General features: G+C 43.9%; 3 protein-coding genes across 4 annotated transcripts; 1 reads left to right on the plus strand and 2 right to left on the minus strand.

The window, feature by feature from the left end:
* Positions 1-2,644: 2,644 nt before the first annotated feature.
* pnx (posterior neuron-specific homeobox) lies at positions 2,645-4,359 on the minus strand. The gene is made up of 2 exons (XM_046318044.1): positions 3,962-4,359; positions 2,645-3,529 (listed from the first exon to the last, which is right to left on the minus strand). Exons 1-2 carry the CDS (start codon positions 4,104-4,106, stop codon positions 3,012-3,014), a joined length of 663 nt encoding a protein of 220 aa, XP_046174000.1. The 5' UTR covers positions 4,107-4,359; the 3' UTR covers positions 2,645-3,011.
* Positions 4,360-7,690: 3,331 nt separating this feature from the next.
* Positions 7,691-20,244, plus strand: ash2l (ash2 like, histone lysine methyltransferase complex subunit). 2 transcript variants are annotated; one of them, XM_046318143.1, is made up of 17 exons: positions 7,691-7,767; positions 9,186-9,252; positions 9,343-9,488; positions 9,677-9,765; positions 9,877-9,971; positions 11,966-12,061; positions 12,195-12,290; positions 12,367-12,442; positions 12,631-12,648; positions 13,250-13,349; positions 13,582-13,799; positions 16,365-16,532; positions 16,659-16,852; positions 17,011-17,103; positions 18,514-18,612; positions 19,699-19,758; positions 19,893-20,244. In XM_046318143.1, exons 1-17 carry the CDS (start codon positions 7,709-7,711, stop codon positions 19,998-20,000), a joined length of 1,782 nt encoding a protein of 593 aa, XP_046174099.1. In that variant the 5' UTR covers positions 7,691-7,708; the 3' UTR covers positions 20,001-20,244. The 2 variants fall into 2 exon arrangements, with proteins under 2 accessions (XP_046174099.1, XP_046174100.1); XM_046318144.1 differs by lacking the exon at positions 12,631-12,648.
* Positions 20,245-22,481: 2,237 nt separating this feature from the next.
* LOC124007058 (G protein-coupled receptor kinase 6-like) lies at positions 22,482-53,841 on the minus strand. Its single transcript, XM_046317335.1, has 15 exons — positions 53,430-53,841; positions 40,550-40,639; positions 37,274-37,386; positions 36,745-36,822; positions 36,559-36,656; positions 36,295-36,387; positions 36,123-36,186; positions 35,801-35,941; positions 35,456-35,646; positions 35,153-35,190; positions 33,019-33,108; positions 24,450-24,658; positions 23,732-23,869; positions 23,486-23,623; positions 22,482-23,327 (listed from the first exon to the last, which is right to left on the minus strand). Exons 1-14 carry the CDS (start codon positions 53,479-53,481, stop codon positions 23,495-23,497), a joined length of 1,524 nt encoding a protein of 507 aa, XP_046173291.1. The 5' UTR covers positions 53,482-53,841; the 3' UTR covers positions 22,482-23,327; positions 23,486-23,494.
* Positions 53,842-54,372: the final 531 nt, after the last annotated feature.

Raw genomic sequence — 54,372 nt, forward strand, 5'->3', positions numbered from 1 at the left:
ACACTGGTTCCCAAAGGTGGGTCGGGACATAGCGGTGAGTTGCAGTTCATTCCTTCAGAGTTCTCTGGGTTCCGACTAGAAACATTGAACAAGAAAGAACCTACAGCTTTGCGTTGGTCGACATACTCTCATAACAAAGAAATATGTTTGTTACTATTCATTCGTCATAGACTTGTACCGAAAGTGACCTACAGTTACAGTAATACATTTAGTATGACCCCAACTCATGCTCGGACTACTGAGTCTAGGGGCCACGGAGTTACAGAGAGTTATTTCTCCTGTGAGATTAATGGCAGTCAGATGTGCTGTGATGTCTAAGTGCTCAATTTCTAGGCCAGATGTGCCGGGATATCTACGTTCTCTATTTCTGGAGCAGTGAGTCAGACTGCAGAATGTCAGCAGGAGGACATTCCTTTTGTATTGCCATGCATCAAAGAACACATCTGATCTAATGTACAAAGAAACGATAGAAGTCTGCTATTCACAGATCACCAGAAGTCAGTGAACATGAATTCAAATGCTATGAACTCTGGGAGGTAAATCCAGCAGTGTATGTACTTAGCTCAGCATACCTGGTTATCATATGTTGTACATTTGATCATGCATAAAAGTTATAAATGAATGGGTCGTGAATTCCCGTACAGTTTATGACTTGGTAGATACGTCTATGTTGAAGCCTCAAGGACGGAAAAATACCTTCCTGATTATTACTGTAGCATGTAACCAGTCACCCAATCAGTCACACTGATGTCTGCATTCATTGTATCATCTGTATCTGTGTGTCTCATGGAAAATTGGCAGATTTATTTCCATAAGATCTCGTCTCTCTCTCTCTCTCTCTCTCTCTCTCTCTCTCTCTCTCTCTCTCTCTCTCTCTCTCTCTCTCCTGTTCAGTTACACACATTTGGCCTTGCTGTTAGTGACTGTGATAGGCCTACAAAGGGTGACCTGATATTATTAACCATGTGTCTGTGTGTGTGTGTGTGTGTGTGTGTGTGTGTGTGTGTGTGTGTGTGTGTGTGTGTGTGTGTGTGTGTGTGTGTGTGTGTGTGTGTGTGTGTGTGTGTGTGTGTGTGTGTGTGTGTGTGTGTGTGTGTGTGTGTGTGTGTGTGTGTGTGTGTGTGTGTGTGTGTGTGTGCTATTGGACTCAGTCTTATATTAGTCCCACAGTGACTGAGATCATTTCATGGAGAGAACCAGAGAACCCACCCTCCATTGTTAAAGACAGAGTCAGTGTTGACACTCTGCCCAACGGCTGTGTCCGATTATCAAAGCAAGGACAACGAGCTACGTTTAACCCAATGATGAGGACCATCCAATGACCCATATATTAGCCTGGGTACCAGTCTGTTTGTGCTATCATTCCACTCCTTGCCACTCATTGTCATGTGAAACATGAATGATAGCACAAACAGACTGGTACCAGCTACCACATACAGTATATCAACAGAACCAACAAAGTATATACCCACGGAAATCAACCCAGAGATCAAATATCCTATCACAACCCATGTGGATGTTGTTCTTTAATTCTGGGAGAAAAAAAAATAGTTTGTTTCTTAAATGTAACAGAAATTCAAGTCGCCGTTTTCTCTCCGTTTTGAGTGAACTATGTTCTCCCCATTGTGCATTCTTCTGCGGTGGATCCATCTGGTTGTAATAGTGGTGCTGGAGGGGGTGCCTGGTGGTCAAGGAGGAGTTCTGCTTCTCTTAAAGATCTCCAGAGCAAAACAATGTGCTTTAAGTTCAGATGGCTGTACAGTGCCGTTTAATGGACAGAGATTATTACATGGAAAGATTGTCCATATAAAAGAGCACAGGTTAATATTCTGTCAGAGAGAGACCTCTCTATCTCAGTGGAGTGGCACTGCTCTCACAGAGCAGTGCCAACGAGTTCCCTTACAACTTGAAGTGCTCTCTAACTTGCGTCTCGGACTGTCTGTCCCCCCCTTGGCGACATGACAAAGTACAAGGAAATCGCTGTGAAACAACCAAGCCAAAGAGCGATTTACAACCAATGGGTGTGTCTGTTATTTTACTGTTCCTCTTTGGTTTTTGAGTGACACTTGGAAGTCAGATTGCAGTGTTCGTCGGAATTGCCATATTAGGGCTACCCTAAACATTTACAGCTGCTTCTCTTTGAGGATCCATATCAAAGACAACCTAAGAAGCATAACGAGGGTTATTTACTAGCTGCGTCTCCTGAGTGATGATTCTGCTGGGGTTGGTGATTGTGAGGGGGGGGGGGGTCTAATAACCCTTTGCCATCGACGATGACACAAGAGCATGTGGTGGGTTGCACACTGATTGTATACCTTCCTCATCTGAGTGGTGCCGCCTCTTGGGGCGGCAGGGTAGCCTAGTGGTTAGGGTGTTGGACTAGTAACCGAAAGGTTGCAAGTTCGAATCCCCGAGCTGACAAGGTACAAATCTGTCGTTCTGCCCCTGAACAGGCACTTAACCCACTGTTCCTAGGCCGTCATTGAAAATAAGAATTTGTTCTTAACTGACTTGCCTAGTAAAATAAAGGTTAAAATTATTTTAAAAAGACCAGGAAACCACTAGAAGGACTGGCGGCTATTACGATCATTTCCGTTCCATCTGTGCGTGTGTCTTTCTTGCATAATAAAATGCAGGATTGATTGACTTGTTTTATTTGGAAGAACACTCGTGGTACAGTACAAAAATGTTTCATGCTCGTGGAAATGTATCAAAATAAGTTCAAACCTTTCAAACAGTAAGAAAGATAAGCCTATCAGTCAACATGTCACAGTAATAATCCTTGGCCACATTACAGGATCGCTTGGCATAGTTTTCCCACTGGCTTTCAAACAGCACATAAATAGTAACTCATTTATAAATACTTACATTCATTTACAGTGGACTATAGTAGATTGCACAAATACATTTAGGACAGGGCAGGTTACAGTATCTACACTGTGAACACCGACTTCAATCTCCTTACAAAACACCAACGTTAGCTCTTACAAACAGGCTACGTCCTTTCTCATTTAATACGGACGACGGTGGTATTGTGGAACGAGGAAGCACGGTGGCGTGAATAGTCGAGTCTGTGGTCCCTGGTGACAACGCATAGTGTTGTACAGTGGCAGGGTTGTAGGATAGACAGGAGGCGGTGAGGGGTATCCGACCCCACACTGACCCTGCTCTTCAAGCACCCCTTTCCCCTCACACTCTTTCTTCCACTTGGTGCGTCGGTTCTGGAACCAGATCTTCACCTGGGTCTCCGTGAGACAGAGTGTCGAAGCAACAGCGTAGCGCTCAAAGACAGACAGGTAGCGGCTGCTATGGAAACTATGTTCTAGAATGCGTAGTTGGTCCAGGGTGAACGCTGTCCGGACCCGCCGCAACTTGCCCTTTGACCTCTCCGGGCAATGGCACGCAGATGCAGGACGGGCCTCGCTCGCTACCGGCGACATTGCTGATTCCACTGTGGTGGAGCATTCACTGGCTGCTGGACCACTTGGGAACTCTACTCTGGATTGACGTTCAGTAATGGCTGCCCCACCTGAATAGAAAATAGTTAGTTTAAAGCAGGAACTCATCCATTCTTTGAAAAAATATATAATAATAACAATTTTTAAAAAAATCTGCAGTTATGATGATATTATTTGAATGCTGATGAAGAAATAACCTTTTCATGAAAGTTTGTCATTATGATACTAGTTTGTCATTATGATACTAGAGACTGGGCCAATAATAAATAAACCAACACTGACCTCTCCTGGGATGAAACTAATACTACCGCATCTAACGTAGGAGGACACTCTTATTAAACTAAACTTCTGCATAAAACCCATACCTCAGTCCAAGGGATCATATTTATAAAAAAGCAACAGCTCACGAGTAAGTAAATAGCTTCGAAGCCATTCATGTGTTTGTAAAGCTTTAAAGCCCGTTAAGCTTTCAAAATATATAGATCGAATAACAGAAATCTCACCTGTGGTCCCTCTCGCTGCGTCAATCTGAATTGAACCATGGTTTGGATGAGCAATGTTTGGTCTCCCGGTGAATTTAGACGGATCCAGGATGTCTGCCACAGAGAAAGAGGTTCTGCTGACCTGCAGCAACTTGTCTGGCTGCATTTCTATTTTTAGTTCTGTAAAATTGGACGAAAAGGCACGTTGTTCGCTGAAGACCGTGGCAGAGAACTCGAGTAGACGACCACTACGCACGTATCATATATCCACCTTGCTTCCCTATGATCTGATTCATGTGGCCCTTCCGCCACATCTATTTATACAGGTCAAGAACACGCCCATCACAAGCATAACATTTACATTTCCAAAACAGTAAAGGTCCACAATGACAAGTCACTGCGCAATGCAAGACAAAACACGCGCTCCTTCTTTCTGCGTGACTAATTTGGCGCGCGCCACACACACACACACACACACACACACACACACACACACACACACACACACACACACACACACACACACACACACACACACACACACACACACACACACACACACACACACACACACACACACACACACACACACACACGAAATCGACCTCGTGCGCAGAAGAAGGAACCCCCGCGCGGGTACTTTAAAATGCTAATGCCCGCTCTAAGCTAGCTGGGTTACTTATTGCAGGGCATCTGGTTAAAATGTGCCCCTTTCTTTACAACCGTGTTCCTGTTTTGTTGTTTGAGTTGTCGTTATTTGCAATTGTGTGATTTTACGCTGGTAGGACACGTAAACGCGGGTTGTAAATGCTAATTAATCGACTCTACTCAGAGGGATTTGTTGGCAAAATTCTGCTGCTTCACTTGTGCACGAATATCAATAGGGGCATTTGTTTTTTATTGAATGTGGTTAAACTGTATAGCTTTGTAGTCAGTCTAATCACACAAAGTACTTAGCTATAATTAGAGGGCCACACAATTAGAACTAACAAGATTATGAGTGCCCATCTGCCTGTTCAACAGGGGGAAACGAGACTCTGATTTTTATCATTGTGGAGCATGTTTTGCCCTTTTTGTAAATGTATTTCCGCTGTAGTCATGAAATGCTGCTGTCGTCTACTGTTAGAAAGTTAGATTAAAAATCCCTTGATATTGGTTCCCCAAATGCTCTTCATTGGTGTACAGTTTCTCCAACGTTTCCAAATACACCTGCTGGGGTCGAAGTGGGAACCTATTGCTATCTGACTGTGGACTGTTATAGGTTACAGTTCAAACCAGTCAACAAACGTCTATACAAAAATCTCTTGGTCTCTTTCATGTCAACCAAACCGAGATGAGAGCAACATCAGCCACAGAGCGTAATATGACCACAGAGAGATCCACCTGGAAGTTTGTACTGTATAATAATATTTTATTTCACCTTTATTTAACCAGGTAGGCTAGTTGAGAACAAGTTCTCATTTACAACTGCGACCTGGCCAAGATAAAGCATAGCAGTGTGAACAGACAACAGAGTTACACATGGAGTAAACAATAAGCAAGTCAATAACACAGTAGAAAAAAAAGAGAGTCTATATACATTGTGTGCAACAGGCATGAGGAGGTAGGCAAATAATTACAATTTTGCAGATTAACACAAGCCCACTGATAAGTGCACATTGGATAAGTGCAAACTTTTTTTTAGGTGGTGCAGTCCACTAGTCTTCCAAATAACTGTAGGGCCTACTATACATTCTTTGCAGCCTACATGTTGTATATCTGCATCCTCTATCAGGAATGGTCTATAATTGCACCAAGAGCTTTTAAGCCTTAGTAATAGTCCTGTCCTTAGCTATACAGTAGTAATATGACTTCTACTAATCTGTAGTCTCCAGAGAATGAGTAAAGGGAAAGGGGGGGGGGTGATCCGTAGGGGTATATGAGGGGGTTAAATGACCTGACCCCTTGGAGCAGGCCAGGTCGTAAAGGTGGGGTAGCAGGATGGCATCTGCCAGCGTCCTCCCAGCAGTGACCCCTACAGAGCGGCTGGTATTGAGGGGAGAAGAGAGGCCGGCCCACCGGGACAATTAGCAGATGTCACCAGTGGGCCTGACCCTCCCTGACCCATGTCTTTGTCCAACAGGACCAGAGGAGACCAGGGGGGGGGGGACCATTTATGAGATGTGTGGTGAAGAGCATCAAACTTATCAACCCACACCAAGCACTGGCTTACCCAGGGTCGAAGAAAGAGTCCTTACTATTCCATCAACTTTATTCTATATTCATGACATAGTCTTGACTTAAAAAGTGAGTGTATTTACCTTACATTTTACATGACCTTCCATTATGCTAAAAATCGAATAAAACTTGTATGTGATCTAAATCTGACGGAGAGGGGTGAGTAGGAGGTGAGGATAAGGGGGGGGGGGGCAAGAAGAGAACTGTGGAAGAGGCAGAGATTTTCTAGATTATACAGTATACTTTTTAAACTTTAACCAGGCCCAGGTCTATCCATTGTGTCTATCAGTAAAGCCTAAATAATGGTTGAACTTACCCATCAACATTGTGTCATGATAGACATCATGGATTGTGGGTAGATATCAATAGCTATACCGATGGTAGAGCCTACAGTGGGTGAAATAATGAACTAGTATCCATCCGTATCGCTCTCCTTTGGTGAAATGTATGTATCCTGACAGTCATGGTGTAATTGAGAATTGAATGGGCTTACAGGGGGTACCCCATTCATAACTACCCCTTACCCCTCTCCTCCTTTACCCCCCTTCGACCTGCCTCTCTCCACTCTACCTCACAGATGGGCTCCACTACAATAAGAGAGCGAAAAGGAGGAGAACCCACAAATATGTCATCTCCTTAACAACAGTTAAAAGCACTTCTAACCACACTCAGGGGTGCTCTTAGCATTCCAAAGCAGTAGGATTCCTTTATGGTCTATCTATCTGCCACACTTTTGGATACACGCCTATGGGGTATAATGGTGCCCTTCTGTCGTCATGGTAAAGCCAGAGGAAACTGCCAATAAATATCAGAATGGCATTACAGCATTGATGGTGGTAATAAATGTGTTTTAGACATGTTTAACCACACATTAGGAAGGGGTTTGTCTGTGGTCATAAATGTAAGCTTATGTGTTCAAACAAAAAAATGGCTATTTCATTTATAGGATGTGGGTTTTGCCTAAAAAACATGTTCTACAACAGGCGTGGGCAATTCCAGTCCCCGAGGGCCTGATTGGTGTTACATTTTTGCCCCAGCCACAGCTAACACCCGACTCCAATCATCACCTAATCATGATCTTCAGTTTAGAATGACATTTGATTAATCAGCTGTGTTTCTGTTCTACAATAATACTGCACTCAGAGTGTTGTTTTTTTATACGGACCATCCTAGCTGAGAAAAGTCTACGTGGGAACCTTGGGACGTTCACCTCTGACCCAATTTAAGTTGAAATGTAAAACGGGTTATGGTATGGTATGATTGATATAAAGGTTAAGGTTATGGTTAGGCAAGGGTTTGGGTTTAAGGTAGGGACTTCCCAAGGATTCCATTTAGCAACTACCATCCCGAGCAGTGCGACACAATTTCATGGCACACTCACAGAAGTTTCTACTTAATTGTCACTGATATAGGATCATATTTCCCCTACCCCAATGCATGTATAATGTTTACATGCGAAAAGCTGAAACTGACTCCAGATCAGCTCTTGGCGTCTAGCGTCAGTTTACACCAAAACGTCTCGCGAGATGTCATATTTCATAGATTTGAAACATGGCGTCGGAAGGAGAAGCGGGTAGTGCTTCTGTTGTTGAACCAGATACTGGAGACTGGTAAGTCTCCGTTAAAACAGGGAAAGGGCAGTCGTTTTGTTTGTTGTTTAAGTGTGATGCTAGATAACCAGATAAATATTGCTCAACAAGCTAGACCGCTGATGTTAGCAAACTAAACTGAAGCTAGCTGGCTAGCAAGCTAACAACCCTTAGACGCCTCATTCAAATGCCCAACTTGTAAGCTAACTTGCAACAAACTAACTAAAGCATGAAAGAACAGGTTCATTTCCTTGTCGAATATTTACTTCTAAATAAATATCTAGCATGAATCCTGCAGAACCTAGCTAACTAGCAAACCAAGTGAAAATAGCTAGCTCAGGTCCGGTGAGTTTACGTGCTGCTTGCGGATGCTTAGCCAAGGCTGAAGGTTCAGCAGCGGGGCTCTGCATCTTTCTGTATTATGCTTTCGTTATTCATAAATGTAAAGATGTTACTATAGTGCGGAATAACCGTTGTCTGTGTGCACAAGCTGTCATTTATCCAAAATACGAAATAAACGAGTTTTGAGCGCTTTATCCCAGCTGGCAGCATTGGTATTTTATTAGGAGCCCTAATACTACTTGTTGCGAAAGCCGCAGCTAGTCGTACTGTGGTCCACACAGAACACGCCACAATACAGAACATTAATAGACAAGAACAGTTCAAGGACTTAACTACATACATAGCCTACATATCAATACATACACAAAATATCTAGGGCAAATATGGGACAGGTCTTGTGCTGTGAGGTGTTGCTTTATCTGTTAAAAAAAAACAGGTTTGCTGTTTATTTGAGCAATATGAGATAGAAGTGCCATGCAATAATGGCACTATATAATACTGTACGCTTTCTTGCATTTGTTTTGGATTTGGGGACTATGAAAAGACCCCTGGTGGTATATGTGGTATGTGTGTGTGTCAGCTGTGCATAAGTTGACGCAAGTTGACGACACATCATTTTGAATTTTCACATGGTTTCTTATAAAAAGTGACGCAGTCAGTTTCTCACCTCTTAGCCAAGAGACTGTCATGTATAGTATTTATATTAGCCCTCTGATTACAATGATGCACTGCTCTGTTCTGGGCCAGCTGCAATTTAACTAGGTCTTAGTACCACTTGACCACATGGCTGGACAATAATCAAGAGAAGACAAAACTAGAGCCTGCAGGACTTGCTTTGTGGAGTGTGGTGTCAAAAAAGCAGAACATCTCTTTATTACAGACAGACCTCTCCCCATCTTTACAACCATTGAATCTATGTTTTGACTTTGACCGTTTACAATCTAAGGAAATGTCAAGTCATTTAGTCTCAACTTGTTCAACAGCCACACCATTCATTACCAGATTCAGCGAAGGTCTAGAGCTTAGGGAATTATTTGTATCAAATACATAGCTGAAGATAAGCTAATGTTCATGTTGATATGTTTGTTTACTTTCAGTGATGCTGGATTTGGGGACCTGACAGGCAACATGGACACTGAGTCATCAAATGGCAAAGAGGCCATGGTATTACACCTCTTATACAGTAGTTCTCTGGGCATCCCTGTTCTCAAACAGACAGACAGTAGCTAATCCTTTTCCCTGCGTTCTCCTCAGGACACGGGTGGTGAGGGTTTGGAGGCGGCGGACACCCAGACAGGTTCTGGGGACGAGGAAAGCGGCAGGCACCAGGGAGAGGTGGAGCTGCAGTGTGCTCTCTGTATGAAGTGGTTCACAGCCGACACCTTCAGCATCGACACCGCGTACGTCTGACTCGCTGAGTAACTCATACTCTCTCTTTTCATGGAGGCCTTTGGCCAACTGATTATAAGACTAAGCTTGTTAGACTTTTAAAAATTGCTCCCTGTAGCTCGACTAACCAGGTACTGGCTGAGATGAACATATAAGGATCAAGGTTTTTTCATGAGTCTTTCTCCCTCTCTCTCTCCAGGACTTGTTTGCCTTTCATGACCAACTATGTGTTCCATTGTAACGTGTGTCATCACAGCGGCAACACCTACTTCCTCAGGAAACAAGCCAGTAGGTGTTCTCAGTCAGCTGATACACTTCCGTGTGCATGTGTGAGCTTAGGGATTATTGATGGTCTGTTATCGATTGATTGTACTGATTGAGTGTCTCTGTGTGTTCCAGACCTGAAGGAGATGTGTCTGACTGCCCTGGCTAACCTCACATGGAGGTCCAGGACTCAGGAAGAGCACCCCAAGACGATGTTCTCCAAAGACAAGGTTAGTCCTCTCAACAGTCCCTACATAATCCACTTTGAAAGCCAATGTGATCTTTTGAAAATGCTTGATACTACATGTCACGCCAAGATACGACACAGTCTTTTGCGTATGTTTTTCCGTTCTCTACACCTGCTTAACCTCTCTGGGATATGTGGGACGGTAGCGTCCCACCTCGCCAACAGCCAGTGAAATTGCAGGGCGCCAAATTCAAAACAACAGAAATCCCATTACTAAAATTCCTCAAACATACAAGTATTTTACACCATTTTAAAGATAAACTTGTTGTAAATCCAGCCACAGTGTACGATTTCAAAAAGGCTTTACGACGAAAGCACACCAAACGATTGTTATGTCAGTATCTAGTCACAGAAAGCACAGCCATTTTCTCAGCCAAAGAGAGGAGTCACAAAAAGCAGAAATAGAGATTACATTTACATTTACATTTAAGTCATTTAGCAGACGCTCTTATCCAGAGCGACTTACAAATTGGTGCAATCACCTTATGACATCCAGTGGGACAGTCACTTAACAATAGTGCATCTAAAACTTAGGGGGGGGTGGGGTGAGAGGGATTACTTAACCTATCCTAGGTATTCCTTAAAGAGGTGGGGTTTCAGGTGTCTCCGGAAGGTGGTGATTGACTCCGCTGTCCTGGCGTCGTGAGGGAGTTTGTTCCACCATTGGGGGGGCCAGGGCAGCAAACAGTTTTGACTGGGCTGAGCGGGAGCTGTACTTCCTCAGTGGTAGGGAGGCGAGCAGGCCAGAGGTGGATGAACGCAGTGCCCTTGTTTGGGTGTAGGGCCTGATCAGAGCCTGGAGGTACTGAGGTGCCGTTCCCCTCACAGCTCCGTAGGCAAGCACCATGGTCTTGTAGCGGATGCGAGCTTCAACTGGAAGCCAGTGGAGAGAACGGAGGAGCGGGGTGACGTGAGAGAACTTGGGAAGGTTGAACACCAGACGGGCTGCGGCGTTCTGGATGAGTTGAAGGGGTTTAATGGCACAGGCAGGGAGCCCAGCCAACAGCGAGTTGCAGTAATCCAGACGGGAGATGACAAGTGCCTGGATTAGGACCTGCGCCGCTTCCTGTGTGAGGCAGGGTCGTACTCTGCGGATGTTGTAGAGCATGAACCTACAGGAACGGGCCACCGCCTTGATGTTAGTTGAGAACGACAGGGTGTTGTCCAGGATCACGCCAAGGTTCTTGGCGCTCTGGGAGGAGGACACAATGGAGTTGTCAACCGTGATGGCGAGATCATGGAACGGGCAGTCCTTCCCGGGAGGAAGAGCAGCTCCGTCTTGCCGAGGTTCAGCTTGAGGTGGTGATCCGTCATCCACACTGATATGTCTGCCAGACATGCAGAGATGCGATTCGCCACCTGGTCATCAGAAGGGGGAAAGGAGAAGATTAATTGTGTGTCGTCTGCATAGCAATGATAAGAGAGACCATGTGAGGTTATGACAGAGCCAAGTGACTTGGTGTATAGCGAGAATAGGAGAGGGCCAAGAACAGAGCCCTGGGGGACACCAGTGGTGAGAGCGCGTGGTGAGGAGACAGATTCTCGCCACGCCACCTGGTAGGAGCGACCTGTCAGGTAGGACGCAATCCAAGCGTGGGCCGCGCCGGAGATGCCCAACTCGGAGAGGGTGGAGAGGAGGATCTGATGGTTCACAGTATCGAGATAAAATTTATCACCAACCTTTGATGATCTCCATCAGATGACACTCATAGGACTTCATGTTACACAATACATGCATGTTTTGTTCGATAAAGCTCATATTTATATCCAAAAATCTCAGTTTAAATTGGCGCGTTTTGTTCAGTAGTTCCAAAACATCCAGTGATTTTTCAGAGCCACGTCAATTTACAGAAATACTCATAATAAACATTGATAAAAGATACAAGTGTTATGCATGGAATTTTAGATCCACTTCTCTGTAAAGACTCCGGATGTGTTTTGTTAGTGTTTTCCTGTATTCCCCTTCTCTCCTTGCAGGACATCATCCCGTTCATTGATAAATACTGGGAGTGTATGACCACCCGACAGAGACCTGGAAAGCTCACCTGGCCCAACAACATAGTCAAAGCCATGGTGATTCTATGAGCAACCACCGACTTACACAAGTGCACCAAACTGCACACGTCACACCAAATGATCACTGTTGAAAAAGTAGCCGTACTTTCTCTTTAGAATCATGTCTTTACTTGATTTTACTGTGTTTCAGAGTAAAGAGCGGGATGTGTTCCTGGTGAAGGAGCATCCAGACCCAGGCAGTAAGGACCCAGAGGAGGACTACCCTAAGTTTGGCCTGCTGGACCAGGTAGGAAAACACAATACACAGACACACACACACACGCATACAGTGAGGCTGACTGTTGGTTGGTTTTTCATCTCAGGATCTGGGCAACATTGGACCATCTTACGACAACCAGAAACAGACCACCGCTGCTCCCACTCCTGGAGGGCTCAACGGTAAGCTCAAAACATACCAACACACTTGCTAAACACATCAACACAAATTCGCACCAAACACACAATACATGTCACACACAGTTTTTCATGGAATTAGTTATCAAAGTGTCACAGATTATAATTCCACACTAAAGCCATAAGGGGTTCTCCTGTTATAAATGCTCTGTACATGCTGTGTTGCGTTCCAGGTGGACCTTGTTTCTCAGGTGAATATGATGTGGTGGTTTGGTATCTACCTCTGAACTCTGTGTTTTGTGCAACCACAACTTTCCGGTTAGAGGTTGCCATAGGCACAGATCTAGGATCAGCGTACCCCTCCCCCATTCCTTAGCAAAACAACGAAGGGGCAAAATGCAATCTGACCTTAGATCAGCGTCAATGGGCAACTTCACTCTGCTCCAATGGAAACCCCGTCCCTCACCTGCTCTGCGCTTATGCTTGGTGCCCTGAAGCTTTTACCGTTTTGATCTGGCTTTTGATTAGTGGACTGATTGAATGATTTAATTTCCTCTGGCTTTCTGCTCCTGAGTTCCCGGGCTTCATCCCAATGCTCTGGAAAAGCCTCGTCTTCCTTTCCGTACCCTGTGGTGAGTGGTAAAGGACAGACCAAAGGAGGCTATTACTGTTGGGATGCAGCCGCAAAGTGTTGTGAAATAATCCCCTGGCTTCCTCTGTGTGGCTGCTACTCTCCTTTCACCCTAATATGTGGTGTCCCTCCCTGCTCAATCCATGCTTGTGCCTCTTCGGTGACTTTTTGCTGAAAGTGTGTGCGTTCTATATTGTAACTTGTGTATTTGTCGTGTGAAGGTGGTCTGGCCCCCGGCCCAGGGAAGGGTAGAGGAGCCAAGCGTAAGCAGCAGCAGCAACAGGAGGGAGCCACAGCCGGAGCAGCCAAGAGAACACGCAGGTACAACAGAGACTGAAACATATGTAGGATGTATTATAATATGCAATCAATGCAACTCTCCTCTCTCTCTCTCTGTTATTCTCCTACTCTTTCCCTCCACCTCATTTCTCTTTCTATCCCAAATACACACAATCCTGCTCTCGCTCTCTCGCTCTACCTCATTTCTCTTTTTATCCCAAATACACACAATCCTGTTCTCTCTCATTCTTTCCTCTCTCCTTCCCCTCTTTAGTGACCCTCTGTTTTCGGCCCAGCGTCTACCCCCCCATGGTTACCCCCTGGAGCACCCCTTCAACAAAGATGGCTACCGCTACATCCTAGCAGAGCCGGACCCCCATGCCCCCGACCCAGAGAAACTAGAGCTGGACTGCTGGGCTGGGAAACCCATCCCCGGAGACCTCTACAGAGCCTGTCTCTACGAGAGAGTACTGCTAGCCCTGCATGACAGAGGTACACACACCCAGGAAATCCTACAGTAATGTAGTAGAGATGGGTTTCTTCTTATTATCCTTACCCAGTAATGTCTTTCACCTTCTCTGAGAATACTGTGTGTGTGGGCGTCTTTGTGCTTGTGTGTCTGTTATTTCAATTTTATGATACTGATACCGAGTGTGTGTGTATATACAGTTAAAGTCGGAAATTTACATACTTAGTTTGGAGTTATTAAAACTAGTTTTTCAACCACTCCACAAATTTCTTGTTAACAAACTATAGTTTTGGCAAGTCTACTTTGTGCATCACACACAATTTCTCCAACAATTGTTAACAGATTATTTAACTTATAATTCACTGAATCACAATTCCAGTGGGTCAGATGTTTACATACACTAAGTTCACTGTGCCTTTAAACAGCTTGGAAAATTCCAGAAAATTATGTCATGGCTTTAGAAGCTTCTGATAGGCTAATTGTAGGTGGATGTATTTCAAGGCCTACCTTCATACTCAGTGCCTCTTTGCTTGCCGTGATGTAAAAATCTAAAGAAATCAGCCAAGACCTCAGAAAAATATTGTAGACCTCCACAAGTCTGGTTCATCCTTGGGAGCAATTTCCAAACGCCTGAAGGTACCACGTTCATTTATACAAACAATAGTATGCAAGTATAAATACCATGGGACCACGCAGCCATCATACCGCTCAGGAAGGAGACGCGTTCTGTCTCCTAGAGATGAACGTACTTTGGTGCGAACAGTGCAAATCAATCCCAGAACAACAGCAAAGGACCTTGTGAAGATGCTGGAGGAAGGTACCTATATCCACAGTAAAACGAGCCCTATATCAACATAACCGGAAATGCCGCTCAGCAAGGAAGAAGCCACTGCTCCAAAACCGACATAAAAAAAGCCAGACTACGGTTTGCAACTACACATGGGGACAAAGATTGTACGTTTTGGTGAAATGTCCTCTTGTCTGATGAATCAAAAATGGCCATAATGACCACCGTTATGTCTGGAGGAAAAATGGGGAGGCTTGCAAGCTGAAGAACACCATCCCAACTGTGAAGCACGGGAGGAGGGACTGGTGGGACTGGGAGGGACTGGTGCACTTCACAAAATAGATGGCAACACGAGGAAGGACAATTATGTGGATATATTGAAGCAACATCTGAAGACATCAGTCAGGAAGTTAGTTTGGTCACAAATGGGTCTTCCAAATGGACAATGACCCCAAGCATACTACCAAAGTTATGGCAAAATGGTTTAAAGACAACAAAGTCAAGGTATTGGAGTGGCCATCATAAAGCCCTTACCTCAATCCTATAGAAAATGTGTGGGTTGAACTGAAAAAAGCATGTGCGAGCAAGGAGGCCTACAAACCTGACTTAGTTACACCAGCTCTGTCAGGAGTAATGGGCCAAAATTCACCCAACTTATTGTGGGAAGCTTGTGGAAGGCTACCCAAAATGTTTGACCGAAGTTTAACAATTTAAAGGCAATGCTACCAAATACCCACGGAGTGTATGTGAACTTCTGACCCACTGGGAATGTGATGAAAGAAAAATAAGCTGAAATAAATCATTCTCTCTACTAATTATTCAGACATTTCACATTCTTAAAATAAAGTGGTGAACCTAACTGACCTAAGGCAGGGAATTTTAACTGATTAAATGTCAGTAATTGTGAAAAACTGAGTTTAAATGTAATTGGCTAAGTTATATGTAAACTTCCGACTTCAACTGTACATGCATATGAAATATTGTTGATACAATAGATTTTCAGGACAAAACCTTAAAATGTATGATCAAGGAAAACAAAACCTGTATGTGAATATTCTAAGTTATTATATTTCAGTAATCACTTACATTTTGTTCAATATGGGAAAAATAATACATTTCCCAGAATGCATTCGTTTAACCCTCAAGTTGACCCTGAGGCCTTACATTTCTTTTCCAAACAAATGCAATGGTTGGTGGAAATATAATTGGCTATTAAGTTTTAAAGAATGTATTAACATTTTTTATAGAGAAAAGTTATATATTCTTTGCTATCTGGAAGTGTGACCTGTCAGATTCAAGGAATTTATTTGTATTTGGCTAATGTGTATGTAAACTTCTGGCTTCAACCGTGTGTATGTATATATACAGTGGGGCAAAAAAGTATTTAGTCAGCCACCAATTGTGCAAGTTCTCCCACTTAAAAAGATGAGAGGCCTGTAATTTTCATCATAGGTACACTTAAACTATGACTGACAAAATGAGGGGAAAAAATCCAGGAAATCACATTTTAGGATTTTTAATGAATTTATTTGCAAATTATGGTGGAAAATAAGTATTTGGTCAATAACAAAAGTTTATCTCAATACTTTGTTATATATACCCTTTGTTGGCAATGACAGAGGTCAAACATGATTCCATGTTTTTATTAAGAATCTATTCTGGATTTGACAGTTTTCCATTTCTTTACATTGAATACTGCGTCGAGGAAGAGCTTGCAAGTAAGCATTTCACTGTGCTTTTCACACACACCTGCTGTATTCTGTGCACATGATAAATGTTGATTTGAGTTGTCTGTATGCAGCCCCCCAGCTGAAAATCTCAGATGACCGTCTGACAGTGACAGGGGAGAAGGGTTACTCCATGGTCAGAGCGTCCCACGGTGTCAGGAAAGGATCCTGGTACTTTGAGGTCTCCATCGATGAGATGCCCCCGGACACTGCAGCCAGACTGGGCTGGTCTCAGCCCCTAGGTAGATACTACAGAGACACACACTCACACACACTGAGAGAGCGGTACAAACACCGCAGCTACATCTAGTTGATACCACACGTTAAAACATGTCCTGTCTCCCTGTGTGTGTGTGTGTGTGTTGTAGGTAACCTGCAGGCCCCTCTGGGATATGATAAGTTCAGCTACTCGTGGCGCAGTAAGAAAGGGACACGCTTCCACCAGTCTGTGGGGAAACACTACTCCTCAGGCTACGGACAAGGAGACACTCTGGGCTTCTTCGTAGAACTTCCGGACGGCACTGAGACAGCCAAGGCACTGCCTGACACGTACAAAGACAAGGTACTTAAAAATATATATATATTTTTCAAATACTATAGTTGATAAATGAGTAACTGAGAATCAATAAAATATCCGAATTATGATTAGCAAATAGCAGACATCCACTCTCTGTTTTTTGAGACTTGACTGCTCATCCCTTTGTGTTTGTGTTCACTCAGGCGCTGATTAAGTTTAAGAGCTACCTGTACTTTGAGGAGAAGGACTATGTGGACAAGGCAGAGAAGAGCCTGAAGACTGTTACCCCCAGCAGGGTGAGGCTCCAGCATAGAACTCCAACCAATAGCTCAGACATTCAAATCAATGGAACACATAGCTAGAACCAGTAGATCATTCAAAGCAGTGGAATGCCTAACTAGAACCAGTCGATCATTCAGAGCAGTGGAACGGATAACTAGAACCAGTAGATCATTCAGAACAGTGGAATGCATAACTAGAACCAGTCGATCATTCAGAGCAGTGGAACGCATAACTAGAACCAGAGGATCATTCAGAGCAGTGGCATAACTAGAACCAGTAGATCATTCAGAACATAACAGAGGATCATTCAGAGAACCAGTAGATCATTCAGAACAGTGGAATGCATAACTAGAACCAGTAGATCATTCAGAGCAGTGGAACAGAGGATCATTCAGAACAGTAGAACCAGTCGATCATTTAGAGCATCATTCAGAGAACAGTGGAACGCATAACTAGAACCAGTAGATCATTCAGAACAGTGATCATTCAGAATGCATAACTAGAACCAGTAGATCATTCAGAGCAGTGGGAACTAGAACCATAACTAGAACCAGAGTAGATCATTCAGAACAGTGGAACGCATAACTAGAACCAGTCGATCATTTAGAGCAGTGGAACGCATAACTAGAACCAGAGGATCATTCAGAACAGTGGAACGCATAACTAGAACCAGTAGATCATTCAGAGCAGTGGAATGCATAACTAGAACCAGTAGATCATTCAGAACAGTGGAATGCATAACTAGAACCAGTAGATCATTCAGAGCAGTGGAATGCATAACTAGAACCAGTAGATCATTCAGAGCAGTGGAATGCATAACTAGAACCAGTAGATCATTCAGAACAGTGGAATGCATAACTAGAACCAGTAGATCATCAGTGGAATTCAGAACCAGTGGAACAGTGGAATGCATAATAACCAGTAGAACCAGTGGAAGATCAGTAGATTCAGAACAGTGGAATGCATAACTAGAACCAGTAGATCATTCAGAGCAGTGGAATGCATAACTAGAACCAGTCGATCATTCAGAGCAGTGGAATGCATAACTAGAACCAGTCGATCATTCAGAGCAGTGGAATGCATAACTAGAACCAGTAGATCATTCAGAGCAGTGGAATGCATAACTAGAACCAGTAGATCATTCAGAGCAGTGGAATGCATAACTAGAACCAGTAGATCATTCAGAGCAGTGGAACGCATAACTAGAACCAGTAGATCATTCAGAGCAGTGGAACGCATAACTAGAACCAGTAGATCATTCAGAGCAGTGGCAACCAGAGGCCATATTGGATGTACCATTTGAAGTGTTGATGAATTTGGATAATCTCAATCTATTTTTATTGTCAATATCATACGTTTGTTGACAGTAGATATAGTAATTGGCTTTTCCATTTGTTGAAATCTCTGTTCTTCCCTCTTTCTAGATGCTGTTCTATAAGAATGGGGTGAATCAGGGTCAGGCCTATGAGAACCTGTTTGAGGGGCTTTACTTTCCTGCCATCTCTCTCTACAGGGGCTGCACGGTTAGTGCTGTGTGTGTGTCTGTTTGAAGGGTTCTATTTTCTCTCTCTCTCCATCTGCAGCAGCCTTTGCAGCAGCCTGGCAACGTGCATTTGCTCTCTTCGTTCAGTGCGCTCTCTGCTTAGCAGCAGCCTCTGCTCAGTTTGGCAGCTGCGGAAGTGTGAGAGGGAGATGCCCGTGTGCTTCGCGGTTTACCAGATCTTTTTTTCTGCAGTTTTCTTTAAGATTACTCGCCGATCCCACACGATGCAGCGCTGTCGTTCAAGTCACTGACTTGTTATTCCCACTCGCCATCACTCACCGCTATCATCAAATGGACTCATGCTAGCCACAATTTCTGACTGAGCTCAATTCATACAAACTTAACGCGGAGCGCCCACAATGTGTTTTGTGAGGAATTGTTGTAATTTTATAACAGATGATAATAAGCAGAAATAAGGGCATACTAACTGTCATAGTAGTAGATGTGAGTTTCTCTTTCAAACTATCCCCTGTCCTTGTACACAGGATAGCTAACATTCGCCAAAGCTACTGATAGTGCAACCCTAGTAACAGTACAGATGAAAAATGATCAGGCCCTATGTACATCCTACTGTAGAAATGATTGTTGAAAACTAGTCTAGGCTGGAACTGTGTGTTTTCTGGTCTACATCTGTGTGATGTGATCAATCTGTTTATTCCAGTTCAGAATGTAAATGATTTATTGTATTTTAACAGCAACAGTTCCAACCAAGACACATATGAGTGTTTTTGTACGAGTGTTTTTTTTTATGGGGGAGAATAACCATGAATATATATTTATATGGATATTCAATTTCATTATTTGTTTTTGTCTCCATTGCATTTGTTTTAAGCATAAGGGCAATGAAATGTACCGACATGTATGTACAGTTCCATATTGTCCTAAGCTTGGGTCCCAGGAAAAATGTCTCATTTGTGTTCCTGGCTGAAAAAGTTTAAGAACCCCTGCCCTACAGCACTGTAAATAATTCAATGCCCCAAAGTTTTGTGCTCTGATATAGCCAAGTATCTACTTCAGGGATTCCCATTTTAATCACATTCTGTTGATTGTCCCTGCTTTCTCTCAGGTGTCCGTTAACTTTGGACCACATTTCAAACACCCTCCAAAGGACATCAAGTACCAGCCAGTGAGTACACAGACGTGCATGCTTTAATTTATTTTTGATTAGACGAGCAATAGAGGTACAGTACTTGGGAGTTTTGACGTCACTTGAGGTTGTAGATGGGATTAATTGGTGTACGTTTGTGTGTCCCCTCCCAGATGAGTGACATGGGCTGGGGAGCAGTGATCGAACACACGTTGGCTGACATGCTGTACCACGTAGAGACGGACGTGGACGGACGACGTAGCCCGCCCTGGGAAGGATAAACGCACGCGCACACCAGAGCTCAACACACAGACGGCCAGTTGAGTGTTCGGACAAAGGCACGGAGGAGTCCATTCCAGCAGATATAGGTGGGCTGATGTCGACCTGAACACTGACACACTGTACTCTCTTTGTACTCTCTCACTGTACTCTCTTTGTACTCTCTCACTGTACTCTCTTTGTACTCTCTCACTGTACTCTCTTTGTACTCTCTCACTGTACTCTCTTTGTACTCTCTCACTGTACTCTCTTTGTACTCTCTCACTGTACTCTCTTTGTACTCTCTTTGTACTCTCTTTGTACTCTCTCACTGTACTCTCTTTGTACTCTCTCACTGTACTCTCTTTGTACTCTCTCACTGTACTCTCTTTGTACTCTCTCACTGTACTCTCTTTGTACTCTCTCACTGTACTCTCTTTGTACTCTCTCACTGTACTCTCTTTGTACTCTCTCACTGTACTCTCTTTGTACTCTCTCACTGTACTCTCTAAACATTACCTTCATTGGTAACTTAGAAAAAATCCTAATGGACAAGATGTGTGTGTGATCTAAAAAAGGGAGACTTTGATGTCAGTTGACTGATTTTTACGTGTGTCTGAACATAACACTCTTAGCTTATGAAGCACGTCCAGATGTTTCAGCATTGTAAATTCATGTACTAGTATGCATAAACAGTTAAAGGAAAGTGTAAAATAATAATAATTCTACTTCATATTCATCTCCAGCATCACCCCAACGTCAACATATGTGAAAATGGCACGTTTCTGTTTTGTAGTAAAAAAGATGGAGAACCTTAAGTGTTTCTAATGACATCATCGGTGTGCATCATGTGATTTTTAACCAATTATGAGTAGGCATTGCCTACTAATTGGAAACACTTATTTTCCTCTTTTACTACAAAACATAACACGCCATTTTCACAAATGTTGATGTTGGCGTGGAGATGATGAATATGAAGTTAAAATTGTGAAATTTCCCTCAAAAGGAAGGAACAAATCTATACATTTTTTTGACCCAACTAAGTTTCAATTTAATATATCTAACATTTGTCAGCACCCCAGGTAGACTTATTGACAGACGTTCTATCTTCAAATTAACAGATTCAGTTGCCTGTGTTCTGTTATTTGTCGTAATATACTATATATACACAAAAGTATGTGGACACCCCTTCAAACTAGTGGATTTGGCTGTTTAAGCCACACCTGTTGATGACAGGTGTATAAAATTGAGCGCACAGCCATGCAATCTCCATAGACAAACATTGGCAGTAGAATGACCTTACTGAAGAGCTCAGTGACTTTCAACGTGGCACCGTCATAGGATGCCACCTCCAACAAGTCAGTTTGCCAAATTTCTGCCCTGCTAGAGCTGCCCCGGTCAACTGTAAGGGCTGTTATTGGGAAGTGGAAATGTCTAGGAGCGTTGAGCAATAACGAAGTATGAGGCTCAGCTGCGAAGTGGTAGGCCACACAAGCTCACAGAATGGGACCACAAGGGCTGAAGGGTGTAGTGTGTTATCTGTCATTGGTTGCAACACTCACTAGCGCATTCCAAACTGCCTCTGGAAGCAACGTCAGCACAAGAACTGTTTGTCGGGAGCGTCATGAAATGGGTTTCCATGGCCGAGCAGCCACATACAAGCCTAAGATCGCAATCCGCAATGCCAAGCATCGACTGGAGTGGTGTAAAGCTCGCCGCCATTGGACTCTGGAGCAGTGTAAACTCGTTTTCTGGAGGGATGAATCACGCTTCAGTATTTGGCAGTCCGACGGACGATTCTGGGTTTGGCAAATGCCAGGAGAACGCTACCTGCCGCAATGTGTAGTGCCAACTATAACAATTGGTGGAGATGGAATAATGGTATGGAGATGCTTTTCGTGGTTGGGACTAGGCACCTTAGTTCCAGTGAAGGGAAACCTTAACGCTACAGCATACAATGACATTCTAGATGATTCTGTGCTTCCTCCTTTGTGGCAACAGTTTGGGGAAGGCCCTTTCCTGTTTAAGCATGACAATGCTCCCATGCACAAGGTGAGGTCCATACAGAAATGGTTTGTTGAGATCGGTGTGGAAGAACTTGACTGGCCTGCACAGAGCCCTGACTTCAATCCCATCGAACACCTTAGGGATTAATAGGAACGCCGACTGCGAGCCAGGCCTAATCGCCCAACATCAGTGCCTGACCTCACGAATGCTCTTGTGGCTGAATGGAAGCAAGTTTCCAACATCTAGTGGAAAGCCTTCACAGAAGAGTGGCGGCTGTTATAGCAGCAACTGGGGGGACCAACTCCATATTAATGTCCATGATTTTGGAATGAGATGTTTGATGGGCAGGTGTCCACATACTTTTGGCCATGTAGTGTAGCTGCTAGCTGGTCTCGTAGATCTTTTTAGTAGGTAGGTCTTTTTGTGGTCTTTTTTTTACGATGTTATTTTGTTTTACATTCATACTGGTTTTAATAAAGTGAAGATTTTTGTAAAGATTTGTTTTCAGGCTCTTTATTCTGAGGTTACATACAAAACACAGGTAGGTACAAAATCAAAACACTGTCTTTGCTGAGCTTTGATCATTCTAAATGACTGTTTTACAGAAATAAGACCGCCTCTCCTCAGTATGGTAGTTTGGGGATGGTACCTTTGCCTGTGCTGGTGAATGATAGACTGTATGGCCCGAGTGTGTGACAGAGACATTAAATACATCTCTTAAATAAAGCCCTGTCTTATCCCTTCATCTTTAAAGTGTGCGCTCTTTCAGTGCTGGAGAGAAAGCGAGAACATCTGGCCACAGATTTGTGTTCTTCTTTGGCTGTGTTTGGGTTGTTGATTTGCAGAAGGCGGCAGGGTAGCCTAGTGGTTAGAGCTTTGGACTAGTAACCGAAAGGTTGCAAGTTCAAATCCCAGAGCTGACAAGGTACAAATCTGTCGTTCTGCCCCTGAACAAGTTAACCCACTGTTCCGAGGCTGTCATTGAAAATAATAATTTGTTCTTCACTGACTTGCTTAGTTAAATAAAGGTAACATACATAATAAAGTACTAACTGGTTGATCTGTGTATTGATCAGTGAGTGATCATCAACACCAACAAATCATTTTACTCTACACCGGGTAAGCTGATTGAGGGAATGTTCTCATTTACAACTAATGTTGCAGTGGTGAGAGGGTTTGAGGAAGCCCGTCGATCAACAGGTGTGTGTCTTGTGGAAGATGCGGTCCAGCAGTCTACGTTTAGGTTTCTCTGGGGCAGGATTCTGGCCCCAGTCCAGGTCAGGGGGTCTAGAACCCTGAGGGCCAAACACATTCAGCTCCTTGAAACAACCCATCTCTATCATCTATAGAGAGAGACGGGGGGAGAAAGGCGAGTGATCTCTATTAGCCTATGACGTAACCATACCTAACCTTATGTTCAAATTGCTACCAAGAGGATAAATTGCATTGAATTGAACAAAACGTAACCAAATCAAAGGTAATCTGCTACAGTTGACTTTACCTCTGTCTGTCAGGGTATGGCCACGCAGCCTGTGTTAAACTTGGTGTAGAAGTCATCATCTGTCCTCTCCAAAATGACTCCTTTTACTGTGGAGAACTCATCAATGTCCTGCACATCCTTGCAGTACACTGCCCTGGGCTGGACAGAGGGAGGGAAGGATGGGGATGATGACATGCCTTCATTAGGGTTAATACTATAGTTGGGGGTTAACAAGTAGAGGTTAGTGGGTACAGATAGGGTATGTACATTCGGTTTGAAGGGTGGCTCAATGACTCCGGCGTCCAGCCTCCTGAAGTTGATGGTGCTGAAGAAGGGATGGGACTTGACCCCTTCCACCCCACACCTTCGACACCCCAACCTCTGTCTCGGGTCTTTGGTCAACAGCTGAGAGAGCGGTGGGGGGTGAAAGAGAAGGATTATAGTGAGAGCGAGAGAGCGAAAAGCATTGATGCAGTTCTAATATAGAACTATAGGTAACTGCTAAAATAAAGGAAACACTTGAGTATATTGAAAGCAGGTGCTTCCACACGTGGTCCCTAACCCATGCTTTGGGTCATGTATATAAATGCCCAGTTGTCCATTTATAAGAGATCTTAGTGACTTTCAAAAAGGGGTGTCAAAGGAGCATTAAAGGTTTCTCTGTCTCCAGATCTTAACCCAATAACACCTATGGGAGATTCTGGAGTGGTGCCTGAGACAGTGTTTTCCACCACCCACCATCAACAAAATACCAAATTATGGAATTTCTCAGGGGGGAAATGGTGTTGCATCCTTCCATCAGAGTTTCAGATACTTGTAGAATCTATGCCAAGGTGCATTGAATTTGTTCTGACGGCTGGTGGTGGCCCAACGCCCTATTAAGACACATTGTTGGTGTTTCCTTTATGTTGACAGTTACATTTACATTTGAACTACATTTAGTTGACAAGCTTCAGGTCAAAGCTGAGCAAAAGTCTAGTCTCACAGAGCGGCAGAAGTCTTCTGTCTCGCTGCTAAATGTCTTCCTGTACACCTCCTCCGTCTCCTGTATCATTCTCTCCATCTCTTTTTCCGTCAATTGCTCCCCTTGTCTCTTGAATGGGGATCGTCCGGCCGTCATCTCGTACACAAGGCAGCCCAGCCCCCACCAATCAGGGCTTATCCCGTAGTACTCATGGCCAATCACCTCTGGAGCTGAGGGAAAGAGGGACGGGTTTGGAAATGTCCGCTCCCTGTTTGTTGTTGCTCCTAAATTAGATCTTTAATGAGACTTGGTGATAATAAAACATCTGGAAGGAAAAGGTGAATGTAAAAAAAAATATATATATTCATTTTGACCACTGTGGGCATCTAAACAGTGTGCAAGTCTTGTAATGATATTTCATATACCTTGCACTTTTTGAAGTCCGCAAGATATGAATACACAACCTGTGTTGGAGCCAAATTCCGAGAGAAGGGGTCCGAGTCAAGACCGAGACCAGAAATATGCGAGTTCAATTACCATGATTTTAATTTTGTCAAATTGCCACCACAAAAGTTAAAAATGTCCACTATTTAAATTGTATTAGGGAAAAATGTTGAAGTGGAATCATATTTTGACTTAATGGATGGGACCATTATTACAATAATTTAGGTAAACTTACTGCGCAATAGCGAGCAGTAGTTTTCCCATGGGTGGGCTAGCTAGCTTGTCGTCGGCTAGTTTTCCGCAGACGCAGCATTTGTTATCAAAGAGGATGAATGTTGCTAATTTGTTAGCTTCTCCCTTTTCAGGAATCACTTTCAACAAGAAATTAAGTTTCAAATGATCACCATCTGGTGAGTGGAACTGTTTTATATATATATTTTTTATTGCGGCTCGTTTGCTGTTAGCCATCTCTTTGAAAATTACTTGTTTGTGTGAAACATTGTTGCATTTAAAGTGGAACTGATAGCATTTTAGCAACATGAAATACGATTAAAATCACTTATTATAAACCCCCAGGAATGACACTTAAAAAAACATTTTCTGACAAGCGACCACTTAAATATGGTAATTTTCATGTTTTTATAAATTCTTAGAACGTCTGGGAATTATGTATACTAAGGCATTTGTGAAAAGCGGCCGTGCATTTGTACAATTAATACACTGCAGTAAATAAAACCGAATAAATACATCTGTGTTGTCCAGGACCGGTCTGGTGCAATATAGCCAATCAGAGCTACAGTAGGCCTTTATACAAACAAGCCATTTGTGTCGGAAATACTTCTTTAAAATATTTCTTAGACACCGGAGCTTGTGAATTCAATGTTGACTTTATTACACAGTAACAAGCCGAGCTGGTCCATGGAGCAACTGCCGGTCCCAGACTGAGATCACTTTCTATACAGTTTCAGTTTGACACAACATGTCCAAGGACACCCAAAGGACGAGACAACGGCCTCCCTCAAGCCCAGTCACACACAAACACACACACAATGGCCTCCCCCCAAGCCCACACTGATTGTGCTCACCACTCCAAGGCGCACTACACATGCACCGGAAAATCCTCTGTATTTGCTACAAGGGCCTGTCATCATTCACTTTTATATTATCTGTTTTTACAGGCAGTTGGAACAGCGTGACTTTAGATCATTACAACACATTCACCAAAATACACCTGAAAATATGGAAACACCACAGGAGTCCTACATTACAGTCATAACATGGCTAATAGGCTAGCATATCTATTTATGTAGCAAGATGAAAACACAGAACCTAACATTAGCTAGCTGCTAGGAAGAGTGGGTGAGTGACTGACTTTTCCCCTCATATTGTTTTTTCGGTGGCTACACACAGCTAGAGATACAGATGTAATTTGGTTAGCTAGCAAGAACTTGAACAACTGTTATCCAGTTAGCATATCTCTTTCTCTCTGACGCCCGCTGAATATGACCGGTGTCAGTAAACGTAGGCAAAAAAAAGTAATAGTCAAGAATGCCCTAGATAACTTGTATACAGCCTAACCAGCCCTGATACAGAGAGTAAAATGGTCATAGTGAGGTGTTCTCTCATTTGTGTCTGGAAGAAGCTAGCTAGCAAACTTTAGCCAGTTAGCTCGGGTGCTTGGTTGGGACAAGCAAGAATACATTTTTTTATTTTACCTTTATTTAACTAGGCAAGTACGTTAAGAACAAAATCTTAGTTTCAATGACGGCCTAGGAACAGTGGGTTAACTGCCTGTTCAGGTGGCAGAACGACAGATTTGTACCTTGTCAGCTCGGGGGTTTGAACTTGCAACCTTCCGGTTACTAGTCCAACGTTCTGACCACTAGGCTACCCTATAATAATATAATAATAATATATGCCATTTAGCGGACGCTTTTATCCAAAGCGACTTACAGTCATGTGTGCATACATTCTACGTATGGGTGGTCCCGGGAATCGAACCCACTACCCTGGCGTTACAAGCGCCATGCTCTACCAACTGAGCTACAGAAGGACCCTGCCGCCCCATATCAGTTTGGCATCCAACTGATAGCAATATTTTCTGGACTACCAAGAAATGTACTGGTGAATGAATCATGCATTGAACTGCATCCATTTATACTGCCAACAATGCCTTAGTGTGTGTCATGGAACGTTGAGTTAAATATACCCTATTTTTAAAACCTCCTTATAAAGTTGGTTTTGTAGCATTAACTGGGAATTTTATATTTTTGACTGATATGATTGTCTGTTTCATATTAAAATTCTGACAGTTCCACTTTAAACTTTGTCACGGGTTACTTTGTGTGCTAAATGTGATGTTTCTTTGGGAAGTAATAGTAGTACATTTAGATTTGGGAAATGCTTAATGGTTGTGTTTTTGTATTCTTATGATTGGGACCTCTACAGGCTTCTGTCTGAGTGAATGGACTGCTTATCCTTAATGTCATGGGAGCTCCCGTGTGCCGCAGCAGTCTAAGGCACTACATCTCAGTGCTAGAGGCGTCACTACAGACCCTGGTTCGATTCCTAGTTAAATAAAGGAACAAAAAAAAGTCTTATTCGATCTGTCCACAAATTCATATATAGTTGGTTCTGGGTTTGTTTTGATATTTCAACCTGCGTGTCCTGATCGCGTCTGGTGTGGATGGACAAAATCAATATGCTCGCAATGACGTGTTCTCGAGCCTGGTCTAGTCAGCATGTAAGCCGTACACCCACTTTCTTTTCAGTGGGCATTACGTATACTCACTTCTTATTCCCTACTGATGCGTATCGAAGTAGTGTAGCGGAGGTATATGACTTACTATGATGTAGTACAATAGAGAAATGATGCAAAAAGTTGCCTACACAATCGCAAAGTACATTAAATATATTCACATATGCGCCGCACACACAGCTTACTTTCAACGGAATATCATCTGCAGGCAGCAAGTGTGCAGCTCAACTGGTCTTGGCATGGAGCAGCTCACCGAAGAATGACATCAGTAGCCGGTAGGGTAAGAAATGCTAAGGCAACAATGGGTATGCAAACCAGGAATTGAAAAAGTTTAGTCCGAAGTGTTGGTTAGTAGGTTATTGGTGATGTGCAATTGTCTTCATGTGCTATTTGCATCAGGGGCGTAGACATGGATGGGGCCTAGGTGGACAGAGGCCCACCCACTGGTGAGCCCTGACTGGCCCACCCAATCAGATTTGATGTGGTTTAAGCATCATTGTGACGATCAAATTGTTAAAAATAAAACTACTGACAGTGAAAATCAGAAAAATCTATAGGAAAACAAACAAAACAGGATATTTCACACAGGGTACATTTCCTTCGCTTCGCTGGGCGGGCTGTGGGAACTTTTTGGCAAAATTTGAGTATACCCACTCCTCCACTGCATAGTGCCGATGGAAAGACAGCAGCCACAGAGAGCATATGTTTAAAATTTTATTTAACCTTTTAACTAGGCAAGTCAGTTAAGAACACATTCTTATTTACAATGACGGCCAAAACCGGACGATGCTGGGCCAATTGTGCGCTGCCCAATGGGACTCCCAATCACGGCCGGTTGTGATACAGCCTGGATTAGCATTAAACGTTCATGGCGATTTAGCTAGCTAATTTGTCCTGGGATATAAACATTGGGTTGTTATTTTACCTGAAATGCACAAGGTCTTCTACTCCGACAATTAATCCACAGATAAAAGAGTAAACTGAGTTAGTTTCTTGTAATCTCTCGTTCAGTCTCTTTCTTCTTTGGACTTTATATGGTGGTTGGCAACCAACTTTAAGGTGCATTACCACCACCAACTGGCCTGGAGTGTTGATTTCAGTTTATCTTCAATCGCCCACTTGTGTATATGCTCCTATAAACCAATGAGGGGATGGGAGAGGCAGGACTTGCATCGTGTCAAGCGTCACAAATAGAACCAAGTTATATTTTAGTGCCTAGCTACGCAGATGCTCGTGGGCAGTTTGGATGCAATGATTGAATAACGTGTACATTTATTTTGCAACGCTCGCTCACGTAACGCGAGCGGTATGGTTGGCATATGGTCAGCAAACGGTATGGTTAGCATATGGTTAGCAAACGGTATGGTTGGCATATGGTCAGCAAACGGTATGGTTGGTATATGGTCAGCAAACGATATGGTTAGCAAACGGTATGGTTAGCATATGGTTAGCAAACAGTATGGTTAGCAAACACCCTTTGTGTTTGAAGAAAAGTACACTCTCCCACATTAGTATGCTGGTATTAAATTTCTGTCCTTTCAGAATCACAAAACTGTCACACACTGAAAGACTATAGGTTCACCCCTGCGCAAACATGGCTATAAAATATATAAAGGCTGTTAAGATACCTTATTAATGTTTCAAGAAAGGAGTGTATGTATCTGGTGAAGTGGATTTATGCGCTGACTTAATAGATGCTGATGATTGAGTTTTTTACTCGGCTGATCTCAGGCAGAAATTACTAGTCCTCACTGTCTGAGTCCGAGTCAAGGCCGAGTACCCGATCAATATGTGGTCTCGAGACCGGTCTCGGGTACTACAACACTGACTGAAGCTAGTGTAGCTCTGACTGATTTTTATTTTCGCTTCGTGCTACTCACTGTGGCGAAGGGTAATGAAGTGTGGTTACTCTTTCTATTGCTCAATCTGCTCGAAGTGTTGGATGAATTTGGGAACTTTTGAGATTGTGGAACTTTAGCTGTGTGTGCCTTCTGTTGGATTCGCGCTCTGAGTTGAGAGCTCTCTTTGCAGCGGAGAGAATAGCGGACGTTTGCTGGTTGTCTTATGTGTTGGGCTCATGCATTATGCTGTGCCTTGCTAAACTGTATTCCTGCGGTGCTGGTGGTTGCAAATCACTGGGATTTATGTTCAGTGTTACATGCCTTTTAAAATGGAAACTGCAAAAATTCAAAGGATCTAAAAGTGCTAAGTTCGGCGCACTTTACTTACAAGAGATGAGATCACACAGCTCATGGTGAAAATGTTCAATTGGTTGTCAAAGATGTGCACTGATTTGTCAAAGTTGGTTGAGTTGCATGATGCAATGAGTCCATGAAGGCTTTGTTTCCTGCCGAGGGGGCAGAAAAGGATCCGGTTGAATGGTCTGGCCCAAACGCCAGTCTGAAAAGACAGCCTTTTACTGGTTAAAGTTGAAGCATTGAAAAGGAAACGAGCATTTGCAACACTGGTAAAGCAGCAAAGGTTGTCCTCATCACCTCTTAGTGTTCCAGTGTTTAAGGGTGACCCACTAGACTACAGGTTCTTTGAACATGCTATTGAAGACAGTACCGAGAACACCAAAGACAGGGTGTAGTTTTTGGAGCAATGCACCATGGGCCAACCCAGACATCTAGTCTGCAGTCGCCGACACGTGGAGGCTGACAGATTATGCAGATGCCAAAAGGCTTCTGAACCCCCCCCCCCCACTGGAGATGAGTATAGAATCGCCACAGCTTACATTGAGAAGCTGGTAGCCAATCAGGGTTGAAGATTCCGACATTTTTCTCACCGGAGGACTCAACACTATGGATAATGTTCAATAAAATAATAGATTGCCATTTAGCAGACGCTTTTTCTCACTTACAGTCATGTGTGCATACATTCAACACTATGGATAATGTTCAACCAACTGAGCTACAGGAGGGAGTAAATGGACAGCCCAACAAATGAGAGCTGTGGTCTCAAAGCTGCCATATAAGTTTAAAGGTGGGTCGGCTACCTACAAGAGAAATGGAAGAAGAGCCAGGTTTGCTGATCTGGTTTACTTTTGTTGATTGCCAAGCCAGGATAGCATAACATCCTGTGTTTGGAAACCTAAGGGAAACCCTCCCCCCACCTCAGCAGTTAGGGGAGGTTCAGTACCTGTAAATAGGTCAAGTGTTTTGAAAGAGAGAGAAAATGGTTTTTGCCATCAGTGTCACACCAGCTGTGAAAACAGTGAAAGAGTTGGGTTGGCAATCCCTCTGGTGCGGCACTCCGGCAGTGTCCGTTCTGTCAAAAGAGAACACAGTCCAGGCACATGCACCGAACTGAACAAAAAGCCACATCGAGAGAGGTTGGACTTGTTGAAGATCCAAAGGAGCCTGCTTCGGGTTGTCTGACCCCTGGAAACACGAGCAAAGGATGCACACAGACTTACCCGTGAAGTTTGTCCGAGCAAATAATCCGACCATGTTGCACATCACCCACAAAAAGGTAAACCACTGCAAAATAAATGAAAACGGAGAGCATTTGTTCATTTGGATGGAGATGCTGGGGACAGGAATCCTGATTGCATCCTAGTCATCGTGCAGGGTTAATAAAATCAACAAAATAAAGGGGGAAAAAGTAAGAACTTAACTTTGATTGGAAATTGGACTAGTGGATCATTGCGTGCAGAATGTCCGGTTATTGGAATCGCTCATGCTATGCCTGTGACAACGAGCAAGGGTTGTGGCAAGCATTTCCCGGCGAAACGAGAAGAATTCGTTGAGCCAAATCTTCCGCGCCGTTGCTCATCAAAGGACATTGGTACGTGTGCCGAAACTCTTGTGTTGCGCGATGCAAGTTGAACATTTTGCTTTGGAAATTGGAAGCGTTGTGGAATAGGAATTGGAGTCAAATGTTTCATAGGGAAATACTATCCAATATGTTGATGCTTCATTTATGAACACGAGAACAGAGTATTGGGCTCTGTATTTTCGCATTGGTGAACAGGCAAAGAGTGGCGTCATGCCATTGAATAATCAAACCTTCTGGTGAGTGGGCTTCATGAGGTCGAAGATGGATTGTAAAGGAAGAAGCGGAGAACCACTGCTCTGATAACATGTAAGAAATTGACAGATAAAAACTACAATATGGTGGATTGGCAGCGATGCTCCACAGGCCATCAACCCTGCTGGTGACGACCATGTTGGAGATGGATCCGATTGGTGTGGGTCTCTGGCGGCCCCTTAGGAGGAGGTGGTGGCAACCCAGGACAGATTGGCTGCCCTGCTGTTACTGCCCACCACATCTACACATAGGAGCGGCACACTGGGGTCAAGCTACTTTAAAAAATGTAACTAGGGAAGTCCGTTAAGAACAAATGATTATTTACAATGACGGCCTACCCCGGCCAAACCCGGACGATGCTGGGCCAATTGTGCGCCACCCTATGGGACTCCCAATCACAGCCAGATGTGATTAAAAAAATATATATTTCACCTTTATTTAACCAGGTAGGCTAGTTGAGAACAAGTTCTCATTTGCAACTTGGACCTGGCCAAGATAGAGCAAAGCAGTTCGACACATACAACAACACAGAGTTACACATGGAATAAACAAACACACAATCAATAATACAGTACAAAAATCTATATACAGTGTGTGCAAATGAGGTAGGATAAGAGAGGTAAGGCAATAAATAGGCCATGGTGGCGAAGTAATTACAATATAGCATTAAACACTGGAATGGTAGAATGTGCAGAAGATGAATGTGCAAGTAGAGATACTGGGGTGCAAAGGAGCAAGATAAATAAATACAGTATGGGGATGAGGTAGATTGGATGGGGTATTTACAGATGAGCTATGTGCAGGTGCAGTGATCTGTGAGCTGCTCTGACGCAGGGGCAAAGTGCTAGTAACCTCTGGTCCTGAAGATCATCCCTTCCTGAAGACTAATCCACACACATACATTTGTGTAATTTGTGTAATTGTTTCTTCCCTAAATCAGAGAACAATTAGGGGCCGGTGTTTAGGAGCCATTTTGGCCTATTTATGTGTTGTGTGTATGTTGTCTGTCAGGGGCTATTTTAACTTGTTTTGTACACTATATGATGGGGTCACTGGTCGTGTGTGTGTAGGTAGCACAGGTGACCAGGAAGGTTAAGCACAGTTGAGAGGAGAGCGTATACAGTTCTTAACCATATCACAGACACAGCTTATAAAATGTTTCTCTCTGCACCTTTTTGTATAGGAATATGTGTATTGGAGCTATTTATATTTTAAATGCGCAATAAATGGGAACTTCAGCCGACGACTAACATTTGGAAAGTTGATTCTAGTGGACGGCTCTCTCCTGTGCCAGCGGCTTTTCATAGGGAATCACCACTACAACATGTAAGTGTACAGAAGGTTAGAGCCACGTACCCATGTAAGCCAGGGTCCCCACCCTGCCTCGTACCAGATTCCCCCCGGATAGCTTCACCGCCAGGCCCAGGTCTGAGATACGGATGTGCCCTAAGAGAGGAGGTGAGGGGAGGGTTTAAGTGGAGCATTAGTTCATATAGTATGGTAGCCACAATCGAACACAAAGTACAGTGCTTTCGGAAAGTGTTTAGACCCCTTCACTTTTCCCACATTTTGTTACGTTACAGCCTTATTCTAAAATTGATTAAATAAAAATGTTCCTCAATCTACGCACAATAACCCATAATGAGAAAGCGAAAACAGGTTTTTGGAGTTTTTTCAAATTTATTGAAAATAAAAAACAGATGCCTACGTAAGTATTCAGACCTTTTGCTATGAGACTCAGTTGAGCTCAGTTGCATCCTGTTTCCATTGATCATCCTTGAGATGTTTCTGCAACGTGATTGGAGTCCACCTGTGGTAATTTCAGTTGATTGTACAGGATTTGGAAAGGCACACACCTGTCTATATAAGGTCCCACAGTTGACGGTGTATGTTGGAGCAAATACCAAACCATGCGGTCGAAGGAACTGTTCGCAGAGCTACGAGACAGGATTGTGTCGAGTCACAGATCTGGGGAAGGATACCAAAACAATTATGCAGCATTGAAGGTCCCTAAGAACACAGTGGCCTCCATCATTCTTAAAATGGAAGAAGTTTGGAACCACCAAGACACTTCCTAGAGCTGACCACCTGGCCAAACTGAGCAATCGGGGGAGAAGGGCCTTGGTCCGGGAGGTGAACAAGAACCCAATGGTCACTCTGACAGAGCTCCAGAGTTCCTCTGTAGAGAAGGACAACCATCTCTGCAAGACTCCATTAATCAGCCTTTTATGGTAGTGGCCAGATGGAAGCCACTCCTCAGTAAAAGACACATGACAGCCCTCTTGGAGTTTGCCAAAAGACACCCAAAGGACTCTGACTATGAGAAACAAGATTCTCTGGTCTGATGAAACCAATATTGAAGTCTTTGGCCTGAATGCCAAGCGTCACATATGTGGAGATGTTTTCAGTGGCAGGAACTGGGAGACTAGTCGGGATCGAGGGAAAGACGAACGGAGCAAAGTACAGAGAGATCCTTGATGAAAATCTTCTCCAGATCGCTCAGGACCTCAGACTGGGGCGAAGGTTCACCTTCCAACAGGACAACAACCCTAAGCACACAGCCAAGACAACGCAGGAGTGGCTTCGGGACAAGTCTCTGAATGTCCTTGAGTGGCCCAGCCAGAGCCCAGACTTGAACCCCGATTGCTCTCTGGAGAGACCTGAAAATAGCTGTGCAGCGACGATCCCCATCCAACCTGACAGAGCTTGAGAGGATCTGCAGAGAAGAATGGGTGAAACTCCCAAAATACAGGTGTGCCAAGCTTGTAGCGTCATACACAAGAAGACTCAATGCTGTTAGCACTGCCAAAGGTGCTTCAACAAAGTACTAAGTAAAGGGTCTGAATACAGAATGATTTCTGTTTTTATTTTTAAGAAATTGCAAAAATTACTAAACCAGTTTTTGCCTTGTCATTGTGGGGTATTGGGTGTAGATTTTTTCCCCCTATTCAATGTAATCCAATGTTGAATAAGGCTGTAACAAAATGTGGTAAGGGGTGAAGTGAAGGGGTCTGAATACTTTCCGAATGCACTGTAGATGAGGGAAGAAGTAGGATGTTTTTGGCAGGTGACATTTGCAGAGTGTGTGTATCCTGTGAGGTAGTTACTAATTACAGTGGTATGGTTGATATCATCTACAGGTGCCTCCAACACACTGCCAAGTTTGGAACAGGTGCAAATAAGTTGATCTAAATATATACTAGACCTGCTTATCACACACTGTTAACTTACTGATAGACCAACCGTTTTTGTGAAAAGAAAATCTGAAATGACGTCACCAGGATATCCTGCTTGGGGAAACTTTACTCTGCATCGATGGAAGCGTGATCTGATCTGGGCGTGAAGCACAGATAAGGTTGCGACGGAGGTGCAACTTTCAACTTTTGGTTGGTGTGTTTATCTGACTGGATAATAATAATTATGCCCCCCACCACCACTTCTCAAACCAAAGTTGCGCTCCTGGATTGCGATATCATTCAAGTGTGCCTACCATTGTCATCCAGAAGTATGTTCTCCGGTTTTAGATCCCTGAAACAAAGAAAAACAGTCAGTACAGTGCCTTTTCAATGTCACAATCTGTTTTAATCTGGTTGTGTTCCAGTTCTCCACCCTTTTCCAGAAGTGTGCAAGAGGTGGGCAAACAATTTCTCGCACAGATTTACAATGGGGGGGGGGGACTCCTTCCAGTCAATACTTACACCAATCCTATGCTTTTAAATCCATGAAGGGGAGTGTGCGAGGCCACACTTCTGGAAAAGAGTGTAGAATCAGGACAGAGCCCGTGTCTACTGACCTGTAGACAATGTTCATCTGGTGGAGGTGGTGGAGACCACAGCAGACCTCAGCAGCATAGAACCGAACCCTGGCCGGCTCCAGGCCTGGAGGACCAATGTTATAGATGTGGAACCGCAGGTCTCCTCCGTTCATTATGCTTAGCACCAAACAAAGAGATTGTTTGGTCTCATACGCATACGCCAGACTCACCTAGAGATAGAGTTATGGGAGGATGGAGGTGAAGAGAGGACATAGATAGACAAAAAGAAAAGAGGGGATGAGGGAAAAAGGATGGAAAGAAAGAGAAGAGGATGGAGAGAGAGAGAGAGAGAGAGAGAGAGTCCGATTGTGTGAAGAACCCTACCACAAATCTGCTGTTGAGATTTTCCAGTATCTGTTTCTCGTTGAGGGCCATGGCCTCTCCTCTCCTCTTCTTCATGTGAGTCTTCTCCAGCTTCTTACACGCATACATCTTCCCAGAGGCTCGCACCTGGCATGCCCACACCTGGGGGAGAGGGGAGGAAGCGAGAAAAGGATGGGGAGGCGGAGATTGTATGAGCTGAATCCTCACGATCAAAATTGTAGTTAATAATTTGGATCTCAAGTTGGATTTGGGCTCTATCTTTTCAGAGTTTTGATTTCTCTCCAAAACTTTGTGAAAAGAAGTGTAGTGAAAGAAGCCTAACCTCTCCGAAGCCTCCCTTGCCCAGCATCCTGTACTGTCTGAAGGTGTGTTTGGTAACGGGCTTTCTGGTGGGAGAGAAATACACAGTTAGTGGCTGGGTGTCAAGCACGTGGGGACATATCTCACTTAGTTTGATTACTCAGTCAAACACACACCCATCCATATGCACTGACCTCTCTACCATCTTCCATTGCAGAAAACGCTCAAAGTACATGCTCTGCAGGTACTGAAGGAAGGGGGCACCACTCAGGAACTCATGGAGGTCACTGTGATCACACAGTGAAAGAAGGGTGAATTACTTCGCAGCACACACATTCACATTCACTCATGTGTGGGGTAAGATAGTGGAGGGAAGGGTGAGAGCAACATGGGGAAGGTTGGAGTAAGAGGGAGGTCAGGGTTTAGAGATCTGTGGTTAGGATAAGGGTCAGACTCACTCTGTGCAGTCAATGAAGATGTCTCTACCGTGCCACACCTCCAGACTCTCTCTGCACTTCTTACCATAGCTCTCCACATCCTGTACACACTCAGACGACTGGCAGGAGAACATACACAGTTATTTAGCACAAATCTAATGTCAGAAATCAACCTTTAGTGTGTGTGTGTGTGTGTAAAGACGGTACCTGTCTACTGAGGAACCTGTTAATGATTTGCATGCCAAAACTCTTCCTATCTTCATCTGATTGCACCTCATACTCCCCCTGTAAAAATTCAAAGACATCTGCACTTGTGATTCCTGTTTTGTCAACATGAATTTTGAAGATCCCCGTCTAGTATCTGTCACTGATTGCTTGATCGTTCTTCATGAACGACCCAGGTCACTAAATCTCAGCATGCCATTGAATCCAGGCCAATAAGGAAATACAGAGAGATCTGAATAACACAGTTATTTATAACCCAGTAGACATAAGACGTCTTCTGCATACCGTAACATACTTTACATTTCGAACAAAGTTATCATATTAGAACTCTTTGCTGGCCGTGCGCCCAAAACACACACCCTTCGGAAATATGGCATCACCTTGCTATGACACAGGTCTTTCAGCAGAGTGTACTTTAACATCAGCTCGCAGCATTCAGTCGGATCATCTCCCCCAAAATGGACCATACCACCTCCTTTATAGTGAATAAGGCCTATATAGTGGATCGTACCATTTTGTCCAGTAGGGAGTTGCAGTGCCGTAGCTCAGGTTTGCTCTGACAGAAGAGACAGAATAGTTGTCTGCCAATAGGCTGCTTCACACACAGACTGGAGTAGTCTCTCGCTGAAACAAACAAATTGCAAACATACAGTATTACACATACAAAACTTGCACTCACACACACACACATAGACACACATACACACCAGGGTTGTGCTCAATTCATAATTGCATAATTCCTGTAGGTTCATGCTCTACAACATCCGCAGAGTACGACCCTGCCTCACACAGGAAGCGGCGCAGGTCCTAATCCAGGCACTTGTCATCTCCCGTCTGGATTACTGCAACTCGCTGTTGGCTGGGCTACCTGCCTGTGCCATTAAACTCATCCAGAACGCCGCAGCCCGTCTGGTGTTCAACCTTCCCAAGTTCTCTCACGTCACCCCGCTCCTCCGTTCTCTCCACTGGCTTCCAGTTGAAGCTCGCATCCGCTACAAGACCATGGTGCTTGCCTACGGAGCTGTGAGGGGAACGGCACCTCAGTACCTCCAGGCTCTGATCAGGCCCTACACCCAAACAAGGGCACTGCGTTCATCCACCTCTGGCCTGCTCGCCTCCCTACCACTGAGGAAGTACAGCTCCCGCTCAGCCCAGTCAAAACTGTTCGCTGCTCTGACCCCCCCAATGGTGGAACAAACTCTCTCACGACGCCAGGACAGCGGAGTCAATCACCACCTTCCAGAGACACCTGAAACCCCACCTCTTTAAGGAATACCTAGGATAGGATAAGTAATCCCTCTCACCCCCCCCCCTTTAAGATTTAGATGCACTATTGTAAAGTGACTGTTCCACTGGATGTCATAAGGTGAATGCACCAATTTGTAAGTCGCTCTGGATAAGAGCGTCTGCTAAATGACTTAAATGTAATGTAATGTAATGCATTGAGAATGCGTCATAAGTCATTTTGAATTGAAGTAGTAAACATGATACAGAATTTCAAATGAAGGCAATAGAACTGAATTCAGTGAAATTAATTGAAATTCAAATGCCTCTTCTATTGTATATTAGGTGAAGTCTATACAAATATACATATTGTACATAAAACATCAAACATGTCATTATATACAGTTGAAGTCAGAAGTTTACATACACTTAGGTTGGAGTCATTAAAACTTGTTTTTCAAACACTCCACAAATTTCTAAAACTATAGTTTTGGCAAGTCGGTTAGGACATCTACTTTGTACATGACACAAGTAATTTTTCCAACAATTGTTTACAGACACATTATTTCACTTATAATTCACTGTATCACAATTCCGGTGGGTCAGAAGTTTACATACAATAAGTTGACTGTGCCTTTTAACAGCTTGGAAAATTCCAGAAAATTATGTTACGGCTTTAGAAGCTTCTGATAGGCTAATTGACATAATTTGAGTCAATTAGAGGTGTACTTGTGGATGTATTCCAAGGCCTACCTTCAAACTCAGTGCCTCTTTGCTTGAAATCATGGGAAAATCAATAGAAATCAGCCAAGACCTCAGAAAAAATATTGTAGACTTCCACAAGTCTGGTTCATTCTTGGGAGCAATTTCCAAACACCCTGAAGGTACCACGCTCATCTGTACAAACAATAGTACGCAAGTATAAACAACATGGGACCACGGAGCCGTCATACCGCTCAGGAAGGAGACGTGTTCTGTCTCCTAGAGATGAACGTACTTTGGTGTAAAAAGTGCAAATCAATCCCAGAACAACAGCAATGGACCTTGTGAAGATGCTGGAGAAAACAGGTACAAAAGTATCTATATCCACAGTAAAACGAGTCCTATATCGACATAACCGGAAAGCCTGCTCAGCAAGGAAGAAGCCACTGCTCCAAAACTGCCATAAAAAAAGCCAGACTACGGTTTGCAACTGCACATGGGGACAAATATCATACTTTTTGGAGAAATTCACTCTGGTCTTATGAAACAAAAATAGAACTGTTTGGCCATAATGACCATCGTTATGTTTGGAGGAAAAAGGGGTAGGCTTGCAAGCCGAAGAACAACATCCCACCGTGAAGCACGGGGGTGACAGCATCATGTTGTGGGGGTGCTTTGCTGCAGGAGGGACTGGTGCACTTCACAAAATAGATGACATCATGAGGAATTAAAATGATGTGGATATATTGAAGCAACATCTCAAGACATCAGTCAGGAAGTTAAAGCTTGGTTGCAAATGGGTCTTCCAAATGGACAATGACCCCATTGTGGCAAAATGGCTTAAGGACAACAGAGTCAATGTATTGGAGTGGCCATCACAAAGCCTTGACCTCAATCCCATAGAGCATTTGTGGGCTGAACTGACAAAGCGTGTGCGAGCAAGGAGGCCTACAAACCTGACTCAGTTACACCAGCTCTGTCAGGAGGACTGGGCCAAAATTCACTCAACTTATTGTGGGAAGCTTGTGGAAGGCTACCTGAAACGTTTGACCCAAGCTAAACAATTTAAAGGCAATGCTACAAAATACTAATTGAGTTTAAGTACACTTCTGACTCACTGAGAAAGTGATGAAAGAAATAAAAGCTGAAAGAAATATACTATTCTCTCTACTATTATTCTGACATTACACATTCTTAAAATAAAGTGGTGATCCTAACTGGCCTAAGACAGGGAATTTTTGAATAGGATTAAATGTCAGTAATTGTGAAAAACAGAGTTTAAATGTAGTTGGATAAGGTGCATGTGAACTTCCGACTTCAAATGTACATGCATATGAAATATTGTTGAACGAATAGATTTTCAGGACAAAACCTTAATGTATGATCAAGGAAAACAAAACCTGTATGTGAATATTCTAAGTTATTATATTTCAGTAATCACTTACATTTTGTTCAATATGGGAAAAATGATACATTTCCCAGAATGCATTCGTTTAACCCTCAAGTTGACCCTGATGCCTTACATTTATTTTTCAAACAAATGAAATGGTTGGTGGAAATATAATTGGCTATTAAGTTTCAAAGAGCATATGACATTTCTTTTATAGAGAAATGTTATATATTCTTTGTTATCTGGAAGTGTGACCTGTCGGATTCAATGAAACTCTCATGTTCAACAATTCAGTGGAATTTCTTTGAATTCTTTGAACCAAATGAAATTCTACTTCCTGACATTCAAATTCTACATCCTGTTGGGTGTGGTCAATTCAAATTTCAACTCATGAGTCAATTCCAAAATTATGAACGGAGCACAGCCCTGATATATATATATATATACACACACAAACAAACACACACTGACCGATGGTGTTGCCCAGCTCCATACACTGGCTTATGTGAGGGAAGCGTAGCATCCTTCTCCATTTCCAACTCCTGCCTTGTCCTTGTCCACCTGGAGAGAGATGCAATAGGGTAGGGAAGAATGAGAAGACATTTGATTTTACAGCTGAGCTGTCGTAGTATACTATTTTTCTTACCCAAAAGCATGCAAGTTTATTCAACCCTTTGGTTTATGCATTGTGTGTGATATGTTAACAGGGGGCTTCAGAAATAAAGTAAATAGATAAACAATATCAGCAGTAAGACCAAAACATCTCACATTTGATAACTGGACAGATTCAGGCTTCTAGTTGAGCAGTTACAACCTTAACCTGAAGGTCTTTGCTCTGTTTACCTTTTCGTTCACCTCAACACACTGGAAATAGATTACTATCAGTCTGTCAACAACAGCCTTTGTTCCAGTGTGTGTGTGTGTGTGTGTGTGTGTGTGTGTGTGTGTGTGTGTGTGTGTGTGTGTGTGTGTGTGTGTGTGTGTGTGTGTGTAGTTTCCTTGTCAATCAGGTTCCAGCCCTGGCATCCATCCATTCCAAAAGAGAGATCTATAAATAGGTCTAGGAGCAGGAACAAAGCCTATGGGTCCACATACAGTAGCACTGCATCAAAATGTAGCACTGACCAGCAAAATGTCCCCACTTGTCTGAAAATTCTAGTCCCCACAAGGATAGTAAAACAAAAAAAACACACACTCACAGTGCAAAAAATAGCTGTGTCCTGCTTACAGTCCAACCTGTTTTGTGACCTCACGCAAAATCCCAACATTAATGTCTCACAGAATGGAAAAACAAAATATAAAGTCATCTTTTGATGTGTGTCACCTTAATTGGGGAGGACAGGCTCGTGGTAATGAGCCATCCTCCCCTCAGCAGCCTCCACTGGTGTCTACAGTATCCCTCGGGGAGGGTATATACCCCAAAAAAGCGGATGTTGGAGAAAAAGCAAATAAGAAGCGTTATGTATGTTATATGAAATAGACACACTTTTTTTGGGCAGACTGAACTAATTAGCAACAGTCTGAGTTCGTAGACCTTAGGTCAAAACATGCAAGGTCAGTTGGAAGGAAAGGCTTGGTTGAACACAAAAACAATAATTAAAAGAAACGTGTCATTTCCATTAGTACTTTAACAGAGGAAAAACAACCGTTGTGGATGTTACAGAGTCTGAAATAGACATTTGAATCTTAAACATTTCTTGATAAAACTCTATCACAACACATTTGTTGTCATTTGGAATGTTTTTAAAAAGTCCTGTCGAAGGCATAGTATATTAGGATTGCATACTTAACATGTACCCTGGATAATAGACTGCCAGGCACCACACCCTAATAGGTCCTTTTTTTCTCTTGATGTATTTAAAAATGTACCTTTACCAGTTAAATAAAACATTTAAAAAATATTAAAATGTTTCTGAAATATTGTAACAAAGCATGCAAATAAGACCATCGACGTGCCTATACCGCTAATCCACTTCTCAGGACACTGGATGATGTCAGAATATTTTGCTTGCATTTGAAAAGGACACTATCTAAAAAAACAGTACTGCCATATATGACAAATATATTTCAGCATATATTTTCCAAGAGAATCTTAGCTGGAACCCATCGTTTTCAAGATATCAACAATTTGCTTCAGTAAAAGTCTGAAGAACATGGTGCATTCGGAAAGTATTCAGACCCCTTGACTTTTTCCACGTTTTGTTATGATGTTGGAGTGGGGGACTGTCCTGTCCCAGTATTCTGCCCTGGACCTCAAGTTACATCCCTTCGCCGCCTTCCCCCATCGCCTCTATGCCATGGAGAGGAACTACGATGTGGGGAATCGTGAGCTCCTCACGGTGAAGATGGCGTTGGAGGAGTGGAGGCACTGGCTGGAACAGGGTGGAACATCCGTTCATTGTTTGGACCGACTACAAGAACCTGGATTATCTCCTCCCCGCCAAGCGTCTCAATTACAGGCAAGCTAGTAGCGCCCTGCTTTTCTCCCGGTTAAACTTCTCCCTCTCATACCCACTGGGATCCAAGAATGCCAAGCTGGATGCTCTGTCACGCCGCTATAGCCCCACGGCTACAACCCCGGAACTCGAGACCATCCTTCCCACCTCGTGCCTGCCGATTGCGTTCAGCTGGGGAATAGGGAAGCAGGTTCGTGAGGCTCAGCATTCCCAGCAGAACCCTGGGGGGAGGCCCAGATAACCGGATGTTTGTTCCTGACGTGGTCCGCTCCTCGGTCCTGGAGTGGGCCCACTCCTCTGTCCTGGAGTGGGCCCACTCCTCGGTCCTGACGTGGTCCGCTCCTCGGTCCTGGAATGGGTCCACTCCTCCTGGAGTGGGCCCACTCCGCGGTCCTGACGTGGTCCGCTCCTCGGTCCTGACGTGGTCCGCTCCTCGGTCCTGGAGTGGGCCCACTCCTCGGTCCTGGAGTGGGCCCACTCCTCCAGGCTTGCCTGCCACCCAGGCTCCCGCTAAACCTGGCCTTCACTGCCTGGTGACATCATTGTAAATAAGAATATGTTCTTAACCTTGCTCTGTGGCGCAGATATCCTCCGGGTTCCACCTCGACTTGGAGACGACTCTTCACTGCCTGGTCTCCGCCAACCCCACCATCTGGAGCCAGCAACTAGTGTGGGTCGAATACGCCTGTAACACCTTTCCTTGCTCTGCCACGGGTCTCTTGCCCTTTGAGTGTTCCCTGGGTTATCAAACCCCACTCTTCCCTGAGCAAGAGCGGGTGGAGTCCTGCAAGCTTTCCCCTCGGGTTTATCAGTCCTTTCCCCATCTCCAAGGTCATTAGCCCCTCTGCTGTTCATCTTCTGTTGCCCTGTACCCTCCTTATACATCCAACTTTTCATGTGTCTTGAATCCCCCGCTAGGGACATCCTGGACCCAGGCCTCATCACTGATTTCCAACGCCGGCACCCCGGTCAACCACTCATGTGCCCAGGTAGAACGCCAGGTGGCGCTCCTAGAGGGAGGTTACTGTCACACCCTGATCTGTTACACCTGTCTTTGTGCTTGTCTCCACCCCCCCTCCAGGTGTTCGCCCATCTTCCCCATTATCTCCAGTGTATTTACACCTGTGTTCTCTGTTTGTCTGTTGCCAGTTTGTTTTGTTCGTCTAGCCTACCAGCATGTTTACCCTTGCTCTTGTCTATTTCTAGTTCCTGTTTTCCCGGTTTCACCATTCTGCCTGCCCTGACCATGAGCCTTTTGATCATGCCGTTCTGTACCTTGTCACACCACACTGGATTATTGACCTCTGCCTGCCCTGACTCTGAGACTGCCTGCCGTTCTGTACCTTTTGGACTCTGATCGGGATTACTGACCTCAGCCTGCCCTTGACCTGTTGTTTTGCCTGCCACCTGTTCTAGTAATAAACTTTTGTTACTTCGACACTGTCTGCATCTGGATCTTCCCTAAAACATGATATGTTTAACAATTATTTTGGTTACTACATGACTCCATATGTGTTATTTCATAGTTTTGATGTCTTCACTATTATTCTACAATGTAGATAATAGTACAAATAAAGAAAAACCCTTGAATAAGTAGCTGTGTCCAAGCGTTTGCACTGCAATCTCCCACAAAGCAGGGCATGGCCTGTAGCCGGTGGCGACATATTATTCAGGGTCATGTTTAACTAAAAACTAAAAACGAATAATATATAGATTTTTTTGCATGTAATTTTGGTATTAATACGTGTCACATATCAGTTTACAAAAGCTGCATACAAACATTTGTATCTTTTAGCTTTCTTGAGTAAGTCAGCTCCAAAATACAGGTGTTTCAGCCTAACTCAGTGCTTCTGTGGTGGGGTAGCCAACGGAAAATATGGTGTGTAGAGGTTGGTAATGTTCTCTAGTTGCGCCGTGATTGGCTCAGTGTTCTGTCACTCATGGGGACACGTCGCCGCAAAATGTAGACCTAGAAAATTCAATCCCCTTGGGTGCTGCCATAGACCTACATTAGAAGTGCCCATCCAAGAAGACTCAAGGTCATTGGCCACAGATAAAATTATGTCAAATCACGTTATATCTACCGTGGCTTTGATTGGACTGACCATGTCATCACACTTTCAAAATCTTTGCGAGCAAGCTAGACAAGCAGTCATGCATCAAGTAGGCAATCTACTGGCAAATCTTTTTCAACCCTATAACCCTATCAATTATAGATAAAACATATCGGTGCCTATTGGCCATTGGACATAAACATTACACAACAACTTGGAAATCGCAAATTCAACAATGAGTGCTGAGGTGCCACCGCAGCCCCGGGTTTAATCCCAGGTTGTGTCTCAGCCGGCTGTGACCCGGAGACCCATGAGGCGGCGCACAATTGGCCCAGCGTTGTCCGGGTTAGGAGAGGGTTTGGTTGGCCGGGATTTCTCATGCTCTAGCGACTGCTTGTGGCGGGCCAGTGGCCTGCAAGCTGACTTTGGTCATTAGTTCGACAGTGTTTCTTCCAACACATTGGTGCTGCTGGCTTCCGGGTTAAGTGAGCAGTGTGTCAAGAAGAAATCCGTAGGGGAGTTGCAGCGATAAGACAAGTTCATAACTACCACTTGGATATAAAAAAGGGGGGTAATGCCATGGGCCAGAAAAGTTTTAATACATTGGCCATGCTGTTAATCCAGCATGACTTCTGCCACGTTCAAAACAACTGGAAACTCGCAACTGGGAAATCTCAGACTTCAGTGAGTTCAAGACAACTGGGAACTCGGATAAAACTAGCTCAGACTGGGAAAATACGGGAAATAATTTTGAACAGTCATCCATCTCGGAATTACAAGTCAGGATTTCGGGCCTCTGTCTAGAGCCCACAATAATCATAATCACAAGTTAACTACACATGGTTGATGATATTACTAGTTTATCTAGCGTGTCCTGCGTTGTATATAATCGATGCGATGCGTATTCGCGAAAAAGGACTGTCTTGCTCCAACGTGTACCTAACCATAAACATCAATGCCTTAAAATCAATACACAAGTATATATTTTTAATCCTGCATATTTAGTTAATATTGCCTGCTAACCTGGCTCGTTGCGAACTCTGTGAAGACTATTTCTTCCTAACAAAGACAGCCAATTTTGACAAACACGGGATGATTTAACAAAAGCGCAATCGTTGCACCAATGTGTACTTAACCATGAACATCAATGTCTTTCTTAAAATCAATACACAAGTATATATGTTTAAACCTGCATATTTAGCTAAAAGAAATCCAGCTTAGCAGGCAATATTAACCAGGTGAAATTGTGTCACTTCTCTTGAGTTCATTGCACGCAGAGTCAGGGTATATGCAACAGTTTGGGCCGCCTAATTTTGCGTAATTATGACATAACATTGAAGGTTGTGCAATGTAACAGGAATATTTAGACTTATGGATGCCACCCGTTAGATAAAATACAGAACGCTTCCGTATTTCACTGAAAGAATAAATGTCTTGTTTTTGAGATGATAGTTTCCGGATTCGACCATATTAATGACATAAGGCTCGTATTTCTGTGTGTTATTATGTTATAATTAAGTCTTTTGAGGCTAGGTTTTAGAGAAATGTAATCATTGAATATTGTAAGAGCTTTCATTGTCTGCTTATATGCCCCCAAGCCACAAGACTGCTGAAAAATTAATCAAATGACCACCTGGAGTATTTACATTGACCCCCCCCATTTGTTTTTACACCACTGCTACTCGCTGTTTATTATCTATGCTTGGTGGGGAAAACAAACCAAAAATGTGGGATGCATGCCAACAAAGCCACTACACAAAACAACACTAAACAATACATTAATTGCACTATAACGGTGCCCACAAACTGTTAGGGCCTACATAAAACTGGCCCAGCAGCAGAGTCCCAACAGCAGTCCCAGCACCTTACCGCTGCTACACCTGGCTATCAACAGAGCCTTGTCTGGCAGTGAAACAGTTCATTCTGCCTCATTTACTGCCTTTAAAAAAAACATAGCTGATATGGCTGACTTGCTTAAACAAATGTGCTTTCTACTGACAATTGAGATGTACAAACTATGGCATAAGGGGACGACAAGCAAGACGGACGTAGTCAATACATTTACATTTACATTTCAGTCATTTAGCAGACGCTCTTATCCAGAGCGACTTACAAATTGGTGCATTCACCTTATGACATCCAGTGGAACAGTCACTTTACAATAGTGCATATAAATCTTAAGGGGGGTGAGAGGGATTACTTATCCTATCCTAGGTATTCCTTAAAGAGGTGAGGTTTCAGGTGTCTCCGGAAGGTGGTGATTGACTCCGCTGTCCTGGCGTCGTGAGGGAGTTTGTTCCACCATTGGGGGGCCAGGGCAGCGAACAGTTTTGACTGGGCTGAGCGGGAGCTGTACTTCCTCAGTGGTAGGGAGGCGAGCAGGCCAGAGGTGGATGAACGGAGTGCCCTTGTTTGGGTGTAGGGCCTGATCAGAGCCTGGAGGTACTGAGGTGCCGTTCCCCTCACAGCTCCGTAGGCAAGCACCATGGTCTTGTAGCGGATGCGAGCTTCAACTGGAAGCCAGTGGAGAGAACGGAGGAGCGGGGTGACGTGAGAGAACTTGGGAAGGTTGAACACCAGACGGGCTGCGGCTGGCCGCGTTCTGGATGAGTTGAAGGGGTTTAATGGCACAGGCAGGGAGCCCAGCCAACAGCGAGTTGCAGTAATCCAGACGGGAGATGACAAGTGCCTGGATTAGGACCTGCGCCGCTTCCTGTGTGAGGCAGGGTCGTACTCTGCGGATGTTGTAGAGCATGAACCTACAGGAACGGGCCACCGCCTTGATGTTGGTTGAGAACGACAGGGTGTTGTCCAGGATCACGCCAAGGTTCTTGGCGCTCTGGGAGGAGGACACAATGGAGTTGTCAACCGTGATGGCGAGATCATGGAACGGGCAGTCCTTCCCTGGGAGGAAGAGCAGCTCCTTCTTGCCGAGGTTCAGCTTGAGGTGGTGATCCGTCATCCACATTGATATGTCTGCCAGACATGCAGAGATGCGGTCGCCACCTGGTCATCAGAAGGGGGAAAGGAGAAGATTAATTGTGTGTCGTCTGCATAGCAATGATAAGAGAGACCATGTGAGGTTATGACAGAGCCAAGTGACTTGGTGTATAGCGAGAATAGGAGAGGGCCAAGAACAGAGCCCTGGGGGACACCAGTGGTGAGAGCGCGTGGTGAGGAGACAGATTCTCGCCACGCCACCTGGTAGGAGCGACCTGTCAGGTAGGACGCAATCCAAGCGTGGGCCGCGCCGGAGATGCCCAACTCGGAGAGGGTGGAGAGGAGGATCTGATGGTTCACAGTATCGAAGGCAGCCGATAGATCTAGAAGGATGAGAGCAGAGGAGAGAGAGTTAGCTTTAGCAGTGCGGAGCGCCTCCGTGATACAGAGGAGAGCAGTCTCAGTTGAATGACTAGTCTTGAAACCTGACTGATTTGGATCAAGAAGGTCATTCAGAGAGAGATAGCGGGAGAGCTGGCCAAGGACGGCACGTTCAAGAGTTTTGGAGAGAAAAGAAAGAAGGGATACTGGTCTGTAATTGTTGACATCGGAGGGATCGAGTGTAGGTTTTTTCAGAAGGGGTGCAACTCTCGCTCTCTTGAAGACGGAAGGGACGTAGCCAGCGGTCAGGGATGAGTTGATGAGCGAGGTGAGGTAAGGGAGAAGGTCTCCGGAAATGGTCTGGAGAAGAGAGGAGGGGATAGGGTCAAGCGGGCAGGTTGTTGGGCGGCCGGCCGTCACAAGACGCGAGATTTCATCTGGAGAGAGAGGGAGAAAGAGGTCAGAGCACAGGGTAGGGCAGTGTGAGCAGAACCAGCGGTGTCGTTTGACTTAGCAAACGAGGATCGGATGTCGTCGACCTTCTTTTCAAAATGGTTGATGAAGTCATCTGCAGAGAGGGAGGAGGGGGGAGGGGAGGAGGATTCAGGAGGGAGGAGAAGGTGGCAAAGAGCTTCCTAGGGTTAGAGGCAGATGCTTGGAATTTAGCGTGGTAGAAAGTGGCTTTAGCAGCAGAGACAGAGGAGGAAAATGTAGAGAGGAGGGAGTGAAAGGATGCCAGGTCCGCAGGGAGGCGAGTTTTCCTCCATTTCCACTGCCGGGTTATTCCTCCCATTTCAGAGTAGTCTGTCCCCTCGGCTGCCCGGAGCCCTGTTCTGTGAGCTCGCAATGAGTCATCGAGCCACGGAGCGGGAGGGGAGGACCGAGCCGGCCTGGAGGATAGGGGACATAGAGAGTCAAGGGATGCAGAGAGGGAGGAGAGGAGGGTTGAGGAGGCAGAATCAGGAGATAGGTGGGAGAAGGTTTGAGCGGAGGGAAGAGATGATAGGATGGAAGAGGAGAGAGTAGCGGGGGAGAGAGAGCGAAGGTTGGGACGGCGCGATACCATCCGAGTAGGGGCAGTGTGGGAGGTGTTGGATGAGAGCGAGAGGGAAAAGGATACAAGGTAGTGGTCGGAGACTTGGAGGGAGTTGCAATGAGGTTAGTGGAAGAACAGCATCTAGTAAAGATGAGGTCGAGCGTATTGCCTGCCTTGTGAGTAGGGGGGGGAAGGTGAGAGGGTGAGGTCAAAAGAGGAGAGGAGTGGAAAGAAGGAGGCAGAGAGGAAAGAGTCAAAGTTAGACGTGGGGAGGTTAAAGTCGCCCAGAACTGTGAGAGGTGAGCCGTCCTCAGGAAAGGAGCTTATCAAGGCATCAAGCTCATTGATGAACTCTCCGAGGGAACCTGGAGGGCGATAAATGATAAGGATGTTAAGCTTGAAAGGGCTAGTAACTGTGACAGCATGGAATTCAAAGGAGGCGATAGACAGATGGGTAAGGGGAGAAAGAGAGAATGACCACTTGGGAGAGATGAGGATCCCGGTGCCACCACCCCGCTGACCAGAAGCTCTCGGGGTGTGCGAGAACACGTGGGCGGACGAAGAGAGAGCAGTAGGAGTAGCAGTGTTGTCTGTGGTGATCCATGTTTCCGTCAGTGCCAAGAAGTCGAGGGACTGAAGGGAGGCATAGGCTGAGATGAACTCTGCCTTGTTGACCGCAGATTGGCAGTTCCAGAGGCTACCGGAGACCTGGAACTCCACGTGGGTCGTGCGCGCTGGGACCACCAGAGTAGGGTGGCCGCGGCCACGCGGTGTGGAGCGTTTGTATGGTCTGTGCAGAGAGGAGAGAACAGGGATAAGCAGACACATAGTTGACAGGCTACAGAAGAGGCTACGCTAATGCAAAGGAGATTGGAATGACAAGTGGACTACACGTCTCGAATGTTCAGAAAGTTAAGCTACGTAGCAAGAATCTTATTGACTAAAATGATTAAAATGATACAGTACTGCTGAAGTAGGCCAGCTGGCAGTGGGTGCGTTGTTGACACTACACTAATCAAGTCGTTCCGTTGAGTGTAATAGTTTCTGCAGTGTTGCTATTCGGGGCTAGCTGGCTAGCTAGCAGTGTTGTTTACGTTACGTTGCGTTAAAAGAACGACAATAGCTGGCTAGCGAACCTAGAAAATCGCTCTAGACTACACAATTATCTTTGATACAAAGACGGCTATGTAGCTAGCTATGTAGCTAGCTACGATCAAACAAATCAAACCGTTGTACTGTAATGAAATGAAGTGAAAATGTGATACTACCTGTGAATGCGACCGGGTTGTTGAGTTCTATTCAGAAGACGTTGGCTAGCGTTGGCTAGCTAGCAGAGTCTCCTACGTTAAGGACGACAAATAGCTGGCTAGCTAACCTCGGTAAATTAAGATAATCACTCTAAGACTACACACTCTAAACCTAAACAACACAATTATCTTGGATACGATGATACGAAGACAGCAAAGACAGCTATGTAGCTAGCTAACACTACACTAATCAAGTCGTTCAGTTGAGTGTAATAGTTTCTCCAGTGCAGCTAATCAGTGGACGTTAGCTAGCTGGCTAGTGAAGACTACGTTAGGACGGCGAAATACGATAATTACGCAATTATCTTTGATACAAAGACGGCTATGTAGCTAGCTGAGAAGAAATTGCTAAGATTAGACAAATCAAACCGTTGTGCTATAATGAAATATAATGAAAAAGTTATACTACCCGCGGGAGCGAAGTGCAGATGCGACCACTCGCTCCAACCGGAAGAATACAGGACTTTAACTATTTGTTCAGCAGTTTTGAAATGTACAGCGATAGAATTCAGAACATGGGCCGTTCTTACAGTGTACAGGTCAGAACCGTACGATAAATAAAGGGGGCCTATAAACAGACATTGAAAGCTCTTACATTATTCGATGATTACATTTCTCTAAAACATGTTATAGGCTACACGTGCACCACCAAGTCAGAACATTAGGTGAAATTAAGAGGTGAAAATAGACTAAATTATTAGGCTGAGACACATTGAACGCCGTTTGGATCTTTGTGTGTCGAAAAGGATACATGTCATATAACATGATTTGACGCGTTAAATAAGATTTTCATTTGACAGGCCAAATAACACAATTCTATTATAGAAGGTTGTGTGTGCTGGATTTGCACGTACAAGCCAAACACCACCACTACTATCAGTAGCACTGTCAAAGCAGCACACCGGCCACAAACAATGTGTTTACTATACCGCGTTGGTGAAAACAGACCAAATGATTAGGGTGAGGCACATGGGCTTAATAACAAGCTTACTACACAACATACACTAGGTATTACTTTCTTAACTACGGTATACATATCTCTCTGGCATCCTACATACTTTGTCCTTTGACAGCTGTTTGGTCTTGGCCATAGTGGAGTTTGGAGTGTGACTGTTTGAGGTTGTGGACAGGTGTCTTTTATACTGATAACAAGTTCAAACAGGTGCCATTAGAAGAAGTTACCGGTCTGTGAGAGCCAGAAATCTTGCTTGTTTGTAGGTGACCAAATACTTATTTTCCACCATAATTTGCAATTAAAAATCCTACGATGTGATTTTCTGGATTTTTTCTCTCTCATTTTGTATGTCATAATTGAAGTGTACCTATGATGAAAATTACAGGCCTCTCTCATCTTTTTAAGTGGGAGAACTTGCACAATTGGTGGCTGACTAAATAGTTTTTTGCCCCACTGTAGCTTCCGTCCCTTTCCTCGCTCCTCCCTTTGCTTGAACCAGCAACACAACGACAATTAGCGCGCGCTAACTAGCTAGCCATTTCACTTCGGTTACACGAGCCTCATCTTGGGAGTTGATAAGCTTGAAGTCATAAACAGCGCAATGCTTGACGCACAACGAAGAGCTGCTGTCAAAACGCACGAAAGTGCAGTTTGAATGAATAATAATAAATAATAATAATATGCCATTTTTACGCGCCTGCTTCTGCCTACCACTGCTCAGTCAGATACTTAGATACTTGTATGCTTGTATGCTCAGTCAGATTATATGCAACGCAGGACACGCTAGATAATATCTAGTAATATCATCAACCATGTGTAGTTAACTTTTGATTATGATTGATTGTTTTTTATAAGATAAGTTTAATGCTAGCTAACAACTTACCTTGGCTTACTGCATTCGCGTAACAGGCAGTCTCCTTGTGGAGTGCAATGAGAGAGAGGCAGGTCGTTATTGCATTGGACTAGTTAACTGTAAGGTTGCAAGATTGGATCCCCCGAGCTGACAAGGTGAAAATCTGTTGTTCTGCCCCTGAACAAGGCAGTTAACCCACCGTTACTAGGCCGTCATTGAAAATAAGAATGTGTTCTTAACTGACTTGCCTAGTTAAATAAAGGTTTTTTTTTAAAGAAATTTTTAAAAGTCAGAACCGTAGAATAAATCAAATCAAACTTTGTCACATGGCGCCAAATACAAAAGCTGTAGACCTTACCGTGAAATTCTTACTTACAAGTAGAGGTCGACCGATTAATCGGAATGGCCGATTAATTAGGGCCGATTTCAAGTTTTCATAACAATCGGAAATCGGTATTTTTGGGCGCCGATTTGCAGATTGTTATGAAAACCTGAAATCGGCCCTAATTAATCGGCCATTCCGATTAATCGGCGTTTGTATTTGGCGCATGTGACAAAGTTTGATTTGATTTATTCTACGGTCTGACTTGGTGTACAGGGAGAAAAATGTAAGAACTGTTCATATTCTAGAACTGTCCATATTCTGAGTTCTGTCACTGTACATTTCAAAAGTTCTGGTCAAATAGTTACGTTGACTACGTCTGTCCTAGTTTGCTCATTATAATGGCTTAATTCGAAATTATGGATGGGCTCTTTTCCACTCGTCATTCCCTTATGCCAGGGTTTGTACATCTGAATTGTCAGTGGAAACCACATTTGTTTAAACAAGTAAGCCATATCAGCTATGCTTTTTTTTAAAGGCAGTGTAATGAGTCTGAATGAACTGTTTCGCTGCCAGACAAGGCTCCTTCACTTCATCGTGTTGAAAAGAAAACTCTGCTGTTGGGACAGTTTTATGCAGGCCCTAACAGTTTGTGGTCACCTTTATAGTGCAATGAATGTATTGTTTAGTGTTGTGTAGTGGCTTTGCTGGCAAAAAAAAGACGTTTTTAATTTACCCCACCAAGAAATACATGCTAAAATCGTAACTGCCTGTAGCCTACTGTAACTCCCCTACTCATATGTGGCAACACAACAGCATTGTAACGGAGGTGTAAATAGGCTATGTTTTTCTAAACTTCTTAAAGGAATATACTGTACAACTAACTGTAGACGCATCATTACTGACTTCCATGGTTAAATAAAACGAATGCATAAAGACAGACATGTTGACAAGTGACAACTAGAAGAAAACATGTTTTCCCGAAGAAAATGTTTTCTTGCTTCTATATGGTAATGGAAGAAGTAGTTTTTCCTATATATTTCTTACCTTCCCTGGCACTGATGAGTGCGCTGTTTGCCGCCATACTATCTATTTCCATTGTTGCAGAGTGATGCGGACTGGAACAACTTTCGTTTTTCTCTCCTTTACCTTATTCAAACCATCCGTCTGCAATGACAGATTTAACTACCATCCATTCTACTGATAACGCGCATAGCCTGGTTCTCGTTCTCATGCGGAGATAGATTCCACAAAATGGGAAAGTGTTTCTTAACCAAATACCGATCTAAAAACGCAGTAGCCTACCCTACCCTAACATAAACTTGTTTCAAAAGTGGGATAAAGTAGGCTGGGCTAAAGCGTTCGATCTGTCAGAGTTTAGGCCTACAGTAACCGACCAAACGAATACAGGTGCACTGGCAACGGCATCACAGGTAGGGTACAAAGGGTGGGGTAAGTGCCACCCCCCGTAAATCACATTAAGACCACAAGATGTCACCAAATGCTGTCACCAACAATTTCCCTGGCTGCCACTGCTCTTGCTCAACAAAACTTTTCCTCTGTTTCGTCACAACTTTTATCGATATTTATATAATGATTTTTAAAAATATAACAGGAGAAAAGCCTTGATAAGTAATCCACTTTTAGCTAATTTACACAGCATTTTATGTTATATAGCTAGCTCTGGTTTTAAGAGGGAACTTTTCAATTGGCGTCTCTCCCCCTGTTTTCAGTCACAGGTGGGGGCTGGATTAGGCTTGAGCAGTACAGAAGGTGGGCTCATGAGTTGTGCTCCAATTTGACTGGGGATAGCTTTATTTGTGACCTAGGATGGTGCAATAGCAGAGCATAAGAGAGTTGCCACATCAATGTTACACTGAATTAGTTAGTTATTGTTATTAAATGTTATATTCCAATGTTATTTAATGTTATTGGTTATATTCCATTCCAATGTTATATTCCACTTAATATTTTTCATGAATTAAAAACA

Source organism: Oncorhynchus gorbuscha, linkage group LG20, assembly GCF_021184085.1.
Source record: "Oncorhynchus gorbuscha isolate QuinsamMale2020 ecotype Even-year linkage group LG20, OgorEven_v1.0, whole genome shotgun sequence".
NCBI lineage: Eukaryota > Metazoa > Chordata > Actinopteri > Salmoniformes > Salmonidae > Oncorhynchus > Oncorhynchus gorbuscha.

Bases quoted from the DNA above. Each gene is read 5' to 3' on its own strand.
- pnx (XM_046318044.1), bottom strand. From the start codon at position 4,106: ATGCAGCCAGACAAGTTGCTGCAGGTCAGCAGAACCTCTTTCTCTGTG. The intron at 3,530-3,961 runs GTGAGATTTCTG...TTTTCTATTCAG, and splicing joins CGCAGCGAGAGGGACCACAG to GTGGGGCAGCCATTACTGAA.
- ash2l (XM_046318143.1), top strand. From the start codon at position 7,709: ATGGCGTCGGAAGGAGAAGCGGGTAGTGCTTCTGTTGTTGAACCAGAT. The intron at 7,768-9,185 runs GTAAGTCTCCGT...GTTTACTTTCAG, and splicing joins GAACCAGATACTGGAGACTG to TGATGCTGGATTTGGGGACC. The intron at 16,853-17,010 runs GTACTTAAAAAT...GTGTTCACTCAG, and splicing joins CTGACACGTACAAAGACAAG to GCGCTGATTAAGTTTAAGAG.
- LOC124007058 (XM_046317335.1), bottom strand. From the start codon at position 53,481: ATGGAAATAGATAGTATGGCGGCAAACAGCGCACTCATCAGTGCCAGG. The intron at 36,187-36,294 runs GTCAGTGCATAT...CTCTCCCACCAG, and splicing joins CAATGGAAGATGGTAGAGAG to AAAGCCCGTTACCAAACACA. The intron at 35,647-35,800 runs GTAGGGTTCTTC...CTCTATCTCTAG, and splicing joins ATCTCAACAGCAGATTTGTG to GTGAGTCTGGCGTATGCGTA.